This window comes from Zootermopsis nevadensis, unplaced genomic scaffold (genome assembly GCF_977971745.1).
Source record: "Zootermopsis nevadensis isolate Lab colony 2312 unplaced genomic scaffold, Znev_1.0 Znev_ptg000060l, whole genome shotgun sequence".
NCBI lineage: Eukaryota > Metazoa > Arthropoda > Insecta > Blattodea > Termopsidae > Zootermopsis > Zootermopsis nevadensis.
The window spans coordinates 346,148-399,853 of record NW_028259191.1 but is presented as its reverse complement, the minus strand read 5'-3'; the positions used below and the strand labels follow the sequence as shown (position 1 = coordinate 399,853).

Below are 53,706 nucleotides of genomic sequence, written 5' to 3'. Positions count from 1 at the left end.
TGAGATGACCAAATAAACGGAAGGACCAGCTATTATTAACCCAAGCTCTTTTCCAGAGCATAGGCCTTTGTTTTTTGATATGTGTGCATCGATAGCCACGGTGGTCTAGCGGTTAGAACGCTGGCCTTGTAATCCTGGGGTCTCGGGTTCGAATTTATAACTTGTGTTGGGCAACGCCGAGGCCTAGGCAACACGGAGTTTTCCTCCGTGTCATCCCAACAATTACACAGAAGAAGGCAATGGCAAACCACTTCTGGATCATCTGCCAAGAACGTATATGAACAGGTCCCAGTCCGAGAAAAGGATGGAAGGATCCTGTTCATATGGACCTGTCGTCAGACAGAACACTAAATAAATAAAAAAAAAAATGTGTGCATCTTTGAGTAGTGAGTGACCAGCCCACTGACTCTGCACAATTTCTACTCAATCCTGATTTTGACAGCCACAGCCATCTAGTAGAGAATCAGGAGAGACTTGGGTGAGAAATGGCAACTTTTGCTTACGAAACATCTCGCCGGCTTCATTTCCCCCTCTGAAGGAAGCTGTCCTATGGATTTTTATCGCCCTTAAAAAATCCATCATTCTCGGTCACGTTTGAACCCGCGAACCTTGTGTCAGCGGTGAGCACCAAGGGTGACAAGGTTATACCATACTTAATTGAATTCTTCACACAACTTATCCCACAATTTTGTGATCAAAGACTTGGGTGCATAAATTGAACAGTCCATGATCAAAAATCCCGACTGCCTACATGGCCTAAACGTGAAAGTGTACTGAGCCGAAAACAATTCTTCCTATTCATAAGAGGCTCTTAGCATTTTCTTCAAGCTGAAAATTATATAATAATGCACAATTTTTTTTGTTACAGCATTCACTCACCTCAGTTCACGATCTTCTGTAAATCTATTTAAGTTCAGGACAATCCAACGAGTCGACGCGTTACTCCTTAAAAATGCCGACGGCCTCCAGACGCCTTTCGCTGGACACACGTTTCTCTTATTCTGCAATAATAATGATCAAGCAACTTTGGAATGTCTCTTCTGGAACGAGTATAGTGCATAGTATTAAAATTATATTAAAATTGGCCGTCAATCACAATATAAGATAATTAAAAGATTAAAATATCATTTTACGTTCCTTATCGAGTACTCGATTTACATGTGGAACATTTACGACATGTTTCGGCTATATATAGCCGTCATCAGGTGTTATGTTATAAACTTTTTAACTGAATTACTGATTTCTACTAATTTTAATGAAAAGAATGAAAACTAAAAATCATTAAAATTAGTAAAAATCAGTAATTCAGTTAAAAAGTTTATAACATAACACCTGATGACGGCTCTATGATAGCCGAAACATGTCGTAAATGTTCCACATGTAAATCGAGTAATCGATAAGGAACGTAAAATGATATTTTAATCTTTTAAGTATCTTATATTGTGATTGACGGCCAATTTTTAAAATATTTTTAATACTTCAGTGAATTCATCTGAAATAGTAAAATTAATATGATCGATGGCTTTGTGTATAATATCTGCCAATGGAACAAAAAGGCTTTTTTCAAATGGTAATTTTGGTGCTCTCACCCTCTGTATCCCAACCATAAAACATTTTTGATTCTATTTTTAGTGTGTGTGTGTGTGTGTGTGGGGGAAGGTCCTTATATTTGTGAATAAAGAAAAATTGTAGACAAAAAAAGATTTTAGCAATCTAAGAGAAAATAGATAATGGCATCTAGAGAATTTGAAACTTGTGCATTTACAGAAAGTATCAATATGAAAAATATTTGAAATACTGATACTGTTTGAATTTTACAACTGTTATCAATATACTTTTATGAAGTTTAATACAGTTTTTATATTTCTCAAACTGTGGTTCTGCTTTTCAGGTACATTCTGTTATGACACAACATACTCTAGACATTAACAATTAACCCAATTACTTTCTCACTGTTCAAACTAAACCAAAATCATTAATTCTAAATGTCCACACAAATTTTGAAACAGACAGAATCTGAAAAAATGTGAATGGACAGTAAACTTATGATTGTAACAATGACAATAGCGTACTATCTCTGTCCACTCAAAAAGTTGTACAAACTTTGTTTTATTTTTACAATTTTTTGGCAGCATGTTTTAGTTCATCATCCGGTCCCTTGACTTTTTACACAAATTATAATTTTACATTATTTCGGCGCATTAACTGAATAGTCAATGTTGCGTGTTTCATATTCTCTACATTAAAACATTATAAGAAATTAAAATAAATTCTGAGTCATCTTACATTTATCTTGAGCAGTAATCATATATCATTGCTATGTATGTGTGTACTTGGACGCACATTTATTCTGTTGTTAAAATAGTACCTCAACATGATGCTTAAATATCGCATTACGACCCTTAGTGGTAACTGTTAAGAACTGGAGGAGGCGAGGAGAACGAAGATGTAGACTGCCGAAGAAATGAAACGTTTGATTGGTGACAAATCGACATGTCTGTGGAATATTTTTGAAAAATCATACAGAGACAGACCTAAAAGTCGGGTCACGGCGCAACAGACACATTCAGATCGCAATGGCCGTACATCGAAAATATGAAGTTTCTCGAGAGAAGTATGTCGCTATTTCTTCTATATCTGTCGACGACATTCTTAGTAAACTCCGTAACTGGATGAGATCTTCCACCCACAACTCCCTGACAAGGCGCGAATATGCCCCATGACTACTACGCCGTGAAATCCAGGGCTTCACCCAAACTGTTCTCCGTCTCCTCCTCTTCAAGAGAATTAAATTTACCGCAGCTGCCGCAACACGTTGCTGTTCGTCTGCCATTCCAAACACACTGACCTATGGCGGCTCCAGTTCTTTGTCAACTCCATGTAGAGTTCCGTTAAGTCTCATTATAGCCACTCTCAGTGCCTCGCCGTGTAAATAGCCATGAGAGAAGCTCGACATTTAGAGATATATTTCGCTCAATTCAGAGAATCTCTTAGGCTGACAGTAGCAACATTCTCTCAACGTCCGAACACCCTCCGATACCTCTCTCCATATACATGACTGAAGACCAACTGCCGGTCTCAACTCTCGCCGTGTAAACGTAGCATTAGAAATCAGACGGGAAGGCAAAATATTTTGAACCGAGAAGTAGCAAGCATTTCCGGATTTTAGTCTCCTCCTAACTTCCTCACGAGGAAGTTAGGAGGAGAGGAGCCCTCTGTGTGTGTCCAAGGTTACTTCCATCCTATAAAAGGTACAGTTCAACATAATGATGAAATCTTTGTCCAATATTCCTAAGCGCAGTTATCATCAATGCAGAAAAATAACAAAGTAGGATGTTATAAAGCCAATACTAAAAACTACAGTAAAACCTCCATAGTTTAGACCAGGGGTGGCCAAACCGCCTTGAATATTTTTCCGGCCCGCGAGATTCGTCACACTTTTACAAAATATATTTATTTTATAATGGCCAAAGTAGTGAAAACCAATGTATTAAAAAAATACATTATTTGTGCATCCATATATTCAAAAATTATCTGTCGAAATTATGAGAAAAAATTAACTTTGATTTTAAAATAATATTCTTGCGAATATATGACAGATATTGCCTCTTTTATTCATTATTATTATTATATTATCTATGTTTACATGTAAGAATAATAGTAAACACAATAATAATAACTCATTATGTTTCAATTTTTCACTCAAAAAAATGTCTATAGTGTATCTAAATCTAATATGGGGATACGTAATTTTATATGTGGCCCGCGGAGTTATGATGCATTTCCAAAATGGCCTGAAAGATCATTTGGGTTGGCCACCCCTGGTTTAGACTATACAATAATCCCCAATAGTGAAATGCTAAAAAATTATAAAAAAAACATGATATATTATTAATGTTGTCATTCTGAGTTACTTTCCGTGATTCCCAAGCATTCCGTAAGATCTCAGGACAGTACAGAAAATTAACACATAAACCACAATAATATTCTGGGAAATTAAATATTTAACTTTGGAGAAACAAACTACTCAATTCTGTTCAGTGAAAACAGTTTCACTTCCATCATAACATGTAATCACTTTAGTAATATTCGCTCAAGATAATAAATTTTGGTTATAAATATAGTTTTCAAAATATAGCCTCCTGAACGATGGTCGTTTCTTTACATTTCTGATATAAGAAAGCAACTAACACAATCCTGATATTGCCTTCTGCATTGCGAAGCTATACAGACTTTTAGGTAGATACCAACACTTCAGAGGAATATACTGCCTCCATCTGCAGAAATGAAAATGGAGGCAGCAACCTCAACACCATGAATCTCAAATGTCAACCAACAAAACACTCTTCAGTCTCACCTCACAAATGATGTAAGTGACAGTGTCGCCTTGTTTCAATTTCCGTCCAACATGCCGATCAAGTCTTAACGCCACCTGTACGTGGGGCGAACTGTTCTTGTCTGCGTACTCTTCTGGATTCTTGGTGAGCTGCTTTGTGGTTGTAAGCAATGTCAGAGGCACTGGGTCATTCTCAGTCTCTCCAGATGCCCATGGATTTTTGTGAGAGTCTCTCATCAGCTTTTTGATCTGACAGGATCTGCTGTAGAATGTACCTGACAAGAAGATGAATAGTGACACATACTAAACTATTTAGACAATTAGAAACTGACAGTTGAACGAGCACGATTAAACATGATACGCTGAGTTCACTGCAGGTTTAGAACTAGCATTAGCAGCAAACGTTGTATTGCTCCCACTAGTTCTTTCTCACTACAAACAGCAGTCATTTTTTGACAAACATGTAATTGAAGATTTCTGTCTTCTGGGTTATTGCGCTGTGTAGTCTGGTCAATGTTTACCAACGTTTCAGAGGTCATACTGCCTCCGTCATCAGGGCGATGAATATACATCTTCGCCCTGATGACGGAGGCAGTATGACCTCTGAAACGTTGGTTAACATCGACCAGACTACACGGCGCAACAACCCAGAAGACATAAATCTTCATACTCTGATGACGGAGGCAGTATGACCTCCGAAACGTTGGTTAACATCGACCAGACTACACAGCGCAATAACCCAGAAGACAGAAATCTTCATACTCATCGCCCTGATGACGGAGGCAGTATGACCTCTGAAACGTTGGTTAACATCGACCAGACTACACAGTGCAATAACCCAGAAGACAGAAATCTTCATACTCTGATGACGGAGGCAGTATGACCTCCGAAACGTTGGTTAACATCGACCAGAATACACAGCGCAATAACCCAGAAGACAGAAATCTTCATACTCTGATGACGGACGCAGTATGACCTCCAAAACGTTGGTTAACATCGACCAGACTACACAGCGCAACAACCCAGAAGACAGAAATCTTCATACTCATCGCCCTGATGACGGAGGCAGTATGACCTCTAAAACGTTGGTAAACATCTACCAGACTACACGGCGCAACAACCCAGAAGACAGAAATCTTCATACTCTGATGATGGAGGCAGTATGACCTCCGAAACGTTGGTTAACATCGACCAGACTACACAGCGCAATAACCCAGAAGACAGAAATCTTCATACTCTGATGACGGAGGCAGTATGACCTCTGAAACGTTGGTTAACATCTACCAGACTACACAGCGCAACAACCCAGAAGACGGAGATCTTCATACTCTGATGACGGAGACAGTATGACCTCTGAAACGTTGGTTAACATCGACCAGACTACACAGCGCAACAACCCAGAAGACAGAAATCTTCATACTCTGATGACGGAGGCAGTATGACCTCCGAAACGTTGGTTAACATCGACCAGACTACACAGCGCAATAACCCAGAAGACAGAAATCTTCATACTCTGATGACGGACGCAGTATGACCTCCAAAACGTTGGTTAACATCGACCAGACTACACAGCGCAACAACCCAGAAGACAGAAATCTTCATACTCATTGCCCTGATGACGGAGGCAGTATGACCTCTGAAACGTTGGTAAACATCTACCAGACTACACGGCGCAACAACCCAGAAGACAGAAATCTTCATACTCTGATGATGGAGGCAGTATGACCTCCGAAACGTTGGTTAACATCGACCAGACTACACAGCGCAATAACCCAGAAGACAGAAATCTTCATACTCTGATGATGGACGCAGTATGACCTCCAAAACGTTGGTTAACATCGACCAGACTACACAGCGCAACAACCCAGAAGACAGAAATCTTCATACTCTGATGACGGAGGCAGTATGACCTCCGAAACGTTGGTTAACATCGACCAGACTACACAGCGCAATAACCCAGAAGACAGAAATCTTCATACTCTGATGACGGACGCAGTATGACCTCCAAAACGTTGGTTAACATCGACCAGACTACACAGCGCAACAACCCAGAAGACAGAAATCTTCATACTCATTGCCCTGATGACGGAGGCAGTATGACCTCTGAAACGTTGGTAAACATCTACCAGACTACACGGCGCAACAACCCAGAAGACAGAAATCTTCATACTCTGATGATGGAGGCAGTATGACCTCCGAAACGTTGGTTAACATCGACCAGACTACACAGCGCAATAACCCAGAAGACAGAAATCTTCATACTCTGATGACGGAGGCAGTATGACCTCCGAAACGTTGGTTAATATCGACCAGACTACACAGCGCAATAACCCAGAAGACGGATATCTTCATACTCACCGCTGTGAGAACCTCAAGTCTTACAAACATGTAATTACCTGGACATTTATTTATCTCTAAGAGGAAGTTTTGCATATTCGAGTGGATCACCAAGGCGTTTGAATATTAAAGTAACACACTGTATAAAGTATTAAAAAAATTTAATCACACTTAGGCATGGGACAGATGCCTTCTGAGTACGAATCAAGAGTTAAGTTCACTTTCCATGATTATCGTGACCATCAGGCAAACCACATTATTCAATCCCCATTATTTTTCTCTCTCCTTGACAAACACCTGCAAAATCTGATGTCAAACAGCACAAGCACTTTTATAGTGGCACAGGACACATACATAAAAGAGCATCAAAAACTTTCACCAATTTTTGAAAGCTTCTCCTTGGTATGAAATGAAATGAAAGAAACACATGGTGTGATGTAACTTACTTGCCAACTTCAGCAGACAGCTGTGACCAGTCTCGACGCACAACACCCAGGCCCTTCAGTTCTTGCCGCGTGATGAGCTCTCCACTGGCGAGCCCAGATATTGTGACAGCAACATGTACTTGAAGACACCATCAATGTCAAGTTCCGCTTGCCGATATAGCTCGTTCACTTCTGCCTTGATCTGCGAGAAGAATGGAAAGGAAAGCATGAAAATTAATGCCACGCCGCTGGAAGTCACCTCATATTCAAACGTCGTGCGTCACGTGTTAAATGGGAAATGACGCCGTACGGAACGCGTTTCACACTTATGAGGATAAACATTACATTACATCGTTTATGCCAATTTAAAAATCTCAAAATTAGGATAGGCAATTGTGCAGGTAATTCTGATGACTCGTGCACCTTCTGAGTGCAACATTGTGCACTATCAGTTGTCGTAACATGCAATTTCTCATAGCAGTTCCTGTATAACAAACAGTGAAAAAAGGATAAAACAACTCATAACTCACATGGCAAAACAAATACATAAAAATGCAGATAATCATCATATTTGAACATCAAACTCACATTAATGACCGTAGGAAGTTAGAAAGAATGAGTTTGGTGTAGCCTCCAATCCCATGTTTACGCCAAATGTTATTACATCCATTCAGCACACAGACTTAACCTTCGCGGGCAACAGCGCCCACCTTTGGCAAAGACGCCATCACAGCGGATTGTCATCCCACCTAACAAGTTTGAGCATTTGTCATGTTAGTAGTACCAACCGTGGGAAATTAAAACGTACGAGTCTGATGAAGTCTCCGACGGCTCAATGCGTACGCCAAATTTCACAAAAATTTCATAAGGCAGAACAAATAGTTTATATGACCACTGAAACACACAAAAACAGACAAGCTGAATGTACCCACAAGGTGGCCTTTGCTCACGCTGAAGCATAACAAACAGGATGGAAGAATGAAAATGTTGTTCAAGGCCTGGCCTTTATAAACGAGAATCACGTCTTATTTGGCTTGTCTGTTTCTTACTTTGTGGCCTATCCTGACGACCTGGTCATAATCCAAACAGTTTGTGTTGATCATGATAGAGTCTGTATCTCCATAAATAACCTGGAAGTTCATTTTCTCCGTAAGATCCTTGGTGTTCATAAAAATCTCCCGGCCTTTAGCTAATAAAAGGAGGAGGAAAAAAAAATAAAAAATGAGTCTGAAAACTATAACACCAACTAAAAAATTCAGAAAACTATCCCCTGCAGTCGAGCCATTTTTCCATACAGGCACGTTTCTGCAACCACATATTTGTAATTCAATTTGCAGTATTTACATCACAATGAGATTCTTTTGCTTCTGCCTCAAAATGTTCTCTTAATACTACGAGGCGCGTCCCAAAAGTAAGTTTCCCACTCGTCCCACAGCTAGCAAACCTTATATTGCGCGAAGCGACTGTGCGTATGTGATAGAGCAATGACGTAGCATGGCGCATGCACTAACGGCACGTCCCGCGTTCTCACAGTAGCATCGTTGCAGCTGTTGAAGATGGAGGTTCTTATTCCAGCTCCCGCCGACTGTGAAGTGCGGTCAGTGATAACGCTAGGCCGCACACGGCTCGACGGACAGCAAGTCTCCTGCAGGAGTTCAGCTGGGAGGTGTTTAATCATTCACCCTACAGCCCGGACCTCGCTCCCAGTGATTTCCATCTTTTCCTACACCTCAAGAAATTCCTGTCCGGTCAGCGTCAGCGTTTTGAGAATGACAGAGAGGCGGAGATGGTTGTCACACAGTGGTTCCAATCCCAGGCGGCAGACTTCTACGACACAGGTATTCAAAAGTTGGTCCCACGGTATGACAAATGTCTCAATTCCGGTGGCGAATGTGTTGAAAAACAGCTGGACACTTGCTGTATCTGTTGCAATAAACATTTGCATGAAATTGTGTTTTGTTTCTGTAAACGGCCCCAGGGAAACTTACTTTGTGGACCAGCCTCGTATATTCTCAGAAACATCTACAAATTGTGACACAGACTACAAGAACAGATGTTTAAATATGTGTAATATAAACATTTCAGTTGCAAAAACCCCAAAGAGTTGTGTCACAAGTACCTGACTGCAGATTTGAATGTATTAAGCAATAGTTACAGAATACTACTCATGGGAAATAAAGGAATGATGTTAAAGCAATCACAAATATTTCTGAACATCAAATGTTGCCAATACCTCTACAGAGCAACTACACCACTGCAGAAAGTTGAACAGTTACATTCAAAGCTTTTCTCATATTCTACATCTAACATGTAGGCAACATTCTACAAACCCGCGACCAGCGCTGCAAGTGGCTTAGCGTAGAACCGAGCGTGTGAAAACCCCTGGCTGTTAACTTCAATGCCATCTGACGAATGTTACACTGAAACAGGACTAGAGTACAAGATCTGTGGCTTCTTCCCCAGCACTCACTAAACCTTACAATTTACGTGTTCAACATTCTTTGATTAAACCAAGTAGGATGAGATGGTCTCGACATGTGTCGGGCAAGAATAAGATAATAAAAACATAAAAAATGTTAGCTGGAAAACTCAAGTATAGGTGAGAACTAGGCAGGTATAGGGGGAAAAAATATTAAAATCAATATTAAAGAGACGAGGCGTGGCTCAGGACGGGATCGATCTACGTCTGACACTGCCGTAAACATAGAAAAACAAAACTGGAAACTGCTACTGAACTACTCAAGGTAGAACATAACACTGTTGAGGCAGTTCACTTAATTAGCTAAAACGATGTAGCATTTGAGGTTTTCACAGATTTCGTTCTGAAGACGGCTGTCCTCTGGGTTGTTGTGGTCTGGAAGAAGTTTACCGACGTTTCAGAGGCAGCAAAGGATCTATCAAGTATTAGTGAACTTCTACTATACTACACGGCGCAACAACCCAGAAGACAGTCAATCTCTAACTAAAATGATCTCGATGTCTACAGATAAATTATTACCGACACATCTGATCATCAGTATAAATAATGCACTGCATATGTTCATAAATTATATCGCTGATAAAGATCATCATCAGCATAAATATTACTGTAGATGCATAAATTATTTTTCAATTAACTATGCAAAATATGAACTATTTCATCAACTGTCTCAGGTAATAATCCTTAGGGGGGGGGCGTTTATATTATGTTAGGTTTTGTACAATAAAGTAGAAGTTATACTGGAATAATAAAATAAATTAAATAGTATTAAAAATATATTAAAATAGGCCGTCAATCACAATATAAGTAATTAATCAGTAATTCAGTTAAAAAGTTTATAACATAACACCTGATGACGGCTATATATAACCGAAACATGTCGTAAATGTTCCACATGTAAATCGAGTACTCGATAGGGAACGTAAAATGATATTTTAATCTTTTAATTATTCTTATATTGTGATTGACGGCCTATTTTAATATATTTTTAATACTATTTAAATAAATCACAATATGACGCATCTACAATATCTTAAAATAAATTAAATTTGACCAGTAATTCCTGTTCTTGATGCCCCAAAGAACATGTTGAAGCTGGTTGTATTACGAGCATATTAGTAAGGTTTTTTCTGTTTTACATTACAGAGAGAATTTTTTGCTGATGCTCCATCTATGATGACAGAAAAGTAAAATTATTAACACTGAGTAACTGTTAATTCTCACCTGCATTTTCACATCTGGGCAAAGGTCAGGATTCTTCATCGACTTCTTGACCTCACACCGACTTTCGACTAAGTTACGGATTTCTGTCGGAAGGATCCCAGCTTCCGGCCCAGGACTTGGCAGCTCCTGTGACATTATCCAATAAGTATATAAGTCCATTCATGTTCAAATTTGACTTTATATTATAAATAATATACACAATACATATAATGTGCACTGTATAGATGTAAAATTGTTTCAGCCATCTTCAGACTCACAGCCATGAAAACCTCAAATCCTACTGGATTAGTACGTGTTGCTTAAAAACTTTTCTTCCGTTTCAAAGTTTAAAATGTAAAATTCGTAACAAAAACAATATCAATTATCTTGTATACTAAACATTACACTTTCTTTTAGCAGATAGTGTACAAAATGTATTCTTACAAAAATGAAAGATTTCTCTGTTATTTCCAAAATAAAAAGTCTGAATTTTATACAAAATGACTTGGCACTAAGAGAGTTAAATGATTGTGGGTCAGGAGACTGGATATTCATCATGCTGATGATGAAGAAACTGCTGGTAAGGGCTCAAAAGTTAGCAACTTTACTTATTTATTATTTATTATTTTTATTTAGTGTTCTGTCTGACGACAGGTCCATATGAAGAGGATCCTACGATCCTTTTCTCGGACTGGGACCTGTTCATATACGTTCTTGGCAGATGATCCAGAAGTGGTTTGCCATTGCCTTCTTCTGTGTGTGAATGGAGTAATTGTTGGGATGCCACGGAGAAACCGGAGAAGCATAAATACATATATTCATTAACAACTGAATGATGTAATATTTACTTTCAAGTTAATATGACCGAGAGGCTCACTAAACCTAATGCTGTGAAGAATGATTGTGAAAAAAAGAAACATCAACACTTACAACTGTACCTCATTTTCGTTACTGGCTCGGGTCACACCAAGGTTCACTGTGGTAAAACAGATGTTATATTCTTGTATAATACTGGGGTACAGCGAATTTAAATCAATAAGCAGAATGAGCTTGTCTGAGGCTCTAGAACAAGACCTCCCATGTATGCAGGCTTCCTCTTCACAGATCTGCCTTTCTTCTGGTGCCGCCCATTCGATCTATCATCCATGTTCTGAACAGGTTTCTTTCCATATTGCTTGTCAGGTACAATGAAGTTCTTCTCTGTGAATGCACGTAGCAGTAAGGATTCATTCCTTTCTGAGCATCCACCCCCCAACAGGGGAAAAACTGCCTAATCCATTGAGTGGAACAGATACATAACTCTTCCATAACAGAAAACAAATCCTCCAGATGCAAATTGTAAATAAATTTCCACAAACTAATTTTGTGGCTACGACTATTCTCAAGGTGATACTGTAACACACAGAACTGCTACAAAGGGAGAAAGATAAAACTACATTCCTTTAGTCTCATGAATTTTCTACATAAATGATGTTGAACCCACCTGCTACGTTTGTGATCTGCAAAGCAAGAGGCACAGGAGTCGAACAATATAAGCAGTATGCTACATGGTGCACGAGATGATTTGTAGAAGTGACCGAGATGAACCATAATAAAATCGTTTCACTTCATCAGTTGTCACATCGACGTTTTCATCTTCTTTCACATGCAGAACCTAGCGTGAAATATGAACGTTTCACGTTACGAAGATCTCCATGAGAAACGTAAACACTCCGAAAGCCATGAAAATGTCAAGTACTTAGTAAAAATGGAGCACCACAGCACTTTTTAACTGAATTACTGATTTTTACTAATTTTAATGATTTTTAGTTTTCATTCTTTTCATTAAAATTAGTAAAAATCAGTAATTCAGTTAAAAAGTTTATAACATAACACCTGATGACGGCTATATATAGCCGAAACATGTCGTAAATGTTCCACATGTAAATCGAGTACTCGATAAGGAACGTAAAATGATATTTTAATCTTTTAATTATCTTATATTGTGATTGACGGTCTATTTTAATATATTTTTAATACTAATGAAATTCCTTTATAATGTTCAAACAGACAGAACGTATTCTTGTATAGTGTTCATTTTCATGATCCCAAACACACAAAGGATGTAATTGATTTTCCATATGCAATGTTTTCAACTTATAATCTTCAAAATTATCTCAAGGGGAAAAGTGCAAAGCAAGTTTATTACATCACTAATTAAAACAAATATTATTCAAAATAAGCATTGTAAAGTGTGCATTTTATGTTGATTCTATACAGGCCAAAACAAGAGATAACACTTCCATCATCACTACGGAAGCGATCGCTCACCCCATTAAATTTCAACTATTAACAATCAGCACGAGAAAATTGGGATCAAATCTGCCTGGATGATTGGATGCCTAAAAAATACCCACGTATGCGTTATTCCAGTCCCAGTGTTGTGAAAAACTTACAAATATGGATGGATCAATAAGGAGTACTTTTCTTGTGCTAGAGTGTGAAAAGCATTTGTTAAATCTAATTAAACTTTCTCTCTTTCACAGACAATTCAAAAATAAAGCATTTCCTACATTAACCTTGTGAAAACAGTTCTAAATATGTATACTGCTCCCAGATCGTAGCTTCGAGACTTTATCAGATACTTTCACATCACAAACTAGACGCCCACACATCACATTCTTCTCAAAATGAAAATAATGATTAATGTCCCAAATGATGACTTCTTTGCCACAGCACAATCCTCTTATAAATGAGTGACTTAGGTTAGGAATAAACAAAATATAGTACCTTTCCACTCTGTATATTAGCTCTGCGCAGTCTACCAAGTTTGGACCACTGTGGGATCTTGTTAATATTCATGCGATGCACAAGGAGTTCCAACCCATAGTCATACAAATCATGGCCCACAGTCACGTCAGGGTCAAACTTGTGTAGTTTTGCCAGAAAGAACCCCAACAGTGGGCGTTCAGTGTCCACCTTCTCTAACTTCGTTGATGCAGCAGTGAAGTCAAATGGCCGAGCTACGTCCGATGGTCGAGTACCAGAGCATAATATAAATTCGCCTTCACTGTTTACAATCATACGATTCAATTTCTGCAATGATTTCTAATCTTTAAAAGGCAGGGGTGAAAAAACTGTGGCCTCTAGAAAAATTCAAGTGGCCCATTAATTATTATGGTAATTTATTATATCTACAATTAAACACAAAGTCAAGTGAGACTCACTGCATAAGAAGTATAATTTGGAGACCACAAATCAGAGTTCAGAATATAAAGTCCATATTAATTATTAACAGAGTAATTTTTATGTCTCTTGATAATCTATAAATTACAGTCGATCGGGAAGAAAAACTGGTAACTCTTCAACAGTTTCTGAAGTAGAGAATTAGGCCTTCTGGCCTAAGGTCTCATAGAAATAGTTCTATCCAGCCCCCGAGTAAAAATACTTCCTCATATCTGCTTTATTATTATTTTTATTTAGTGTTCTGTCTGACGACAGGTCCATATGAACAGGATCCTTCCATCCTTTTCTCGGACTGGGACCTGTTCATATACGTTCTTGGCAGATGATCCAGAAGTGGTTTGCCATTGCCTTCTTCTGTGTGTGAATGGAGTAATTGTTGGGATGCCACGGAGGAAAACTCCGTGTTGCCTAGACCACGGCCTTGCCCAACACAAGTTATAAATTCGAACCCGAGACCCCAGGATTACAAGGCCAGCGCTCTAACCGCCAGACCACCGTGGCGGTCATATCTGCTATAAATCACAAATTTAAAATAAGTTATCTTTCCTTGGCGGTAAAGTGAACCAGGGAAATGGACAGATCTTATCCTTCATAGCAAAACACATATCAATGACAGGTATGAATTACAAAGTGTAAATCTGATTACTATTGTTTCCAAGTACTTCAACTTTATCAACAGTAACACTAAATAAATATAAAAAATACCTTTCCACATGTTCAATAAAACTGAACTAATAACAGAGATTATACTAACCACAGAAGTGCTGCTGGAATGGAGGATGAGGAGGTGCTCTGTCCACATGGAAGCCATTATGAACCAGGCAACCAATCGTGACCACTCGTAGGATGGAGCACTGTGCACATGTTCATGTTCAATGTCATCACCTCAAGTGGCGGAGGGGAAGGAGAAGGCAACATGTTCTGGTTTCATCACAGTTACCTGAGAAACACAGAGCGACTTATTTAACAGTACTCCACCAACTACTGACAACTACAATTTATAACCAAGAGAAATACTGATGGCAGGGGGAATAGAAAACCCATCACACTACAGCTTCGTAACCAGGTCTTGAACTAAGGTACTTCCTGTTAGCGATATGTGCTCTAATAGTTGTTACTACAACACAATATGATTTGAACCAATGACTCCATATAACAAAGACAGTCCACATACAAAATTATAAACTATTCTGAGGCTTTCATAGCTTGTGAAACTTCATAGAAACAATTAATTTTTTTGCAAAACCCAGAATAAACAAATTCAATGACCTCTCATCTTGTTACTTTATAACTTCCAAGCATCAATAACAATGCCATGATATGCAAGATATGGATAATGTCAGGAACTTCAATTCAATTCAATTCAATTCATTTATTAAAGTGCTTAACAACAGCCAAGCACTAACAATACAAACATTTTACAATACAAAAACAAACAAAAATAAACTAAATATATAAATGTACAGTGTTAATTTATTACAAAATAATAATAATAAGTAAATGAATTAAATATACCTAAGTCATGTAATTCAATTAATAATACTAAATAAAACAAAACAGAATAAACTTATAAAATTAATACCACAAAATAAAATACAGTCAGCACAGGAAATGAATAAACAAAAAAAAACGATGATTATTGTTTAAAAAGCTGACTGACATCCGTAAGCAAAACACGATCTTTGTTAAAGATGTCGATGCTCCTGCAGACTGCATTGGCAGCAGAAGCACATCTGGCAAAGGGACTGGCCTTGAAATTACGTTGTACAGTAAAGGTAGAATAGTCTCTGATAGACCTAGTAGGTATGCAGAGACTAACTGTATCAAAAACAGATGAGCAACTAATTTTTTTGTTTATTCACTTCCTGTGCTGACTGTATTTTATTCTGTGGTATTGTAATGTTTGTATTGTTAGTGCTTGGCTGTTATTGGCCTTTTTGACTGTTGTTAAGCACTTTAATAAATGAATTGAATTGAACGCGACTACTATTAGTACAAGCAGTATTAGAACTGACAGCCAGATTCCTCTCAACCCTAAAATGCACCACACCAATACCTAATGATTTATACAATTGTTGCACAAAATTCAAAGTGAGAGCAATATGAGGATGGCTGTTTTTTGAATTGTAGTGCCATGTAGTGTAGCACAAGTTTATCAACATTTCAGAGGTCACTGCCGTGAGAATGTCAAACCCTACTTTTAAAACAATATTATCATATTTAACTATATTACTTCATAATGAATAAGCTTATAAGAGTTAATTATTCCGATTGCAACACCAACAAATAAAACAGGAGCTGACTCCTACCTATAACCTACCTCGACTTTTCACCAGCTGACAGGATTGGTGACTGCCTGAGCATATTAACATCATGCCAACCTTTCATCCTGCGGTCCAATACAAGTTGCTCCAGAGAACTTGTGTTCGTACCTTCCAAACACATGACTGAATGTCTCACGTTGTAGATCAGATGGCAACATTGGCTGGGTGGCCGATCACAATATGCATTGCTTGATTAAACTAAATTACTAGTTATTTAATGCATATATAACAGAACCACTAAAATATAAATAAGCACATTTGGAGACAGTATGTTTCTCCAAAACACTGGTGACTGCCTACACGTTCACACTGTCACAGCCCAGAAGACCACCATGAATAGACATGTGATTATGAAGTGTTTTGTGACCATTTTTCTCATGTATATGAATTACGATATGCCGCAGACCTCAAGCTTTCCAACATACCACAGCACCACCAACAGCACATGAAAACAGTTTTGAGGTCTCCGCCCCTCTCTCCAATTAAAACCATTCTTGCCCACTGCGAGCATGGCCTACTTGCAGACATACGTCGATATCTGCACACACTGCACATTTAATCCTAAGTCCTGTAATATCATCCTGACAATAAGTACAATTGTATTTTGCATATAAATCTGAAATGCAAGCACAATTATATATCACTTTACCTTATCTGCAAATACATATATTAATTCTAACTTATCCACCATGTTGTGACGTCACAGCCAAAGCCCACTAAACGCGAATGCCTGATCGGTAACACCAGTGGTACAAACCTCTCAAAAATCATTACCGTATGCACACTGGTGAGAAGCCTTTGAATGCAATGTGTGTAATGCAAAGTTCTCACGCAGCGCATCGTACAACACACATAGAAATGAAACAGTACAAATGTGATGTTTGCAACAAGAACTTTTCAAGGAATGATGATTTGAAGAAAAATTATCGCACTCATACACAAGTGAAGATTTACTAATGTGAAGTATGCAATAAACATTTCTCACAGAAAGAAAATCTTGTGATACAGTTTTATCCATACAGGTAAGAAGCCTTACACTTGTGAAGTATATGATAGAAGTTTTTCTCAGGGTGGACATCTCAACGCGCACAAACGCATACACAAACGGGAAGAAACCGTATAATTGTGATAGGTGCAAAAAGTAGTTTCCAGTGCGAGAAAAACTGATAAGGCATTATCGTACCCACACGGGGAGAAACCATAGGGTTGTGTTGTATGCGAATGAAGCTTCACAGAACTTGTCAACCTTAAGAGTCATCTTTCTCACGTGCATACTAGAGAAATACCAAGTAGTGGAGAAGTGAATAATTTAAACTTCAAGGACTTTGTTTATGTTGTAAATATTACCCGTGAGATTTTTGCTACAATGTGGCAAGTCAGTGTTTGGAAAATAGCTTATTTTCTGTGTGTTTATTGATTTTATGTTTTCTGATATTATCTTCGATATGGATTCTTTCCCGAGTCTATTCATATGTAATCCATGTTGAGTAAAGTGGTCTCTATCTAAATTCTTCTCTACTACATATACATAGTCATAGATTTTCAATTTCTTGAGTAGTTTCCTATTAAATATTTATACTTCATTGTTTATACAGGAAGCTGTGTCTAGATCATGTCTCTGGGGTGCACTCAATATTACAATATTTGTATGACCTCTACTTTGTACGAAATTAGAAATACTTGTAAGTCCCTTGGATGATTCATTTTTGCTAATATCGTTAGTACCTCCCCACACCACGATTACATCATTCTTGGTCAGTGTTGCAATTTCTTTCTTTGCCATATTAGTGATAGATTCTAATTTCGAACCTGGTATCACTAGGCCTGAGACATCAAAATGTTCGTTCAGGTTATGAGATACTTCTGCGGCACATCCTCTCGCGTGACTATCTCCAATGATAAGCACTTTATGTTTACTTCTCGTTTTGGTCTTGATTTTCCTGTCATCAGTCCTGTGCATAATTTCCATTCTTTGCTCTAATGATATGTTCTGTAGTTGATTGAGGTTATGCAATAGTTTATATCGGTTTACAATGGTTGGTATTGGCTGAACATTGTTTACCTCTGGCTCTGGTTACTCTTACTGCCATACAAACTAGCTAACACTTTAATGAAGTTCCGTATTTTTTATAGCATAACTATCGGAAGACTGATAACATTATTACTCGTGTTGTCACTTATCAGAGATCACAGAAACTATTTGCGCTGTAAATTATCAGCACAACATCAGGTGAACACAGTATATTGTCACCAAACCTGAGGAGTCATAAATTCATTATTTAATTCCCCTCAATCCTGTAACTCTGAAATATACCTTTGCAAACTCTCCCTCACTGACACCATCTCTATAAAATATTATCCTGTTTGGCAAATAACGTGTGACATCACGGAAGTACAACAGCTGGTCCCTAATAATAGCTTCCAAGTCTTAAATGATCTCAACTTTCGGAGGCTGCAGTCGAATCTGAATGTTGTATTTGAATAATGCTTTTGGATCATGACTGGCACACACCTGCAAAAGGTACAGAAAAGTTGATTAGATTAAAATAAGAGAATTTCTACAGATATCACAGCAAGACCCCCTGATGATCTAACAAAGTATAACATCTACTGCACACTTGCTTCTTGCATCATCAAATTAAAAAGAAAAGTTTGGGTCTGAAATGAAGTTCCATCTCATAACCAAGGTTATGTTTACATCCTGGCTAGTTTGGCCTACCTCGTCAGGAATTATGAATGGAGCAATGGTGCAATGACCATCAAGAACTTGGAGGAAAGCCTATCATAGTGACCTTTTGGTATCAATTTCAATTCCATTTTGGATAACCTATCTTCATTCACTATACTGCAAAACCATTTATCAGTATTTGGTTTTAAATCTTCTTGTAATTTATCAATTTTACACTGACAACATATTCTCCGTATAGTTTACACATACAAAACATCCATAAAGTTGCATGCAGTGCATTATCATCACAATGAGTCTACATGCGCGGCATGGCTGAACGTCAGTTTCATTTCTAATCCACTACACTTGAGTATCAAGTGTGTCACACGAGACAAGACAGCACACATTCTGTGCAACATCAAGGAATATTTATGATCATTTTTAAATAACCTAGCCTTCAAGTTAAAGTTTGCACCATCAAGGAGCTTAACAAAATAATCTCTGATCTTCAAACTTTATTTTTGGATAATATACACAAATAAACATCAACATTAACATAGAAAAATAACATTACTGCAAATTAAGTGGCCAAGTAACCATTTAAATGCCAACACATGGCGTTAAAAGATAAAATGTGTAATGATAAACAGATAAATGCATATTATATTCAAATATTTTAAAATACATTGAAGCAGCATTCGATATATTTCTGTCCTAGTTCTTTAAGAGGTTCACTAACTCTGTTTCCAAGAAGATACTCACATTTCTGCCGAACTAAGAGTTGCATATAAGATTCTTTTTTAAAGGGAAAGGGAATTTTATGTTTGTCCGCTTGCTTACGTTTCTTTCGCAGTGACTTCCCTAACAACTTAAAAATTTTATCCACAAATATGAGCCAGAGTTTTATTCACAGGGAAAACTCTTTATTTTTGATAACCAATCAAAATGTTAATGCCCTTATAAATCTGATGAATTCGATTCAAAAAAAGAATGCAGACTGTATATGCACATACTTACAGCAACAACAGAGGGTATATCTTTTTGATCAGGTGAAGGATGAGTCACATCAGCTCCAACTATCATTACAGGAGATTCAAAGAATGGCGGCCTGAGAACAAAGGAACACTCTATCACTCGTTATCAAAAAAAATACTAGTTTTAATCATAAAGCCAGCTGTAAGCTGCCACTACAGCACACTTAATTTTTGTTACATAAACAAAGGTAATCTCTGTAAGACTTGAGGTTCTCACAGCGGTGAGTATGAAGATTTCCGTCTTCTGGGTTGTTGCGCTGTGTAGTCTGGTCGATGTTAACCAACGTTTCAGAGGTCATACTGCCTCCGTCATCAGAGTATGAAGATTTCCGTCTTCTGGGTTGTTGCGCTGTGTAGTCTGGTTGATGTTAACCAACGTTTCAGAGGTCATACTGCCTCCGTCATCAGATCGCCCTGATGACGGAGGCAGTATGACCTCTGAAACGTTGGTTAACATCGACCAGACTACACAGCGCAATAACCCAGAAGACGGATATCTTCAAAGGTAATCTCAATGCTATTATATGGACACATGTTAACACACATTACTGGGGAGGCTCTGTTACTTCATGCGCTGAGTTTAAAAATACAAGACTCCAAATAAATATTATGTTGCAGATATTTAAATGCTGTTGCCACTTACACAGGTGTTTGTAAAAGGGATGGCAATTCATGGCACACTGTGTGGTAAAGGCAGCACAAAGCACAACCACCTCAAATCAGACTGTTCATCCAGAATAAATAATGAATCAAGGTTACCAAATTGGAAGGCCTATGCTAAAAATCTTGTATTTAAAAACTTCAATGTGCTACCTGTGGAAGGAGACCTGCGTCATGTATTAAGACAATAATGTTCGGCCACACACTTCTAACAGTGAAGATTATTACACTTAATGTGGCACTACATGATTCTCATTTGTTTCCAAAGCTTTCAAGGGTATGACATGTATTTGGATGACGATCTTCACGTATAAGAGCAGCACTTCAGAATGTAATAAGTGGAGGCTATAAACAGGTACTTTCCACTTATATAAAGTACTTGAAGGGAAGTTATGGCACTGAAAGAGGGTACTCGAAGGCAATAAAGTGGCACTGGAAAGCAGTAATGACTAACAAAGTGATGAGAGGTATTGTGCACAAATTAAATGAACAGCCCAGGGTCTGATACACACCTCAGAGACGGCATTGATCAAATAATGAGTGGCAGAAAGAAGACAAAGTACTCAGTGCAAAATTTGTAATACTACCACATATGGACTGTCTTGGGATTGAAACTGGACTTTCATGTTAAAAAGCCTTCTGTTCACGAGGTAGAAATCATTTTAAAATTTAACTAAAATCAACTATTTATGCCCAAAAACATTACTACATCTCTCCAGAGAAGAAATACATGAGCTCATGTCCAAGTTTCCTTAAAAAAGTTTTACTCACATTTGCAGCAGAGCAGGTGGCTCACTTTGTATTTTACGTTAAAAATAGCCTACAGAACACTTCCGAATCATTTTCCAACCCACAATCATCCCACCACTTGACACTACATAATCTATGCAGTTGCAAAAGTATCAAAAAGGGAAAGTTGACTTAAGTATTTAATTGGAAATTGGAAATAAACAGTACAATATCTTTTCGTGTGGTAAATACAGTGTAATTTCAAAACATTACTCAGAATGTAGTTAATGTTCAGTTTCAGATACGAGGGTCGCTCATTAAGTAATGCCCCACATTTTTTTCCTCAGAACATATTTATTCAAGTTGGCTCAAATTTAGTGACAATATAAATCAATGTTTCCTTTACACATACTATTTTTCCACATAGTCCCCATCAACTTGTACGGTTTTACGCCAGCGTGGAACAAGTGCATGCATGCCTTGCCGGTACCAGCTCTTGTCCTGTGCACGTAGCCATGTCCTCACTGCTTGAATCACGCTCTCGTCATCTTCAAACCTTGTTCCGCGGATAGCATCTTTAAGTGGCCCAAAGAGATGGAGTCGGAGGGTGGATGGGGCAGCACCGTCCAACCCAATTTGGTGATTTATTCCCGGGTGCTCAGACTTGTGTGAGGGCGTGCATTGTCATGCAGGAGCAAAATTTCTGCTGGATGATTGTGAGGCCGAACTCGTCAGAAACGCTTCTTGAGGGTTTCCAGGGTCATAATGTACGCGTCTGAATTGATGGTCGCACCTCTTGGCATCACATCCACAAGAATGACCCCATCACTGTCCCAAAAGACAGTCATCATGACTTTTCCGGCGGAGGGAGTTGACTTGAATTTCTTCTTTCTCGGTGATAGAGGATGATGCCACTCCATTGACTGAATTTTTGTCTCCGGCTCAAAGTGGTGTATCCAGGTTTCGTCACCTGTAATGATCCGGGACAGAAAGATCTCTCCCTCAGCATCAAAACGCTCCAACAATTCAGAAGAAATCGTTTTCCTTTGAATCCTGTGGTCTGCTGTGAGACTTCGTGGAACCCATCTTGCGCACACCTTCGAATATGCAAGAGCCCGGATAATTGCAATTACACTTCCATTACTGACTGAAAGCTGTTGGGCCAATTGTCGAGTTGTAATGCGCCGATCCTCACGAATAATGGCATCCGCGCGGTTCAACATGTCTGGAGTGGTGGCTGTGGCAGATCACGGAGCTCGGTTTCTTCACTTCCTGAAGCTTTAACTCTCTTAGCCCAGCGACCAACGGTGCTCCTATCGACTGCACAGCTTCCATACACAGCACACAAACGTTTATGAATGTTCACCACAGTTTCTTTTTCAGCAACAAAGAATTCAATTACAGCTCGTTGCTTGTAACGAGAGTCGTTCACAGACGCCATTTTAACAGTTCACTACAGCTCCGGCTTCGGTTGGAATCATTTGAAACTCCGTACACGAACGCGGGAAACATCAAATCTCAAGCATGTAAAAGTGCACTTTTCTATCTTCATTATTGGCTGAGAAAAAAAATGTGGGGCATTACTTAATGAGCGACCCTCGTATTTACTTCAGTCAGAAAGGAAAATTAACTGGACGTTTATGAGAAAGTACAACAAATAGAACTAAATCTTATGGTTGTAGTTATGGATCCCTTAGGTTAAATATTATGTAAATATGTAATAATATGCTAAAAGTTACTTCATAAATGAGACTTACCTTGACACAGATGAAAGTGTGTGATTCACTCCATTCAGTTTTCAATTGACTTTCAGAAGAATTTTGGAACATGTAGCTTCATTCATACGTTGCATTGTTATTGACTTTATACATTGAGTTAAGACTCCAACATTCAGTTCTGCAATTTGCTTCACCTTGGCTACAACACAGTTGAAAACAAATGTTAATTCATACAACAAAACAAGAAGACCACAAAAATTATAATAAAATAGAGAACACATTTCTTAATTAGAACTTCCTAGGTGAAAGTTATTTACATGGCAAGATTTCTGCAATGTCAGTAAAGTTCTACCAGACTATACAGCACAACATCCTGTACGACAGTAATCTTTATGTTCATATGTCGACAATTCCAAACTTTGAGGTTATATCAGGCAAAATTAAAATATTCAAAATGTGTACCAGCCAAAATTATATACATACACGGAACACTAAAGCGTATAATTATTAATTCAGTTCCTGCTAGCCTCACCATACAGACCAAAACATTTGAACAGACAAAAGTTAATCAAAGAACCTCTTATTTAAACAAGGGTGGAAGAGTGCTTTATTCATACAATAGACCTCTTACCATAACTGTTTTTCACATTTGGAATCACAACAACAATCAGATCAACTCTCTGTTTCATTGAAGTGAAGAATGCCTGCAATTCAGATGTGTCCCTTGCTAGAAACCGCAAACTTCGTGATTGCAATGGACGTGCAATATTCATCCCAAAATTCTTCCCTGTTTTCTGCATTAATTCTCCAAAACGCCTGCAAATTTTAATTTGAAATATACAAAAACCATTAATGAAATGGAAAGAATAGGATAAATGACTATAGACTCAGTGGTAGTATTACATAAACAGAAGACAATAACTACTTTTCCAACTGAATAGTCACTCTTTAATGATAATTATTAATCATTCTATTCTTGGAACAGTGTATTTCAAGTCATCTGATTTAACATCATCTGTGCTATTTTAGTCTACTTCCCTCTCTGGAAAGATTTTCATGAAACTAAAATGAAGTGCATGCCATTAAAGGACACCCCACCTACTTCTTAATTTCCTACTATCAGTAACACTGCCGTGGTGCAACAACGTCTGAAGCTGGGGTGACACAAACATCTCATATGCAGGCACTTCAAATATTGTGTGCCATTTAATTTTTAAAAAGTATTACTTCCATTAAGGCATGTTTCTTTAATGTTCAACAATACCAGGTAAGTTTCGCAATATATACGAGGGTCGCTCATTAAGTAATGCCCCACATTTTTTTTCTCAGCCAATAATGAAGATAGAAAAGTGTACTTTTACATGCTTGAGATTTGATGTTTCCCGCGTTCGTGTACGGAGTTTCAAATGATTCCAACCGATAGCGGAGCTGTAGTGAACTGTTAAAATGGCGTCTGTGAACGACTCTCATTACAAGCAACGAGCTGTAATTGAATTCCTTGTTGCTGAAAAAGAAACGGTGGTGAACATTCATAAACGTTTGTGTGCTGTGTATGGAAGCTGTGCAGTCGATAGGAGCACCGTTGGTCGCTGGACTAAGAGAGTTAAAGCTTCAGGAAGTGAAGAAACCGAGCTCCGTGATCTGCCGCGCTCTGGGCGTCCTGCCACAGCCACCACTCCAGACATGTTGAACCGCGCGGATGCCATTATTCGTGAGGATCAGCGCATCACAACTCGACAATTGGCCCAACAGCTTTCAGTCAGCAATGGAAGTGTGATTGCAATTATCCAGGCTCTCGCATATTCGAAGGTGTGCGCAAGATGGGTTCCACGAAGTCTCACAGCAGACCACAGGATTCAAAGGAAAACGATTTCTTCTGAATTGTTGGAGCGTTTTGATGCTGAGGGAGAGGTCTTTCTGTCCCGGATCATTACAGGTGACGAAACCTGGATACACCACTTTGAGCCAGAGACAAAAAGGCAGTCAATGGAGTGGCATCATCCTCAATCACCGAGAAAGAAGAAATTCAAGACATCTCCCTCCGCCGGAAAAGTCATGATGACTGTCTTTTGGGACAGTGATGGGGTCATTCTTGTGGATGTGATGCCAAGAGGTGCAACCATCAATTCAGACGCGTACATCAGGACCCTGAAAACCCTCAAGAAACGTTTTCGACGAGTTCGGCCTCACAAGCATCCAGCAGAAATTTTGCTCCTGCACGACAATGCACGCCCTCACACAAGTCTGAGAACCCGGGAAGAAATCACCAAATTGGGTTGGACGGTGCTACCCCATCCACCCTACAGTCCAGATCTGGCACCCTCCGACTTCCATCTCTTTGGGCCACTTAAAGATGCTATCCGCGGAACAAGATTTGAAGATGACGAGAGCGTGATTCAAGCAGTGAGGACATGGCTACGTGCACAGGACAAGAGCTGGTACCGGCAAGGCATGCATGCACTTGTTCCACGCTGGCGTAAAACCGTACAAGTTGATGGGGACTATATGGAAAAATAGTATGTGTAAAGGAAACATTGATTTATATTGTCACTAAATTTGAGCCATCTTGAATAAATATGTTCTGAGGAAAAAAATGTGGGGCATTACTTAATGAGCGACCCTCGTAAAAACTTGTAATGCAGGATCCAACAAAATATTTTTAGCCTGTATATTTTTAAAATTTTATTATAACCTACTGATAGCAAACTATTCTACAATAATAATCAAAATTACACAGTGACCTTCTGTTTCACATATTTTATATTTTGTAAAATGGAAGCCTCAAGATGGTCTATTATACTGAAACATGTTGTTCAAAAACATACATCTGTGATAATAACTGAATTATTATTGTTGTATGTGATGAAAGACTACAAGTTACATTAAACATATTTGTGTAATAACCCCCCCCCAAAAAATAAAATGCTTGAATATAATATGTCCTTGAAAAATGAACAATGTTTACAAGGACACCCACTATATGAAGTTTCAATTAATGTACTCACTTCATATTCCAACTTCGGAGCATCCAGGATCCGAGCACTTACTTCTTCAAACTTTCCTCCAACAGAGAGACCAAATTCTCTGACACATGGGTCTTCATTGAATCTCACTGACCTCAACTGAAATAAAACCAAAACACACTCAAATATGTAGCTTGAACAACAACAAATTATGCATAATTTTGAGGATGTCAAAGATACATACATTACTTAAGTATGTACTCAATCGAAGCAACCCACAATACTTTTGTATATAAAACACAACAACCACATATTACACTACATTCAATATGTGTGTGAAACCAACAAAGTTAAGTAGCATTTGAGGTTTTCACAGCGGTGAGTCTGAAAATGGCTGTCTTCTGTGTTGTTGCACCATGTAGTCTGGTAGAAGTTTACTGACATTTCAGAGGTCCTTGCTTCTTCCATCATCCAGACCACACAGTCGAACAACCCAGAAGACAGCCATCTTAAAATATAAAGTTGTTAAAATACTAATATTGTACTTCATCACATAATTCACATTCTCATTTTTATGTTAAAGCAACACCAAAATTGAAAAGTAATACTCTTTGAAAGACACAAAGGTTACAAAAGTGTACTCTACACCACACACTGCTTAACATTATCCCCTTAATCATATATAGGAATAGTAATTGATCCTTCCATTTGCTATAACTATTCTTTTCACACACTCACATATTTATCCTCTTAATCTGCAAAAGTGATACAGTTACAGACTACACCACAGAAATGCAATACTTAATTTTCAGAGAGCTCACTAATTCACTTCCATCCACAGAACATACTTTCTTCTGATGTTACTATAACAACAAAGTAACTTAATACATTATGCTGGGTTGAGTCCAAACATTCATATCGTTCGTAATATTCATTACGAGAACTTGACATGTATGAATATGAAATGGCCTCTAATCATAATTCACTCCATGACAAATTATGATCAGCCCTTCTCAACATATATGGCAGAACATAAAAAGTTCATACAATAAGAGATACACGGAACCATGATCTTTGCTGAAAAACATGCCAGACAGATGCCTACAAATTAAATTTCAAGGACAAGATTAGGTTTGGGTTAGACCATGGACTGAAGCTTGGTGAGAGAGCCCAAGGGGGAGTACACCCCACAGGTTCTCCACACCTTTCCTGCTGATTAGATGTGTGAGCACACATAATGTCCAGATCTGGGGTACCAAAAAGCCACACGCTATTTATCCAGAACAAAGGTTTATGGTCAGATCTTTTTTTGCATAAAGCACAATTACAGGCATCATGTATCTCATCATATTGCAATAGTGGTTAATGCCACAACTGTCAGAAGATTTTCCACAACAGGATTCCTAGTTCCGGCAGGATTGCGTACTGCAACTCTGGCGTTTGGAAGTCGGTGGCTACCTTTATGAAAACCTGCCTTGCACGTGGCCTCCGAGAACCCCTGACCTGACACTAATGGGGTTATGCAAAGGATACAGTTTACTAACCTCCTCTGCCACACATACTTCATGAATTAAATACACATATCCAGGCTTCAGTGCAAATTGTGACACCTTGGACAAGGTGATGCAAGAACTTAAATAATGCCTTTATGTTTGCCATGTGGTAAATGTCTCCCATATCGTAAACCTCTACCGTGATGCAAACTAGAAGGTTACCTTTTTCATCTGTATGTCGTTTCATTGTACTGTCACTTGTAGTATTTGTTCAATAAATTTATGCAATGGTGTCCAACATTGAAATAGTCCAACGTAGGTAAGAAAATACTGGCACAATGAATGTGTTTTGTGCTGCTCATTAAACAACACTTTTTTAATTGCACAGTTTATATAGAGAATATAGTGCTGAATGAGAAGATATAGAATTTTGAACTGTGAAGGAAGTTGAAGTAACCAGTCATGGCCTTGTCTTAAAACACTATCCCAGCACTTACCTGGAGAAGTTGAAGAGAATTACTAAAATCTCAAGCCACAATAGCTAGGCCTTGGACCAAGAACCTCCCAAATATTCAGCAGAAGTACTAATCACCCAATTTTGACGTCTGGTGCGTGAGTTTCATTTTATGAACATGATAACTAAATGTGTGTTCAAGTCATGTACAAAGCAAAAATTCAGAATGCAAGACAGTGGGACAGGAAAAGTTATGAAAAATGTACACAAAGTTTGCCTGGAAAACCTGAAGGTAATAACAGGACACTTATATCCACTCTTATGTCACAGAATTATTTATTTCATCTCACATACCCCATAAGCTATGTCTTTCAATAGAAATGAGATACCGAGTCTGGCACCCATAAAATCGACCTTTTAAAGACAGTTTACAGAATTACTTTTGCATACCTGTACTTGTTTGAGGAGCAGACGGTCGTAATGTTGCCCATAGAATGCCGCCATCATGGATTCCGACCTTCCGGGGTTCACCGGTAGGAGATTCCTCCGACTTGGTGGGTCCACCTTCCTTTCCTACAGTCTCCACCCCAACCAGCCAGCAGAGCAGAAAAGTACACGCTAATGATGTTCCATACAGGGGTTTCTACAAGAAACCTTTAATGTTTTATCAAATGCTTTGTACTAATGCAGTCCTTGTTCTGTAACAACTGACTAAAGCCCAATGGTAACTACATGTACTATCTGCCTTAATATTAAGAAATTGCAGTTTGCTCACAGAGTGTATTTATAGGTTTCACATTATTTTAAGAGTAAACAAGAGATTATTACCATCAAAAAGCATTGACTAACTAATTTGTAAACTTATTTTCCAGACTTGTATTGCAGAATCTGAAGGTTATGTACATTGATATGTGAAACGTCCTTCCAATTGTGTCAAAAGTACTGAGGTTCATGAATATTTTGTGAAATGACATGTTCTACATCCTTTGGTTTAGTCCTAAGAAGGATCTATGGATTGTAAATAAACTCTACTCTCTAACATACCTGAATACTGCACTTCCTTATCCAAGTCACAAACGCTCCAGGTGCCTCGTTCTGTCTGCTTCTTCACATCTCCAACTCCAAATAAGCTGCTTCCCCATCACGCACACAACTGATCTTCTGAAACACTGATATTCAGACAAATTGGTCTGCCATGTCTTCGTGTGACACCAGTCCACACACACTACAGATACAGTTCACATGAAAGTAGCCACTCAGCACATCCCCTCATCTCAAACTCCTCTTTGAGACATACAAGTCACTCACACTGAATCTATAACCGTACACCTCCTCGGAAAGCAAGGTAATCGCACGAGGGCCTGAGGTCTTCCTTGTGGCATTGTGAGGCATGCTACGAACACCCGATAAAAAAAAAAATTAACAGATTCTCCCTCAGAAATGATACAGGATTTCGGTATGTAGTACATTCTCAAACACCTAAACATTGTCAATGAATAAATAAATATAAATACATGAAAATCTGAAACGCAAGCACATATACCTATATTAATTCTAAATTTCAAAGAATTTGACGAAACATATCCGCCATGTTGTGACGTCACAGTCAACGCCCAGTGAACGCGAATGCATGTTCAGCACACAATGGAATAAAATTTTCTAGACTTTGAAGATCCGATTTGTTTGCTAGAGTCCTGCGAAAGAAGAATGCTTATTACATGATGGCCAGCGTCCATATTCCTGCGATTTGTGTCACAAATCATTCGCTCGTCAAAGTACACTGAAGCAGCATAAGCGCATACACAATGGGGACCGTTCATATTCCTGTGATGTGTGTAACAAGTCATTCATCGATCAGCATAACCTGAAGACTCACCAGCGTACGCACAGTGGTGAAAGGCTATATTCCTGTGATGTATGTAACAAATCATTCGCTGATCAGAGTAATCTGAAAAAGCATCTACTCATTCACAGTGAAAATGTTTAAGCTTTATATCCATAATATAAATATAAATGTAAAGCAACTTTTGTATTTATATTTAAAATTCTGAGGTTTATGTATATTAATTTGTAAAATTATTTTTCATACTTGTATTGCAGAATCTGAAATTTATGTACATTGGTATGTGAAATACGTTCTTGTACTTGTGTTGAAAGTTCTGAAGTGTATGTTTATTATATGAAATGACATGTTCTACATCCTTTGGTTGAGTCCTAAGAAGGATGTATGGAATGTAAATAAACTCTACTCTACTCTAATTGTTAATGACATGGCAAACATGTAACAAATCTTGTCATTTGGCATACTGAGATGCCGATAACAGGACGGAATTAGGTAATTAAATTCAGAATGTATTCGAAGCAAATAGGTTATAGTTACGTGTGGAAACGTAATGAAAATTTTACCTGTTTCAATGTTTCATCATTTATTCTCGCCATTCTGGATACTGATATAAATTCAAAACCACAAAATGGAGCAAGGAATTTAAGAAACTCTGAACGCCATCACTACATTCAACATTTGGAAGTCTTCATGACTGATATAAGATACATAACTAACCACGAAAACCAAGGTAGCCAACATTAGATGGTTTCTTGAAGCAGAAAGCCTGAGTAGCTGCAAACTGTACAAATTGTATAAATAAGCAGGATTTTCCAACAGAGGAATATTGTGTTCCTCGAATATAGAGAACTATATCCCAAATATACTCACAGCCTACAGAAGATTGGCAAAAATTAGTTGGAATTTCAAACTGCCAAATTGGCTCTCCTGATCACTGCCTTCTTGATTAAAATATTTCTAATGTCTGCCTGTACGCAGTAGGCTTTTTTACAATATAGAAATTGGTGCACGGGACCACTGTTCTGAATTTTATAAGCCTTCTATTTAGAGTGAGCCGTACAAACAATTGGGCTATCTGCAGATGTGAATCTGAAGGCTTTGCTCATGTGGCTTACTTCCCATTACTTAGTAAACTTGGGTCTTGCCCTTCTCCCCATACTTAATAGTTTCAATCAGTAATAGTGACAGACCAATTTAAACACTTCTTTGAAAATAACTGCCTCCCTGCTCTTCAGTTTTATCCTTACAATATAATTGGATGAAGCTGAAACACTCATATGCAAGCAGTGACATAATTCTTAAACTTGATGTTGTATGTGTAAGATCATTCAAGGGCATATACAGCCATTACAACAGCAGTGTGATGACAGATTGGAGAAATGTGACACGAAAGTCAGAATAAGAACAGCGTGTAAAAAAGTTTTTCAAAAATATTTCTGAGTAATCTGAACATTTTTGACAATATAAATATCCAGTAGAAGCATGTGGTTTACATCAACACCACTGTATTTTCTCACAAACTAGAAGTGATAGTAGTTATTTGATAATTGTAATGGGTGGCTACTGATTAGTCCAAATGTAAGAACAAATATTTTTCCTACCATAAATTTTCTTTTCTTGTAGGAATGTATGTAAGGAAGTTACAATTCTTCTAAAGAAATATTAACAATAAGTTCGTATATATTATTCACATTGTATATAAGATGTACAGAACCTTTGACAAGCTCTCAACTCGGTCAAGGACAGTCATAATTTTAAAACACATTATGAATAAGGATTAGGATGACAGTGATGTACAAATGTTACAACAAATATATTTCTTATTAAAATCCTCATAATATGAACAATAAGCACGAAATGACATATAGTGGATTCCAGTTAATTGGGACACATCAGGACTGGAACACTTTGTCCCAAATAAACGGCTGCCCCGATTAAACGACGGCCCTGTTAACCGGAATCGACTGTATTTGCAAAATGAGGTCAATTCTAGTTCTTAAAATATATATAATTGAAATAAAACTTTTATGCAGTGACAGAATCAGATACTTGTAATTTGTATTAATATGGAGCAAGCATGGGAAACATCATGATACTAACACGCACCTCGTAATAATCATAAATATAATAATATAGGAAAAATAAAAAAAAAATGATTGGATTTTGCCAAGGATTAAAAATATCTTGCAAATGTAAGAGGAGTCATATCTACAGCAGGAACAGTTATCACCCCAAAACAAGGGCATTCTATATTAAATACTGTAAAATCCTGAATTATGTTATAAAATAGGCTAAAAACCAGATTTACAGTAGACTAATAACAAAATCTGGTAATAAAATAAAAATAAAAAGGGAGAGAGGAAAGATAAATTTAAGGGAAGGAGGGTCTGACAAGAGAATTGGATCCCTCTAAGATTGCCATCATACGTGAAGTGTATGATAGTGAAAATGCACATGAAACATTTGAACTGGAGCTGGAGCGTGCCTTGGAGGCAGGCTGCAGCATAATTTTTGTCGAACCGTATGTGGGATTAAACATCACGCTGGATTGCTGTTGGTAATTGTCTACACAAAACAGCACTTCTCTCAGGAATAGGTGCCATTGCAACAGGATTGGTATTGACAGACTGCCCATATGTATGTACTCCACTGGCAGCGCTGTCATTGCTGTGCACTGGACTGTATACTATTCATGGCAATTTCACCCCTGTTGTCAGTACCAGGTTGAACAAGATCCAAGATAGGCTTTCAAAGTTTCCTCTTCTTAGTACTCTTGCGCCAGCATCTCCTGTTGTTGTTTTAGTTCGGCGAGATGACTCAAGACGGAAAATTCTTCATAAAAGCGTATCTCAGATCACAGCTGGTTTTTGTGCATGGCGACTTTATGATCCCTACAAATGAAAGTAATCTGTTTCACAGACAAAGAAAATAGATGTGTAGAATCCAGTTACTTTACATTGAATCTGACACGTCACATCCCATGTTTACCTGATGCAGCATATTATACATGAAGAATTTTACTTTAAGTAACTGGATTCTGCTCTATGTCTTTATAGGGAACATGAATATTTAACATAGGGATCACATTAGGCAGGGTAGCAGCTAGTCTTTTGTGTCAAAACAAAAATCAGCATCACATTTCCAGGTGATGGTGCTTAATCTCCCTCTTCAAGCGCCGTCAACCACCGTTCTCTTTCTATTTTTAAAATGTTTCAACACCTGAAACACTGTAGCTCGTCTCATTGTTTCTGTTCCATACACATTCTGTAACACCTTTAACGTCTCTTCACCGCTTTTTCTGAGCTTCACACAAAATTCTATAGCACATCTCTGCCTTAAAACATCAAATGTCTTTCTGCTCCACCATTGCAAAACAGGATTTTAGTGAAAGAGATTTACAGACACACACGCCTTGAAAAATGATAATATCTGTATTAATAGCTAAACACACTTGATGAAACAAAACACCACATGTACCATCTCGATCAAGGCCACTGAAGATGAGCAGTGTTGCCAATCTTATTACTCTTCAAACTCCCCTTGTACATAGATCATACAGCAAGACAATATTCCATGATACACAGTGCAGTATAATCCTTCACCATAGACGACATATGAAAGTCACAAGACCTACTGTAAGTGTTAATGCACCACATCAGTCTTAAATAGATTTAAATATATACACAAATATATGAAATATTATTTATTTATTATACATATCATTGATGGTCTTATTTACTCCACAGACATGTAATATCACAAAAGATTGTATCAACAGAACACACAGCAAGATACCCTCCTTCCGCCATATTTGCATATGGGAACCTTACAATATATTTGGAGGTTGTGTTCAAGTTTAAAAAGTGTTCCCCAATTTTAAAAAATTGATAGATTTTTGTGTGATTTTGCTCAAACCTTTTGTATTCTCTCTCTTAAATAGGATATGAGCCATTTTGCAGCTATTCCTCGAATGCCATGAAAATGTAATTTAGTTAAACAAAATTTAATGCCTTACAGAGTCAGAAGCTTAACTGGAATCCACTGTATATCATTTCGTGCTTATTGTTCATATTATGAGGATTTTAATAAGAAATATATTTGTTGTAACATTTGTACATCACTGTCATCCTAATCCTTATTCATAATGTGTTTTAAAATTATGACTGTCCTTGACCGAGTTGAGAGCTTGTTCCTTCAGCTGGTCAAAAGTTCTGTACATCTTATATACAACGTGGATGATATATACGAACTTATTGTTAATATTTCTTTAGAAGAATTGTAACTTCCTTACATCCATTCCTACAACAAAAGAAAATTTATGGTAGGAAAAATATTTGTTCTTACATTTGGACTAATCAGTAGCCACCCATTACAATTATCAAATAACTACTATCACTTGACTATGGTCCAGAATAACTTTAAATGTAGTACATTATATCCGTACATATTACAAAGACTGAAATTTGTGGTCGCATTAGACAATTTATTATCAAGTTCAAGAAAAAGATTGCATGTGGGCCTAATCCCTTAATCTCGGTTTGTTTTAAAGATTAAATTATTGAATTGGGGGGACGGGGGATTGAGACATGTCTTTCAAGTGCGTCTTATGCTGTAATCTTAAAGTGAGATGCTCTACAAACCGGCTTGGAGTTCGCTTATTCAATAACAAGAAGTTGCTTTTTAATTTTTTTCTTGGTTGTGAGATATTTCTGTTTTATTGCTGTGACTTTGTAAATGCATTAACGTACAATACCCCTTTCATCGAAATTTTGTCTGTAGATCTACTTTCGGAGGTGAATGATACGGAGAGACAAAACCACAGAGACCTCTTAGGAACAGAACATTGTTTAGTGCTGTGATATCCATTGAAATGGCCCCAGACTAGTCTAGTCTTTGTTGATTTCACTAGAAATGCAAATGGTCATTTGACGATGAAACATTGGAGAGTCTATTTGGGGCTTGGTTCCGCACCTGCATTACAATGGTAATGATATGCACCGTTGCCTGACAAACATTTGTAAAGATTGATTAAGCTACACAACATGGGAGATAACCACATCACAGTAACTGTAGTTGGTACCCTAACACAATGTCGATGCTACCTGTTTCAGCGAGAGGGAGAGCACGGATCTACGTACGTATATTTTTCCCACATTATTGAACTAGTATCCCCCATATGTAACGAACACGTTCTGTATTCTGACTCGGTCAATTTGTTACACAATTGCATATTTTTGTAGAATTTGAGGTTTTAACATCTGTGAGTCTGAAGATGGTTGTCTTCTGGGTTATGCCATGTAGTCTGGTAGATGTCCACCAACGTTTCAGAGGTCCTTAATACCTCCATCATCAGGGCGATCATCGCCATCTTTTACGTATTCTTATTGTTTTTTCTTTGTTTGTCTCAACGTAAGATGCTTCCTGTTGTCAGTCTTAAGTTTTGTTGTTATGTCCTTCAGCTAACACGGATTAGAATCTCTATTCTATATTTTGGGAAGCCTACATTCTATATTTTTAGCTAATTAATTTACTAGATGAGAGGTGAAATATCTGTGTCTCGTAAAGTTATTCGATGGTCAGAGTGTCAAGGAATTCCACTCCCAACATATAACCCAAAGGTCATTACAATGTTCACAATACCCCGCCACTGGACCACATCTTTGATCTAGTGGAATCCAGCCAATACCCTCATAACTTGTTTCATTATGACCCACTGCATTTTAATATTTTCTCCCTGTCTACTCTGTATATCTCAAATTGTACCTTCCCTTAAGGGTTTTTGACTGAAACATTGTATGCTTCTCCCATTTAACCACGCTGCTCTTAATTATTCTATTTGTGTTCCCTGTGAGAACATCAGTGACATCTTAATTAAAAAGTATATAGACAAATATAGTTATTTTCTGTGGAACCCGTACATTCCTAATTCGTTATCAAATTAGTACCACTGAAGAAAGGCACACTATAGCAACCATGAAATTATATGTTTTTTGATATTGCAGAATAATATAATGATGCAATACCAACAATATGCTGTACCATTTTCATGTGTAATGTCATCAGGTGTTTCAGCCTGTATTCTTCAGTGCTTTGTTGTTATTGTAATACATTTGCTGTCTCATTTTGTTGTTTCAATGAATAATCTGTGATCTTTCTCTGCATCTTATATTATTTACTGTGTATAAGTACACAACATACTCTGCTACAAATTTATGTTCTGTACACTTTACCACCTACATTCCAGCTATGAAATTCAGCTAAAGTTTCAGACCTCATTTTAAAAAAACACATCCAAAGCTTCTAGTTTGTGAGAAAATACAGTGGTGTTGATGTAAACCACATGCTTCTACTGGATATTTATATTGTCAAAAATGTTCAGATTGCTCAGAAATATTTTTGAAAAACTTTTACATGCTGTTCTTATTCTGACTTTCGTGTCACATTTCTCCAATCTGTGTCATCACACTGCTGTTGTAATGGCTGTATATGCCCTTGAATGATCTTACACATACAACATCAAGTTTAAGAATTATGTCACTGTTTGCATATGAGTGTGTCAAGTTTCAGCTTCATCCACTTATATTGTAAGGATAAAACTGAAGAGCAGGGAGGGAGTTATTTTCACCCATTAGACCCACAAAGTAGTTTTTAACATTATATTAAAAGAAGTGTTTAAATTGGTCTGTCACTATTACTGATTGAAACTATTAAGTATGGGAAGAAGGGCAAGACCCCAAGTGGACTAAGTAATGGGGAGTAAGCCACGTGAGCAAAGCCTTCAGATTCACATCTGCAGATAGCCCAATTTTTTGTACAGCTCTCTCTAAATAGAAGGCTTATAAAATTCAGAACAGTGGTCCCGTGCACTAATTTCTATATTGTAAAAAAGCCTACTGCGTACAGACAGACATTAGAAATATTTTAATCAAGAAGGCAGTGATCAGGAGAGCCAATTTGGCAGTTTGAAATTCCAACTAATTTTTGCCAATCTTCTGTAGGCTGTGAGTATATTTGGGATATAGTTCTCTATATTCGAGGACCACAATATTCCTCTGTTGGAAAATCCTGCTTATTTATACAATTTGTACAGTTTGCAGCTACTCACAGGCTTTCTACTTCAAGAAACCATCTAACGTTGGCTACCTTGGTTTTCGTGGTTAGTTATGTATCTTATATCAGTCATGAAGACTTCCAAATGTTGAATGTAGTGATGGCGTTCAGAGTTTCTTAAATTCCTTGCTCCATTTTGTGGTTTTGAATTTATATCAGTATCCAGAATGGCGATAATAAATGATGAAACATTGGAACAGCACATGGAGGATGAGATGAATAGGTAGAATTTTCATTACGTTTCCACATGTAACTATAATCTATTTGATTCGAATAAATTCTGAATTTAATTACCTAATTCCGCCCTGTTATCGGCATCTCAGTATGCCAAATGACAAGATTTGTTACATGTTTGCCATGTCATTAACAATTAGAGTAGAGTAGAGTTTATTTACATTCCATAGATCCTTCTTAGGACTCAACCAAAGGATGTAGAACATGTCATTTCATACAATATACATATACTTCAGAACTTTCAACACAAGTACAAGAACGTATTTCACATATCAATGTACATAAATTTCAGATTCTGCAATACAAGTATGAAAAATAATTTTACAAATTAATATACATAAACCTCAGAATTTTAAATATAAATACAAAAGTTGCTTTACATTTATATTTATATTATGGATATAAAGCTTAAACATTTTCACTGTGAATGAGTAGATGCTTTTTCAGATTACTCTGATCAGCGAATGATTTGTTACATACATCACAGGAATATAGCCTTTCACCACTGTGCGTACGCTGGTGAGTCTTCAGGTTATGCTGATCGATGAATGACTTGTTACACACATCACAGGAATATGAACGGTCCCCATTGTGTATGCGCTTATGCTGCTTCAGTGTACTTTGACGAGCGAATGATTTGTGACACAAATCGCAGGAATATGGACGCTGGCCATCATGTAATAAGCATTCTTCTTTCGCAGGACTCTAGCAAACAAATCGGATCTTCAAAGTCTAGAAAATTTTATTCCATTGTGTGCTGAACATGCATTCGCGTTCACTGGGCGTTGACTGTGACGTCACAACATGGCGGATATGTTTCGTCAAATTCTTTGAAATTTAGAATTAATATAGGTATATGTGCTTGCGTTTCAGATTTTCATGTATTTATATTTATTTATTCATTGACAATGTTTAGGTGTTTGAGAATGTACTACATACCGAAATCCTGTATCATTTCAGAGGGAGAATCTGTTAATTTTTTTTTTATCGGGTGTTCGTAGCATGCCTCACAATGCCACAAGGAAGACCTCAGGCCCTCGTGCGATTACCTTGCTTTCAGAGGAGGTGTACGGTTATAGATTCAGTGTGAGTGACTTGTATGTCTCAAAGATGAGTTTGAGATGAGGGGATGTGCTGAGTGGCTACTTTCATGTGAACTGTATCTGTAGTGTGTGTGGACTGGTGTCACACGAAGACATGGCAGACCAATTTGTCTGAATATCAGTGTTTCAGAAGATCAGTTGTGTGCGTGATGGGGAAGCAGCTTATTTGGAGTTGGAGATGTGAAGAAGCAGACAGAACGAGGCACCTGGAGCGTTTGTGACTTGGATAAGGAAGTGCAGTATTCAGGTATGTTAGAGAGTAGAGTTTATTTACAATCCATAGATCCTTCTTAGGACTAAACCAAAGGATGTAGAACATGTCATTTCACAAAATATTCATGAACCTCAGTACTTTTGACACAATTGGAAGGACGTTTCACATATCAATGTACATAACCTTCAGATTCTGCAATACAAGTCTGGAAAATAAGTTTACAAATTAGTTAGTCAATGCTTTTTGATGGTAATAATCTCTTGTTTACTCTTAAAATAATGTGAAACCTATAAATACACTCTGTGAGCAAACTGCAATTTCTTAATATTAAGGCAGATAGTACATGTAGTTACCATTGGGCTTTAGTCAGTTGTTACAGAACAAGGACTGCATTAGTACAAAGCATTTGATAAAACATTAAAGGTTTCTTGTAGAAACCCCTGTATGGAACATCATTAGCGTGTACTTTTCTGCTCTGCTGGCTGGTTGGGGTGGAGACTGTAGGAAAGGAAGGTGGACCCACCAAGTCGGAGGAATCTCCTACCGGTGAACCCCGGAAGGTCGGAATCCATGATGGCGGCATTCTATGGGCAACATTACGACCGTCTGCTCCTCAAACAAGTACAGGTATGCAAAAGTAATTCTGTAAACTGTCTTTAAAAGGTCGATTTTATGGGTGCCAGACTCGGTATCTCATTTCTATTGAAAGACATAGATTATGGGGTATGTGGGATCAAATAAATAATTCTGTGACATAATAGTGGATGTAAGTGTCCTGTTATTACCTTCAGGTTTTCCAGGCAAACTTTGTGTACATTTTTCATAACTTTTCCTGTCCCACTGTCTTGCAATCTGAATTTTTGCTTTGTACATGACTTGAACACACATTTAGTTATCGTGTTCATAAAATGAAACTCACGCACCAGACGTCAAAATTGGGTGATTAGTACTTCTGCTGAATATTTGGGAGGTTCTTGGTCCAAGGCCTAGCTATTGTGGTTTGAGATTTTAGTAATTCTCTTCAACTTCTGCTGGGATAATGTTTTAAAACAAGGCCATGACTGGTTACTTCCACATCCTTCACAATTCAAAATTCTTTATCTTCTCATTCAGCACTATATTCTCTATATAAACTGTGCAATTAAGAAAGTGTTGTTTAATGAGCAGCACAAAACACATTCATTGTGCCAGTATTTTCTTACCTACGTTGGACTGTTTCAATGTTGGACACCATTTCATAAATTTATTGAACAAATACTACAAGTGACAGTACAATGAAACGACATACAGGTGAAAAAGGTAACCTTCTAATTTGCATCAAGGTAGAGGTTTATGATGTGAGAGCCATTCACCACATGGCAAACCTAAAAGAATTATTTAAGTTCTTGCATCACTTTGTCCAAGGTGTCACAACTTCCACTGAATTTGGATATGTGTATTTAATTCATGAAGAATGTGTTGGCCGAGGAGGTTAGTAAACTGCATCCTTTGCATAACCCCATTAGTGTCAGGTCAGGGGTTCTCGGAGGCCACGTGCAAGGCAGGTTTTCATAAAGGTAGCCACCGACTTCCAAACGCCAGAGTTGCAGTACGCAATCCTGCCGGAACTAGGAATCCTTTTGTGGAAAATCTTCTGACAGTTGTGGCATTAACCACTGTTGCAATATGATGAGATACGTGATGCCTGTAATTGTGCTTTATGCAAAAAAAGATCTGACCATAAACCATTGTTCTGGATAAATAGCGTGTGGCTTTTTGGTACCCCAGATCTGGACATTATGTGTGCTCACACATCTAATCAGCAGGAAAGTTGTGGAGAACCTGTGGGGTGTACTCCCCCTGAGGGTACCCTTGGGCTCCCTCACCAAGCTTCAGTCCATGGTCTAACCCAAACCTAATCTTGTCCTTGAAATTTAATTTGTAGGCATCTGTCTGGCATGTTTTTCAGCAAAGATCATGGTTCCGTGTATCTCTTATTGTATGAACTTTTTATGTTCTGCCATATATGTTGAGAAGGAGCTGATCATAATTTGTCATGGAGTGAATTATGATTAGAGGCCATTTCATATTCATACATGTCAAGTTCTCGTAATGAATATTACGAACGATATGAATGTTTGGACTCAACCCAGCATAATGTATTAAGTTACTTTGTTGTTATAGTAACATCAGAAGAAAGTATGTTCTGTGGATGGAAGTGAATTAGTGAGCTCTCTAAAAATTAAGTATTGCATTTCTGTGGTGTAATCTGTAACTGTATCACTTTTGCAGATTAAGAGGATAAATATGTGAGTGTGTGAAAAGAATAGTGATAGCAAATGGAAGGATCAATTACTATTCCTAGATATGATTAAGGGGATAATGTTAAGCAGTGTGTGGTGTAAAGTACACTTTTGTAACCTTTGTGTCTTGCAAAGAGTATTACTTTTCAATTTTGGTGTTGCTTTAACACAAAAATGAGAATGTGAATTATGTGATGAAGTACAATATTAGTATTTTAACAACTTTATATTTTAAGATGGCTGTCTTCTGGGTTGTTTGACTGTGTAGTCTGGATGATGGAAGAAGCAAGGACCTCTGAAATGTCAGTAAACTTCTACCAGACTACATGGTGCAACAACCCAGAAGACAGCCATTTTCAGACTCACCGCTGTGAAAACCTCAAATGCTACTTAACTTTGTTGGTTTCACACACATATCGAATGAAGTGTAATATGTGGTTGTTGTGTTTTATGTACAAAAGTATTGTGGGTTGCTTCGATTGAGTACATACTTAAGTAATGTATGTATCTTTGACATCCTCAAAATTTTGCATAATTTGTTGTTGTTCAAGCTACATATTTGAGTGTGTTTTGGTTTTATTTCAGTTGAGGTCAGTGAGATTCAATGAAGACCCATGTGTCAGAGAATTTGGTCTCTCTGTTGGAGGAAAGTTTGAAGAAGTAAGTGCTCGGATCCTGGATGCTCCGAAGTTGGAATATGAAGTGAGTACATTAATTGAAACTTCATATAGTGGGTGTCCTTGTAAACATTGTTCATTTTTCAAGGACATATTATATTCAAGCATTTTATTTTTGGGCGGGTTTATTACACAAATATGTTTAATGTAACTTGTAGTCTTTCATCACATACAACAATAATAATTCAGTTATTATCACAGATGTATGTTTTTGAACAACATGTTTCAGTATAATAGACCATCTTGAGGCTTCCATTTTACAAAATATAAAATATGTGAAACAGAAGGTCACTGTGTAATTTTGATTATTATTGTAGAATAGTTTGCTATCAGTAGGTTATAATAAAATTTTAAAAATATACAGGCTAAAAATATTTTGTTGGATCCTGCATTACAAATTTTCATTTTTAAATACGTAGATGAGATACGTTACATATTTAAAAACATACATTGATAGTGTTTAAAATGAAAATCATTGCCAAGTGGTTAACAATCCTATTTTTTATTTGGGAGGCCCCATGTTAAAATCTTGGCCTGGAGACTGCCTATCCTGACTGGGTTTTTTGTAGTTTTCCTCAGTCCCTCCAGGCAGATACAGGGATAGTACCTTAGATTAGGCCTTGACTATGTCATTTCACATCTTTCCAGTTCAGTTTTGTAAAGTTGTGTTTTTTAACATAGAGTACATAAAATGGACTTAAATAGAATTGTTATTTTCAGAATCAGAGATCTCCTACAATACCAAGGAGTGGTGTGTGGAGAGCATCAAATTTTGTTATCAGCGGTAATTTGAAATCTTGGATAATTCTCAACTTAGACAGTTATGTAAAAGAAGATGCACTCGGGTGAGTATTAACCAAATGTGATGGCAATTTTATTGCTTTGATTTTAGCAGAGAATTATGAAATATAATGTGATACATAAGATTGAGGTGAGAAAGCTTTGTTGTAAGACTGCAAGTACTTCTGAAATATCAGTAGATGAGTATGATGATAATAGTTTGTAGACAAATCAATACTTTTCATCTAATGATTTTTTTTAAATTTTGTCTTAATACAGTACTTGAAGAGCCGTCTGACTCACCGTCAACTTATAATTCACATATTTTTATTTTATTACAGAACTTACATGTATTAGGTAGAAGCCTGTTTAATAAGAAGTTTTTGGAAGAATTTATGAAGCCTGATTTCCTTCAAAATTCTTGTTCTGTATCACGATTTTAGCATTACTGTAAATTAAAAATTGGGAGAGTAGCCCATTGCAAACAATGGGACATGAAAATAAAGTTGTATCTCGTTCCAGAGAAAGTCACCACCCCTTGCTCTAAATAGGTTGAAAAAAATTAGAATGAAATCATATAGTTCTCAGCTTGCAGACTGCTGATATGTATTATATATCACACATTCATTTTTGGTATTATTAATCCTGGAGTCTCGGGTTCGATTCCCGGCGGTGCCCGAATTTATAACTTGTGTTGGGCAAGGCCGTGGTCTAGGCAACACGGAGTCTTCCTCCGTGGCATCCCAACAATTACTCCATTCACACACAGAAGAAGGCAATGGCAAACCACTTCTGGATCATCTGCCAAGAACGTATATGAACAGGTCCCAGTCCGAGAAAAGGATGGAAGGATCCTGTTCATATGGACCTGTCGTCAGACAGAACACTAAATAAATAAATAAATATAAATAAATTATTGTATCACCCTGCATGATGATAAAATAGTTACCATGTAATATTTATGTACTTTTTAAGCGAGTGGATAATAACAATGTCAAATCAACTAATTTTATAAGGAAAATAATTGAGTAAAATGTTTATCTGTTTTCTAATTGGAACTCCTCACAGCACAAAGCATCATTAAATAAATAACAAATGAGTAAAACATCCCCATGCTCATCTCCATTAGTTAATCAACTGATAGCCATCAAAACAAATATATATATATATATATATATATATTGCGAAACTTACCTGGTATCGTTGAACATTAAAGAAACATGCCTTAATGGAAGTAATACTTTTTAATAATTAAATGGCACACAATATTTGAAGTGCCTGCATATGAGGTGTTTGTGTCACCCCAGCTTCAGACGTTGTTGCACCACGGCAGTGTTACTGATAGTAGGAAATTAAAAAGTAGGTGGGGTGTCCTTTAATGGCATGCACTTCATTTTAGTTTCATGAAAATCTTTCCAGAGAGGGAAGTAGACTAAAATAGCACAGATGATGTTAAATCAGATGACTTGAAATACACTGTTCCAAGAATAGAATGATTAATAATTATCATTAAAGAGTGACTATTCAGTTGGAAAAGTAGTTATTGTCTTCTGTTTATGTAATACTACCACTGAGTCTATAGTCATTTATCCTATTCTTTCCATTTCATTAATGGTTTTTGTATATTTCAAATTAAAATTTGCAGGCGTTTTGGAGAATTAATGCAGAAAACAGGGAAGAATTTTGGGATGAATATTGCACGTCCATTGCAATCACGAAGTTTGCGGTTTCTAGCAAGGGACACATCTGAATTGCAGGCATTCTTCACTTCAATGAAACAGAGAGTTGATCTGATTGTTGTTGTGATTCCAAATGTGAAAAACAGTTATGGTAAGAGGTCTATTGTATGAATAAAGCACTCTTCCACCCTTGTTTAAATAAGAGGTTCTTTGATTAACTTTTGTCTGTTCAAATGTTTTGGTCTGTATGGTGAGGCTAGCAGGAACTGAATTAATAATTATACGCTTTAGTGTTCCGTGTATGTATATAATTTTGGCTGGTACACATTTTGAATATTTTAATTTTGCCTGATATAACCTCAAAGTTTGGAATTGTTGACATATGAACATAAAGATTACTGTCGTACAGGATGTTGTGCTGTATAGTCTGGTAGAACTTTACTGACATTGCAGAAATCTTGCCATGTAAATAACTTTCACCTAGGAAGTTCTAATTAAGAAATGTGTTCTCTGTTTTATTATAATTTTTGTGGTCTTCTTGTTTTGTTGTATGAATTAACATTTGTTTTCAACTGTGTTGTAGCCAAGGTGAAGCAAATTGCAGAACTGAATGTTGGAGTCTTAACTCAATGTATAAAGTCAATAACAATGCAATGTATGAATGAAGCTACATGTTCCAAAATTCTTCTGAAAGTCAATTGAAAACTGAATGGAGTGAATCACACACTTTCATCTGTGTCAAGGTAAGTCTCATTTATGAAGTAACTTTTAGCATATTATTACATATTTACATAATATTTAACCTAAGGGATCCATAACTACAACCATAAGATTTAGTTCTATTTGTTGTACTTTCTCATAAACGTCCAGTTAATTTTCCTTTCTGACTGAAGTAAATATCTGAAACTGAACATTAACTACATTCTGAGTAATGTTTTGAAATTACACTGTATTTACCACAGGGAAAGATATTGTACTGTTTATTTCCAATTTCCAATTAAATACTTGAGTCAACTTTCCCTTTTTGATACTTTCGCAACTGCATAGATTATGTAGTGTCAAGTGGTGGGATGATTGTGGGTTGGAAAATGATTCGGAAGTGTTCTGTGGGCTATTTTTAACGTAAAATACAAAGTGAGCCACCTGCTCTGCTGCAAATGTGAGTAGAACTTTTTTAAGGAAACTTGGACATGAGCTCATGTATTTCTTCTCTGGAGAGATGTAGTAATGTTTTTGGGCATAAATAGTTGATTTTAGTTAAATTTTAAAATGATTTCTACCTTGTGAACAGAAGGCTTTTTAACATGAAATTTTGCACTGAGTACTTTGTCTTCTTTGTGCCACTCATTATTTGATCAATGCCGTCTCTGAGGTGTGTATCAGACCCTGGGCTGTTCATTTAATTTGTGCACAATACCTCTCATCACTTTGTTAGTCATTACTGCTTTCCAGTGCCACTTTATTGCCTTCGAGTACCCTCTTTCAGTGCCATAACTTCCCTTCAAGTACTTTATATAAGTGGAAAGTACCTGTTTATAGCCTCCACTTATTACATTCTGAAGTGCTGCTCTTATACGTGAAGATCGTCATCCAAATACATGTCATACCCTTGAAAGCTTTGGAAACAAATGAGAATCATGTAGTGCCACATTAAGTGTAATAATCTTCACTGTTAGAAGTGTGTGGCCGAACATTATTGTCTTAATACATGACGCAGGTCTCCTTCCACAGGTAGCACATTGAAGTTTTTAAATACAAGATTTTTATCATAGGCCTTCCAATTTGATAACCTTGATTCATTATTTATTCTGGATGAACAGTCTGATTTGAGGTGGTTGTGCTTTGTGCTGCCTTTACCACACAGTGTGCCATGAATTGCCATCCCTTTTACAAACACCTGTGTAAGTGGCAACAGCATTTAAATATCTGCAACATAATATTTATTTGGAGTCTTGTATTTTTAAACTCAGCGCATGAAGTAACAGAGCCTCCCCAGTAATGTGTGTTAACATGTGTCCATATAATAGCATTGAGATTACCTTTGAAGATATCCGTCTTCTGGGTTATTGCGCTGTGTAGTCTGGTCGATGTTAACCAACGTTTCAGAGGTCATACTGCCTCCGTCATCAGGGCGATCTGATGACGGAGGCAGTATGACCTCTGAAAAGTTGGTTAACATCGACCAGACTACACAGCGCAACAACCCAGAAGACGGAAATCTTCATACTCACCGCTGTGAGAACCTCAAGTCTTACAGAGATTACCTTTGTTTATGTAACAAAAATTAAGTGTGCTGTAGTGGCAGCTTACAGCTGGCTTTATGATTAAAACTAGTATTTTTTTTTTGATAACGAGTGATAGAGTGTTCCTTTGTTCTCAGGCCGCCATTCTTTGAATCTCCTGTAATGATAGTTGGAGCTGATGTGACTCATCCTTCACCTGATCAAAAAGATATACCCTCTGTTGTTGCTGTAAGTATGTGCATATACAGTCTGCATTCTTTTCTTGAATTGAATTCATCAGACTTATATGGGCATTGACCTTTTGATTGGTTATCAAAAATAAAGAGTTTTCCCTGTGAATAAAACTCTGGCTCATTTTTGTGGATAAAATTTTTAAGTTGTTAGGGAAGTCACTGCGAAAGAAATATAAGCAAGCGGACAAGCATAAAATTCCCTTTCCTTCTACACAGATTCTTATATGCAACTCTTAGTTCAGCAGAAATATGAGTATCTTCTTGGAAACAGAGTTAGTGAACCTCTTAAAGAACTAGGACAGAAATATATCGAATGCTGCTTCAATGTATTTTAAAATATTTGAATATAATATGCATTTATCTGTTTATCATTACACATTTTATCTTTTAACGCCATGTGTAGGCATTTAAATGGTTACTTGGCCACTTAATTTGCAGTAATGTTATTTTTCTATGTTAATGTTGATGTTTACTTGTGTGTATTCTCCAAACATAAAGTTACAAGATCAGAGATTATTTTGTCATGCTCCTTGATGGTGCAAACTTTAACTTGAAGGCTAGGTTATTTAAAAATGATCATAAATATTCCTTGATGTTGCACAGAATGTGTGCTGTCTTGTCTCGTGTGACACACTTGATACTCAAGTGTAGTGGATTAGAAATGAAACTGACGTTCAGCCATGCTGCGCATGTAGACTCATTGTGATGATAATGTACTGCATGCAACTTTATGGATGTTTCGTATGTGTACGCTATATGGGGAATGTGTTGTCAGTGTAAAATTGATAAATTACAAGAAGATTTAAAACCAAATACTGATAAATGGTTTTGCAGTATAGTGAATGAAGATAGGTTATCCAAAATGGAATTGAAATTGATACCAAAAGGTCACTATGATAGGCTTTCCTCCAAGTTCTTGATGGTCACTGCACTATTGCTCCATTCATAATTCCTGACGAGGTAGGCCAAACTAGCCAGGATGTAAACATAACCTTGGTTATGAGATGGAACTTCATTTCAGACCCAAACTCTTCTTTTTAATTTGATGATGCAAGAAGCAAGTGTGTAGTAGATGTTATACTTTGTTAGATCATCAGGGGTCATGCTGTGATATCTGTAGAAATTCTCTTATTTTAATCTAATCAACTTTTCTGTACCTTTTGCAGGTGTGTGCCAGTCATGATCCAAAAGCATTATTCAAATACAACATTCAGATTCAACTGCAGCCTCCGAAAGTTGAGATCATTCAAGACTTGGAAGCTATTATTAGGGACCAGCTGTTGTACTTCCGTGACGCCACACGTTATTTGCCAAACAGGATAATATTTTATAGAGATGGTGTCAGTGAGGGAGAGTTTGCAAAGGTATATTTCAGAGTTACAGGATTGAGGGGAATTAAATAATGAATTTATATGAGTCCTCAGGTTTGGTGACAATATACTGTGTTCACCTGATGTTGTGCTGATAATTTACAGCGCAAATGGTTTCTGTGATCTCTGATAAGTGACAACACGAGTGATAATGTTATCAGTCTTCTGATAGTTATGGCATAAAAAATACAGAACTTCATTAACTTATATCTTAATTGCGTCATGTTTGTGTTTTATTGATACAATATTTTATTTTCCGTCTATACACAAACTTAAAATAATGGTGTTTAAAATTACTTAAAATTATAACATTCTCAGTAGATACTGCATCTTGTTACATTTGACGACATGTTTCAATGTGTATTACATCATCATCAGGTCTATCAATTTTAATATATTTTAAAAACTGTTGTGCATCTTGCGTTGCGTATATTGGTTATTTTGATTTGTTTAATTTTATCTCTTCCTTTAAATTTGGAGGTTGTACTTGGATGTTTTATATCTGAAAAATTAATTTTCAAATCGTGATTTTGGATATTGACATAGGAACTATAATAATTTAAAAGTTAAAACGTAATATAACGCAATAAAATATAAATGAATCATAATAAAAAGTAGTAAAAGGTTAGCTAGTTTGTATGGCAGTAAGAGTAAGCAGAATGTAATGATTTCTGTTTCTGAAATAGCCTTATTGATAAATTATTCTGTTTTTGAGTTTTTGTATTATGTCTTGTTTTTTTCCGAGATATCACTGAATCAATCTTTTTATACATTTTTCTTTATGGTTATAATATACCCCTATTTTTAATGAGAATAAAGTTAGAAAACTTTGTCTTATAATTGGGTAAATATGGTATATTGTCTGATGTATAGTTGTTCCTATTGAGGGGTTGATGTGAGTTTGAGAGAACACGGGTTTAAATCTTTCCTCTTTATATTGTAACCAAACATACAATGTAGAATTAAATGAAATAAGTATTGTACGATTGGTGCGGTCTGTTTTTGATTGCCACCGTGAATTGAATCCCAGTCGTTGACCTTGAATCCAGCCATTTTACTGAGCTATCGTGACTTATTCTTAATATGGAGTTTGGTTGAACAACTTTTTTCTCTATAATACTGCTGTCTATGTTGTTTGGCCAAGAAGAAATTTTTACTGAAAAAGCTTATCTGTTTCACATTATTATTTTACAGGTTTTGAATAGTGAGCTGACTGCTGTGAGACGTGCCTGTTCTTCAGTGCAGCAAGGATACAAACCAATGGTGACATTTCTTGTTGTTCAGAAACGACATCATACTAGATTTTTTTCCCACACGTACGGAGGATGAAGATGGGAAGAACCGTAATGTACCCCCAGGTACTCTGGTTGGATGGTAATATATTTTAGTATTAGTTTCCATTACCAGTATAATTCAGTATAATTATTAATTACTTCAGTAACATCAAATTGAACATATTTTAAACAGCAGCCAACTGGTTTTGGCTATTCTTTAGTGATCATTAGGGACGTGTACTCTTTAAGAAGTTATTAACCTTTATTGCATAGAATTTAAATACTTTGTTCATAATCTTACCACTGGTTTAAATTACCATTTAAAGGCGTCAAAGTGCAGAATACCATAAAATAAATTGTATTATAATATTTTAAGCCAGAACCTCCAAATAAAAACTCAGTTATTAAGAATGATTTTATTTTCCTGTATATGAAGATATAAAGTAACTAAGTCTTTTTATATATCACATAAAATTGTGTTTTATTTGTTGCATACTCCTCTCCCTACGTTACATATATTAGCAGGAAGAAATTGCTAGATTGGGATTTTGGCTGTCAAACTCATTAACTTTACTGTATTCTTTTAAATATCCAGTGTACAATTCAATTAGACCAATTTTTAGTAAGGGATGCCTAAGCTTTCACATACGGCGGCCAGTATTCTGGCAACAAGTATTTAAAAGGTTAATGCCAAGCTCAAAGGAAAATTGCAGACATACGGTCATCCACAAAGACGGACTAACGATAATTGAAATAAATTATTAAAATTAATGTTTTTATAATATTCTCACTGGTATTGGAATAGATTGTCAATTACAGTCTATATAACTTTTGGTGTTAACGTGTTTTTGCAGGGTGTGAGTCGACCGACCAAGTATCATTTGTTGTGGAAAGATGATAATGATATGATGACTGATGATCTTGAACAGCTTACATATTACTTATGTCACATGTTCTCACGATGCACACGCAGTGTGTCCTATCCAGTTCCCACATACAATGCACATTTGGCTGCATCTCGTGCTCGTGTGTACCTCGATGGGTGAGTATAGAACTGCTGTTATGAAATTAAAAGAAATGAGCAGCTTGAAAAATCTATACATCCTTGGTATAGTTATTATCCACTTTGATTATCAAGGTTAGGTGGGAAAGTGAATGAAAATGGCACGTGATGCTTTATTAACAAATTATTGACATATAATATTTATCAGAAATGATTTCCAATAATTTTATTAACAGAGCTCTTATAGGCTCAGTGGTCTGATATTTTCATGTAGGTGGTGTGTATTTGTGGAAATGCCAAAATTAAAGTTTAACCAAATCAAAATGATTAAATGATATTGCATATGAGGGAAGTTAATAAGAGACCGTCATCCTTATGATGGAGGCACCAAACACCTCTGAAACATTAGTGAACTTCTAAAAGACTACGTGGTGTAGCAATCCAGATGACAGCCATCTTCATATTTGCTGCTGTGAGAACATCTAAATCTTACTACTAATAATTTATTTACATTCCATGGATCCGTAAGACAGTCAGATGACAATAGGATGTGGAAAAAGTCGTAATAATAATACAATACATGTTATACAAACACAAGTCATATAAATGTCACAAAAATACAAAGGATAAATTACGACTTACTTGTAAACATTATAAATTCATCGACAGAGTAAAAGGAGTTTGTAATTAAGTATCTTTTCAATGCTGATTTAAATTGCGCCTTTTTATTTACAAGACTTGAGAGATTTGATGATAGACTGTTGAAAATTTTGATCCCTGCATAATATGCACTCTTCTGAAAACATGAGAGACTGGCAATTGGTCTATGAAGCTGATTTTTATTCCCTGTGTTGACGTGGTGTATAGTTTGAAAGAGTTCTTGGTTATTTACAATAAAGTTCATTAATGAGAGCTAAGATCTCTAATCTCTTAAATAGACTTCTACATGAATTCCTAGGTCTTACACCAGCCAATAACCTAACAATTTTCTTTTGTAAAGTGAATATCTTTTTGATGTTTGATGAATTTCCCCCCAAAATTATTCCATATTTCATTAAAGAGTTAAAATAGGCAAAATATACTGATCTGAGTGTGTCAGAGTTGCTGACATGCAACAGAGATCTAACTTAGGCATCAGTTTATCAATATGATTAGTCCAATTTAGGTGATTATCAATTTGCAAACCCAAGAATTTTGTGTTTATTGACTCTTGTATATACTAAGAAACACAGTGACTGATCTGAGAGGAAATAACTATGCTAACGATGATGATGATGATGACAGTAAGAGTGAATCTGCTAGTTACAGTGATAGAAACAGTAAGAATATTTTATTAGGAAGAGTATATCCGTTAGAAACCCATGTATTGTATGTGCTGAGAAAAAATTAGTTATATTCTAGTAATGAAGGTGATTTTGTAATTAGTACTAAATATTCCATTGGAATTCCTGCACAGTCTTTAAATCATTTGGGTATAAGGATGTATTCAGGAGTTATGGTTTTATAAAATATTGCTTAAAATTACAGTCATGAGCAAACAAGTGTAATGGCTGAGCTCTCATTGTGTTATTTAGTATCGTCAATGATATTATGAACTTTAAGACTGTGGGTCTGTTTTCTATAGAACATTTGGCTTTTGATGTAAGTGACCAAAAACGGAATTATTTACTTTATTTTCATAATGCTTCTCTCAGTCTGAAGGACCTTGAGTTCACGATAGTCACACTGTTTACAGCAGTTAAGTAGTCAAGACTCCACGGCCCTGGTTATGTGACTCAGTGACGATACCCTTCAGAAGAATATTTAGAAAATGTGCCCTAAAAAATTAACCTAAACACCGATCTGCTTTCCTGTTACCATTAAACCTTGGAATTCCCCATTGTGCTATGTCCTCGGACTGGAATATTGGTGGCAGATCAGGCTATCTTTATTCTACAAAATATGAAAGTAATCATCTTGTTTTCTCTTTTCAGGAGAAAGTTAACGTTGACAAATCTTGCAAACGAACAGCGGAAGTACTTTGAAAGCGATTATAAAGGACTTTCCTATGTATTTTGTATAGAAAGGTAAGTAATATAAATTCTAGATCTAGATTTTAAAGTATGTAAGTTATTCCTGTAAGACAGACATTTGAAAACTAAGATTTTATTCTGGTCATTGATTTTCTTCACATAAGTTCCCAGGTTTTCTCCTTCCTCGAGACTGGTGGAGATATCGTGAAGTGTCCAAGACCTAGTTCATTTCCTACGACTGTTCTCGGGTGTTTATTATTGGCAGTAATTGAACAAATTGTGGAAACTCGGTGCATGTGAAGACATTATTTCTATAATTGGCACATAATGGAAATTTGCATCAGATTTAATATGAAGGTTCTCATTATGTTAAAGATAGTTCAGTTGTTTCAGTTACAATGGTTTAGCTACAGTTTATACGCTTTTGTGGTTATCATTTAATGAACTGAGAGGACTGTGTGAGGTGAACTGGAAAGGAATGGATGGAAGCCATTCATAGCTTATTTCCGGGTACCATTTGTCTGCATTGGACTAAGGAAAACCATCGCCGAGAATGTCGGATGTGCAAGATTAGTCAGAAGTACTTCGTGAATACTTCAGACACAGGACTGCTACAGTCATCAGTCTTTGTAATTAAAGTTGGGGGTAACTGCATAGGTTTGACGTCGCTTTATATGTTGTATGGCATTGAAGGAGAGGATGACTGTGACAAACCAATTTATGAAGATTTGGAGGAAATAGTCACTGCTGTTTTAAGACATTATCTTAACATTTGCCTGGAGAGACTGAGAGGACCTCAGGATAACCAGACTCTGGTCTAAGAATTGAACCAAAGATGAAGCTGGAATGCTAACTACGTACATAACACCAATGTTTAGAAACTGTCAAGTGCATTACTGTCCTACATGTCCTTATTGTGAAAATCAGTTTGAAATTGTATGTGTATTCAAATTCTTTTCAAGCTTTTTTAACCGCGATGTTTTGATTTTAGTTTCAGATCTGTATCACGTTTGAACATTAACTGTGTATTTCGAAGAAAGTGTTTCTCGTGTATTTTGTTATGTGCCAGATTGATAGAATTCCATTAATTCAGAATGTGAAAGGTGCATAGAATAAAATAAAGTCATAGTTACATGTGTTTGTGTAAAAAATGATTTAGAATGAACTCGTTATGCAAATAAAATAAACATAATATATTGTTATCAATTTCTTTAATCTTTTATACATAACTAACTAGATGGGTTATAAAACCCGAAGGTTCATCACCGAATTAACCAAAGCCCTCCACCAGACCCTGCCCTGGACCAACAAAATCCAGTCTCCTTCGACTCCTATCTCCCATAGATCCCGCCTGAGATTATCCTCCCATCTACGTCTAGGTCTCCCCAGAGGTCTCTTCCCCTCAGGCTTCCCAAATAGTGGTCCCAACCAACCAGATGGCTTCCGGAACCCGAAGGTTCATCACCGAATTAACCAAAGCCTTCAACCAGACCCTGTCCTGGGCCAACAAAATCCAGTCTCCTTCAACTCCTATCTCCCATAGATCCCGCCTGAGATTATCCTCCCATCTACGTCTAGGTCTCCCCAGCGGTCTCTTCCCT

The 53,706-nt window shown here is 37.0% G+C and overlaps 1 long non-coding RNA gene and 3 pseudogenes across 2 annotated transcripts; 3 read left to right on the top strand and 1 right to left on the bottom strand.

Moving 5' to 3' along the window:
* Positions 1-817: 817 nt before the first annotated feature.
* On the bottom strand, positions 818-10,922 carry LOC147871297 (DNA polymerase alpha catalytic subunit-like; annotated as a pseudogene).
* On the top strand, positions 997-11,022 carry LOC147871296 (uncharacterized). Its single transcript, XR_015532491.1, has 2 exons — positions 997-1,570; positions 10,724-11,022. It is a non-coding gene; the product is annotated as an uncharacterized LOC147871296 (long non-coding RNA).
* Positions 11,023-28,553: 17,531 nt separating this feature from the next.
* LOC147871295 (transmembrane protein 11 homolog, mitochondrial pseudogene) lies at positions 28,554-34,006 on the top strand (annotated as a pseudogene).
* A 2,867-nt stretch (positions 34,007-36,873) lies between these two features.
* LOC147871294 (protein argonaute-2-like) lies at positions 36,874-53,307 on the top strand (annotated as a pseudogene). Its single transcript, XR_015532492.1, has 14 exons — positions 36,874-36,892; positions 38,461-38,585; positions 38,987-39,179; positions 41,420-41,536; positions 42,232-42,356; positions 43,937-44,121; positions 44,554-44,713; positions 46,351-46,441; positions 47,613-47,810; positions 49,011-49,190; positions 49,284-49,293; positions 49,945-50,132; positions 52,067-52,159; positions 52,270-53,307. The product of XR_015532492.1 is annotated as a protein argonaute-2-like (transcript).
* The last annotated feature ends 399 nt before the right edge of the window (positions 53,308-53,706 follow it).